General features: G+C 41.1%; 2 protein-coding genes across 4 annotated transcripts; one reads left to right on the forward strand and one right to left on the reverse strand.

Moving 5' to 3' along the window:
* Nucleotides 1–1,569: 1,569 nt before the first annotated feature.
* col5a3a (collagen, type V, alpha 3a) lies at nt 1,570–45,183 on the reverse strand. Of its 3 annotated transcripts, none has more exons than XM_034143068.1 (67): nt 44,973–45,183; nt 37,035–37,202; nt 36,537–36,750; nt 35,985–36,147; nt 31,862–31,984; nt 29,961–30,383; nt 29,041–29,160; nt 28,825–28,941; nt 28,682–28,735; nt 28,537–28,578; nt 28,030–28,092; nt 26,199–26,273; nt 25,976–26,059; nt 25,794–25,850; nt 25,433–25,486; nt 25,266–25,319; nt 25,087–25,140; nt 24,475–24,528; nt 24,182–24,235; nt 23,598–23,642; nt 22,343–22,396; nt 22,115–22,159; nt 21,962–22,015; nt 21,432–21,476; nt 20,997–21,050; nt 20,280–20,324; nt 19,856–19,909; nt 19,199–19,243; nt 19,003–19,056; nt 18,788–18,895; nt 18,153–18,206; nt 17,774–17,827; nt 17,645–17,689; nt 17,408–17,461; nt 17,025–17,069; nt 16,817–16,870; nt 16,653–16,706; nt 16,410–16,463; nt 16,197–16,304; nt 15,789–15,878; nt 15,441–15,494; nt 15,138–15,245; nt 14,715–14,822; nt 14,551–14,604; nt 14,313–14,366; nt 13,874–13,981; nt 13,684–13,737; nt 11,217–11,270; nt 9,778–9,831; nt 9,594–9,647; nt 9,389–9,496; nt 9,233–9,286; nt 9,090–9,143; nt 8,842–8,895; nt 8,693–8,746; nt 8,478–8,585; nt 8,078–8,131; nt 7,914–7,967; nt 7,722–7,829; nt 7,573–7,626; nt 7,031–7,066; nt 6,520–6,573; nt 6,119–6,419; nt 5,809–5,921; nt 5,592–5,660; nt 4,604–4,837; nt 1,570–3,902 (listed from the first exon to the last, which is right to left on the reverse strand). In XM_034143068.1, the coding sequence occupies exons 1-67, from the start codon at nt 45,055–45,057 to the stop codon at nt 3,756–3,758; spliced, it is 5,631 nt and encodes a 1,876-aa protein (XP_033998959.1). In that variant the 5' UTR covers nt 45,058–45,183; the 3' UTR covers nt 1,570–3,755. The 3 variants fall into 3 exon arrangements, with proteins under 3 accessions (XP_033998959.1, XP_033998958.1, XP_033998960.1); XM_034143067.1 differs by having other exon boundaries at nt 29,949–30,383; XM_034143069.1 differs by lacking the exon at nt 29,961–30,383.
* Nucleotides 45,184–53,943: 8,760 nt separating this feature from the next.
* Nucleotides 53,944–60,214, forward strand: rdh8a (retinol dehydrogenase 8a). The gene is made up of 6 exons (XM_034143411.1): nt 53,944–54,335; nt 56,770–56,931; nt 57,980–58,159; nt 58,678–58,771; nt 58,869–59,052; nt 59,187–60,214. The coding sequence occupies exons 1-6, from the start codon at nt 54,230–54,232 to the stop codon at nt 59,403–59,405; spliced, it is 945 nt and encodes a 314-aa protein (XP_033999302.1). The 5' UTR covers nt 53,944–54,229; the 3' UTR covers nt 59,406–60,214.
* The last annotated feature ends 11,875 nt before the right edge of the window (nt 60,215–72,089 follow it).

Genomic DNA, 72,089 nt, shown 5'->3' on the forward strand with positions numbered 1-72,089 from the left:
CCTCTTCTCTGTTTCTCACCATCCACTTTTACCCCGCCTCGGTTTTCTCTCCAGCTTCTCCCTCGAGGACTTAAACAGAACTAATTGAAATAAATGAACTGAGGAGCGAATCAGAGTTGATAACATCGGCTGTGTGGATGCTGATTGCAAGCTTGTTGAGGAATGTTTCAGAACTAGTTGATAATGAAGAGCCTTGTTTGCAGGGCCGTCCCTGGTCAACTTGGGGCCCCAAGCGACATTGTGAGATGAGGCCCCCCCCCCCCCGGCAGAAGTGAAACTTTTTTTTTTGGAAACAAAGTACTTTGCAAATATAATTCCTGTTTATTATTATTATCAACACAGTTACTTTTTTATTCAGTGAGGTAAATGGTAAATGTGCATGTATGTCGTTCAGTATGCAGTATACAGGTGAATACGTCTGCATTTCCTGCCAAATACTAGCCTCAAAAAGATACAAATATAATGAATGCAAATAAACTACTTCTACTAAAAACAATAATCAGAATCATAATCAATTCAATAATATAAATACTATATTATTTTATTATAATATAGTTGTAATATAGTCAAGACAAAACATGCTTATTACATGCTCAAAAACTGATATTTCTTAAATCTGTATTCATATGTAGTTCCCTCTGTCAGCAATGTATCAACAACTACACACACATTTCTATCAGTATTTCTCTGTGTTGTGGTTGACATGATGATGACTGTTAGGAGTTAAGGGGAGACGCTGAGCATCACCATGAAATGTGCAAATTGACATAAAAATGAATAAAAGGGGAATAAATGCTCCATGTTTTTTAGGTTGTAAACTTTAACTGTTATGTAAGCCAACTAGACAGACAGTTTATCACTCTTCCTCCTGCACATTAGCAGATACAAGGCATCAAATACTGAATGTTAAATAAAGAATGCTGGAAACAACTGCATCGCCATTAGCATATATGCTATGCAGACTGCCTTCTTCATGTCGTGAATTGCAGCTGATGTTTTAGTATGGCAATTGGCAAAAGTTTGACATTTTACTTATACAACATTCGCTAGTTGTACATTTGACTCATACAATAACCCTCCTTCGAGTGATGCTCTAGTTTCTTCATGTTTTTTTTTTTCCCTCTTGCTTGCTGAAACTGTCTTTTCGCCGACATCTCTTCACCTGCACTAGTGGCCGTATCAAAGCCGTGATTGGTCAGATGTCGATTCATTGCAACGGTGTCGGGTTACAGACGTGCTCCCCTTGTCATCTCTCACTCTCACCCTCGCGTGTCAGCGGGGGGGGGGGGGGGCGGGGTTGCGCGGAGAACTGCGCTGAGAACTGCGCACAAGCCAATCTCATAAGCCGAGGCCCCCTGCGCGAGGCCCCCTGCACGAGGCCCCCTGCGCGAGGCCCCCTGCGCAATGTGATGCCCCATGCAGCCTGCATGATCGGCCTGTAGGGAGGGACGGCCCTGCTTGTTTGTATATTACACTCTAACTGGACCGAGCAGACAGCCACATTCTCTCATGGATATTGTTATAACCCAGCTGTAAGGTCTGGAAAGGAAAAAGATAACATAATTATTTCATTTTTGTTTTTATTCGCACATCAATTTTTGACAAATGAATTTGTTTTTCATTTCAGCAGCCGGTTACTGCTCATTAAGAACTCAGAATAACTGTACAGTATATAAAATGAGTACAACAAACACTATTCACAGGAGGAGCAGAGCAGGATGTGACAGAAGGAGAGGAGTTAATTACTGGAATGTTTAAATGCAGTGAAACAAATATAACAATGGGAGTATTTTTGCTAAATTACACATACTGGGCACACAGTCTACTGTTAAAGACGGAGGAGGTAGACTGAGCATTAACATTTCATTCGCTCAAGGGAAAATCTTTCATAAAATGGGATTCACATTCATATGTTAATGTTGTAAAATTGACAGCTCCATTTGCAAATTTAAAGAAGTCTCTGTTAAGGCCGACATGCTGAGCTAACTGCAGTTAAAAGATAATCTAAAAACAAATCATGAAGCTGTTCCAGAGTCCGTGAATAAAGGAATACAATGGCATGATAATTGCACCCATGGTAATTTAACAATTTGGTTCTTGACTCTACAATTTTCTGAAAAAAAACAATATCTTTTCTTGTTTCTTTTGTCATCTTTTTTTGTTTCTGTGTACCATACATGAACTAGTCTACAACTGCACTGTGTTGCAGTACGACAATAAGTGATTCCTCAACTCTTAAAGAAATACAAAATATCTACAATGAATCTCAAGTTCTCTAAATGTTCCTTGATGGCACCATTCACTTTAGACTTGATGCTAATGCTAGTTTAGGTAGAGAATTGTGGAATGGCATGATATAAATGTGGTTTTGGATGGATCTTAACTTTTAAAGCTATCAACCACATTGCTCTGAATGGTGCCTAACTGCTTTTCACTGGCCCTGTGAAATTGGCACAATCAGTCAGAAGATGTGCAAAAAACACAGTATACTAGTCCCCAGCCTCTGAGGGTGTTTCCTGCTGAAAGAGCAATAACCCTCTCCCGCTGTAGTTCTATAATCCTGCCCACAAAGACACACAAACACAGTGACACAAAATGAACAGAATCGTCTTTAGCACCACTGAAGAGCAAATCATGTCAAATGAACGGCAACATACTTTGTCAAAAATGTCAACATATGAACAAAACTGAGAAACAAAGCCTCTGAGTGTGGCGTAAAAGCAAAAACAAGTTATGTCAGCAGTTATAAAATGCTTTCAAGAGATACGTGAAATGTCTTTGTATAAAGAAGTGCAGTTAAGCCTAGAGACAGTTTTAATTAGCATGCTCTTAATTCTTGCCCTGAAAAAAATCCCAAAACCTAGTTGCTCAGGTATGTAATCACAAGTTTATAGCACAGTAGAAAGGATTTTAGTCTGACATATACAGTATAGGACTGTAGTCCTTATAAACATGGATGGCTCAAAAAGCTTATAATTAAGCCTATGGAGGAAACCAGTCAAATAAAGGAAACAACCTTATCCGTTCAAGTAAGTGTTGGGTTCAATAACTAGCTACGCCTATTGAATACTAATCAAGGTAATTCACTGAGCAAACTGCAGTTGAAGGGTAAAAAGGACAATTTATCATTCTTGCACGCAGGTAATTAATTATGCTGCTTGTGTGGAATTAATATGCTAGGCTAGTCCACAACTGCTATGCAATTGTCATTAGAGTGAAATCTGAGCATGCAAATGAGTATGACATCGTCTCTGATTTATGCCGTCGCAGTCTTTGTAAAACATTAGGTAGCAACCAGTTCATCTAAGGACTGAAAAGTACCACTTAACAGACCCATACACAGAATGACAGACTGTTATTTTCTCGATCGGACACATTTGTTTTGTTAGTTGTCTTGATAAGTGGTCATCGTAAAGTGGTGTGGTCCTCATTATTCTCAAGGATAAATTAAAGCACAACATTGAGAGAAAAGAAAAGAAAAACACTTAAATATATCAAATTGGAAATATTTCCCTTTGGTAAATGTGCTTTGTTCCCATTGGTACATGTCCTCTTTCTTGCCTTTCTTCTTATTGTTGTTACGCCATAGAACCTATTTCATTGGCCACGGTAGAGTCTTAAATGAATACCACAAACCCAACACATACAGGAGCATGATATAATAAATATTGCTTGGGGAAGCAGTTCAAGTCCAATTTCTTTGAGTAAAACTGGCTGTGCAGGTCTTTTTGTTGTTGTTTGTGGTTGGCAAGATGTTAACCATTGAAGCATACTCGTCCAACTTGGAACCCAAACTTCTGGTTGCCGTTGCCAAAGTCTGCTGGAGCCACATCTATTATAGGGAGGACCTCTGCCGAGGGGGAGTCAATCTCCAGAACAGTCCTTTCCTGACCTTTACGGAACTGAAAGAGAAAAATTAAAGCCATTATTAGAATTTGCTTGGCTTAATACAACTGACTAGCTCCCCCGCCTCTCTGGCACAAATCCCGATGTGATTTGAGCTACAACAGAAACACAATTGATAAACACATTACTTTCATTAAAGGTCCCCTATTCTACTGTTTTTCATCAATATATTATAGGTCTCAGATATATACAAAACATGTCTCTGAATTGTTTGGCTCGAAATGCCAAACAGATCATGCACTGTAGCATCCCATAAACCCCTCTGTTTCAGCCCTGTTTCAAAAGTGCTGACTCTGTCTGTTACTTTAGATGAAAATAAGGAGCCACTCCCCACGCCCCTCTGAGAGATATTTGGTTAAAAAGAACACAATGGTGCTCTAGGAGGAGATTCAGGTGATAAGGTGGGGGGGGGGGGGGTTACTTTGGTTGGTGATTGGCTAATGGTTACACAAGCAAACAAATCGTTATGACATCATAAAGTGGCCAAAATCTGATCAGCTCATTTTCAGACAGGTTTTGATATAAATGGAGCAGGACAAAAAGAGAGAGAATCTTTTTTCCTGAAATTTCCAGAATATTTTTACACATGTTTATGTATAAAAGACATGAAAAAGTGGATTCTGCATAATAGGTGACCTTTAAGGCTAATTGTTATCAGTCGAGCTAGTCCCTTCTTCTGGCATGTCTCTGCACTGACCTGGCATCCATCATGCACTGCATTAATGAAGAGGCTTTTGGCTTGTGTCAGTTCCTCATCATTGCTGCCCCGGAAGCGGAGGGAAAGCTGGTAGGAGCGCGAGGTGCTGTCGAACCAGCCTGCCGAGTTCTGGCAGGTATAGGTGAAGCTCTGCTTGGCCGTGGCACTCAATAGTTTCAGGAAGGTCAGCTGAACTACATGCACAGGGTTCCCATCCCTGTCACTGTAGGAGAACTAGGTGACAAACACACAGAATCCAGAATGAGAAAAATAAATGCATAAACAAGTTTCCTCTATAAGAGATGAATCCACAGAAAAACACATCATTTTCTATAATCTGCTAATATAAATTTTAATTTTCACTATATCACAATTAACAAATGTCCTAGCTTGTGCTGACAGATGACTTTCCTTGAGCAATGGTGAAATAGTGCTTCTCAGAAAGTATTGTAACAGCTGAGGAAATTAAGAGAAGGAAAAAAAACCTATGCCGATCCAAGGACATTGTTCAAGAACTGCAGTGAATTGTAATTGTGCTGGTAGCTTTGTGATTGTCTGAGAGGGTTTTGAGACCTCTGATCAGGAACTCTTGAAAGGCCAGAGTTCTGAGCGTGCTATCCTGAATGCTAGTCGATCAGAGAGCTAGCATTGCCTCTGTGTGACTCATCCAGTTGGCTGAAATCAACTGATGGTAATATGAAAATAGTTTTCTCATTGCACAAAGTCTAATAAATTGATACCAAATTGTACAATTTGCAAATATACAAATAAACTAAAAACGTTCTCATGCAATCATGTGCACTTTGAAGTACAGACGCCCACATGCCCAACCTTTCATGTCAATACACTAGTACAAATGCTTGCAACTCAATCATATGCAGGGGTATCATTCAAACACTCTCAATTAGGATAAGTCATTTAGATGAAAAAGACTGGCTGGCATTTGGAGACAGCTGAGATAAATGGAAGGAGGTTCTTGTTTTTTTACCTGCTTTCCTTTCCTGTATTGGCTGAACCAGCTTCCTGGCTTCTCTTTGTTCCACGCTGCTAATTTCACCTGGACAGAGAAAGAGAGAAAGAGAAGGATTTTTACAGGATGTTGAGTAAAGTTTTAGGCTCAAGGGATATATGGAGGGATTTGTGCCTTGATGTAATATAACGAGGTTGGCTTTGTAAAGGCTGACAGCAAGAGATTGCAGACTTACATTCTCAATCCTGTTGTCAGGGTAGAGACATGTCTCTCCATCAGCTGTGAAGTTACAATAGACCTTGATGGAGTCTCTGTTACAGCCCTGGTTAGGATCAATCCAGTAGTCTCCTAGAAAGTGCACAAAAAAAGACAAGCTCTGGATGTTGATATAATTACTGCATCAACGATAACAAGATGATAACAAACAACTGGCTAAAAAGAGAGTGTATGTAAGAGAATGGGTTCCAGTTTTTACTGGATTATTTTCCATTAGAACGTTTTTGGTTGTTAAACGGGCATAAAGTAAGAAGCACTGTCTTTTATACCATCTTTGTAGTCAGGTTGGACCATCATTAGCTCTTTGCAGGTCCTGGCAGGGCTCTCAAAGGTTCCAAGGGGTCTTCTCATTATCTCCACCTCTGTTTTCATAGAAGACAGGGTGGCAAAGACTTCTTCCATTCCCTCAGCGTCCTCCAGAGGCTGATCTCCCTGGAGGAACTCCTCCATATCCAGCTCCACATCTTCCTCCGTGGATGAAGCTGCTCCTCTTGCCCGATCCGAGTGCCTTCGCTTCTTCCGCCAGCCCTCCCTCATGGGCAGGGGCTCAATCATTGAAGCGGGGGGTCCCTGGAGGTAGAACAGACAGGTGAGCAACATATAATAAGGAATGAAAGAGGGTAAAGCTGGCACTGAGAAAGCCGTGATCTGAATAACTGGTGTTACTCACTGGGGGTCCTGGGAGGCCAATTCTGCCTGTATCTCCTCTGGCACCAACGAGACCCTGAAGAAAAAGAGAGGACAAAACTTTGTGTCAATCATGTCTCACCTGGTCACACCACTCACACATGGCTAAATCCCGGCTTTATCCAGACAGATATGACTGCTGCTTTATAGGATTATCCAGCTGTGTGCATCAGCACTCTGTGGTCAAAGCCTGGCTCTCAAGACACACTATAGTGGTTTTCACAACATCACACACACACTAGAACCAAATCCTATTAAAAGGGCCCGATGGAAAATCCCACACAAGGCAAGTGTGGCTGTACAGCAGGCTTTTAGTTCCAAAGACATGTGGTAAACACAGTAGAGCATTATTATTATTATCAAGCATGGTACATTTAAGCCAACAATCACACTTTTCCTCTCTTACCCAGCAGATGCTCCCAGCAGATGCTAGCCAATCAGCAATGTACAGCAATGGCAATGTACAAATAAATAAGACGGATTACTGAACTCACCATTTCTCCCTTCGACCCTTTCCCGCCAGCTGCACCCTAAAAGTGGAGAGGAGTAAAGAGCAGTTAACACATAAATAACATTAAACTGTTAGATAACTATCGAATTACTCAAATAAGCACTGATCAATACTAGTCAACTATTCACCAGAAAATAAGGCACCTGCTTGACAGGGCAGGTTATGGTCAATGTTATTACTATCACTGCTGAGTAAAACATGTGCAATTACAGGGCTTTCAAATTGTGCTTAACTTATTGAAGATGGAATCAATTGCAAAAGCCCTGAGATCATAACCTTATATGACCTTTTAAATAAGCACTCATCGAGTTCACTGAATAATTGATCAGCCAATTTGGATCAGAGTTATAGAACAATGGCTGTAATAGGCGAGAGGCTATGTTTAAAAGCCTCATTTCTTTAACAAAAGATGGCTGAAAATTTAAAAGATGCCCTGCGGATACAAATGTAATTCAAATATGTATTAACACAATTGAACAGACCATAAGTAATAAGTAGATATTGTTGTAACAGCTCTGCACTTACTGACAGTCCAGGTGGTCCCAGTGGGCCGGTGGAACCAGAAGTGCCGCCTGCTCCCTAGAAATAAGGAAAAGCATATCTTGTTGGTGAACTGAACTTCCTCCTTGCAGAAGTGTATCAGATGTATCCAAATATATTGCAATGAAATATACCTCATCTCCCTTAGGCCCTCGGCTCCCCTGGTTCCCTGGCAGGCCTCTGTCTCCCTTCTCGCCCTGTTCTCCTGGGGGGCCAATTAGACCGATCAACCCTCCATGACCCTGCAGACAGAGACATGGTCATCAGTTTTGTTTCCCAGGGTTAAGGCTAGTGCAGAGAGTTCTCTTTGTCAAGGACATACTCACTTTTTCTCCCTTGTTTCCAGGGTCTCCTTTTAATCCGGGGAGTCCTAGTGGTCCCTGTTAACAATCACAGATTAGTTAATTGGCCAATGCTGTAGATTCTGTACATTTGATGTATTATTATAAATGTCCCAAGCTTCATTAAAAGCCAATTATAAGGATCTTACTAATGGTCCTGGTGGTCCAGCTTGTCCTAGTGGCCCATGTAAACCTAGCTCACCCTAGAAAAGAAACATTAGAATTAGATATTGGCTTAAAAGAAACAGAAGCCAAGATTAAACACAAATGGTACCGTATGTTGATTATTGTCAGTTATGTTGCTTCTAGGGCTGTCTGATTTGGAAAAACGAAATGTTGTAGTGATCATTTTGACCTATATTGTGATATGATTCACAGTTTTAAAAGGATATAATAATGCTATCATTATTCCCATTTTCATTGATAAACTGTGAAGGAGGATGATTCACCTGATGAATGTCTAAGGACTGAAACGTGTCAGTAGTAGCCTACATTTCATTGCAAGTTAACAACATTGAGCAGGAATTCCCTCTTCTCTTGTTTACTGACCGCAGAGCCTGGGATGCCTCGGAGACCTTCTAAGCCAGACCTCCCTGGCTCCCCTTGGGGTCCCACTGGACCTGTCTTCCCCACCGGACCCAGGTCTCCTAACGCCCCCTACAAACCAGAGGCATGGACACACACAGCGAGGCGTTAGGCATAAACTCACCTCAAAGGTTTTGTTGTAATGCATTACCCGGCTCAGTGCAACCCATTATCTTTACCTTGGCTCCCTTCATGCCCTGCTTCCCTTCTTTCCCTGCGGGACCGATATGACCCTAGGGATAAGAGAGACAATGGTGGTGAGATAATAGCAATAACATAAATATACAATACACATAGCTCACGAACGTATACAATATATTTATCGTACCCTCCGTCCAGGAGGTCCTGAAGGGCCTGGCTCCCCAGAGGCTCCTAGAGGTCCCTGCAAAGAACAGAAAAAAAGGATTAGTTAAAAATTAAACACTTTTCCAACCTGTCACTAAACTCTGAGAAGAACTTCTATCCATAATGATGGGCAAAACGTCAATATGTCACAGAGAATATAGACTTTAGCTAAGCATACAGCATAAAGCTACTTGTGCTGTCAACATGTAAGAAGTGGGTAGAAATGCTTACTGCTTTGCCGGGATCTCCATTGTCTCCTTTAGGCCCAGGGCCACCATCTACTCCCTGGGTAAAACATTCATATAGAAGAAATTAGCAATTAAAGGGTTCATTAAGACATGTATGATAAAACAATCATAACAACAAATACTCACATTGACGCCAACTTCTCCAGGAGGTCCTGCATCTCCAGGAAATCCAAGAGGGCCCTGTGGTTAAAAACAGTGAGTCAGAAACCATCATGTGCCATGTGGCATAGCAATAACTGTTTGACACAACAAAATCACTGTGTCAGAGAGAAAACGACTTACGAAGTTGCCTTTGGGTCCGTCCTCTCCCGGTGTTCCTCTGGGTCCTGGAGGCCCAGCGGAACCAGGTGGGCCTGAGTCACCCTTTTCCCCCACATCGCCTTTACCCCCCTAAGACACCAGCATGGGAAAGGACAATCAATGAAAGGGCTAGGAAATGATGAGGTTGAGCAAGATATGAAGGACTGATGGAAGTCATGCTACTTACAACAGTGCCGGTCTCTCCAACTGACCCAGGGTTTCCCGCTTCCCCATCCTCACCCTGGTAGAGAAGGAACACTCAGTAAGGTATAATCACACTCCACTCTCTCACACACAAATCCTGCATTCACAATGCACCATCATTCCATGTGCACAGATGCACTGTGAGGTTGCTAATGGCAAATGCTGACCTTCTCTCCAACAAGTCCAGGCTGACCAACTCCACCAGTTATTCCAGGTGGGCCCTGTGGCAAGAGGAGAGGGAAGACAAATATCATAAAACAAGGGCAAGTTTGAAATATTCATTTGATTTAGAAAAAATCTAGTTGTTGGTGCAGTGTGTTGTTGTTTGTCAGCAGATCTGCTCACAGAATGCTGAACCCACATCACATTATCACAACACAAGGAAACAAATTGAGTGTCAGTTTGCTGTGGATAGTGTTTGCGTCACACAGTAGGGTGGATTCTATATCCCCCTCTCAACAATTTTGTTTGTGTATGCGCATATATGTTAGCGTGCATGCAAGTTTGTCAGTGTATTGTGCTTTTTCTCTCGAGACAAACCCAGTAAAAGCAGGTCTTCGGTAGAGTGCACAAACATGAAAGCTGAGTACAGCCATACACTACTACAGAGCTCCTGCTGTCAGCTGCTTTCCTCACATGACTTCCCACCACCATTCCGCTCTTTTCCGCTTTTCCTGTACCAATCCATTTATGGATCCCACCATGTACTGTATGCACCGCTGTATTTCCATGCTTCCTGTGATGAAGCACTAGCGTGGCACACAAAGATTTCTGCAGCTTGCTGCTGAATAATTGACTGTGTGAAAGGCTGCAGCGAGATGGCCATTATGAGAGGTAAATATAACTGCCTCTCAGGGATGATAGTCCAATACTTCTTAATGATTCATAAAGCAGTAAATATAACTCTCTCCCAGGAATTGTATTCTAATAGTGTTTAATAATTGAAGTTTCAAAAGCAGTAGGGGATCTCGGTGGATCTGTAAAAGATGAGTGTCTGGGAGATATGATGTGAGTAATGATAAATTATTGTGCAGTTTGAAATGTAGTTAATCCTGTGTGTTTGATGGAAGTCTTCTTGATTCCAAAGCTGATACACTGTCATATTTTCTTTATGAGTCAAAAAGGCATGCAACAACCATCACTTTAAAATATTAGTACTCCAATTCTTGCACAGGGTGTGTAATTTCAATATTGCATTACAGTAACAAAAATGCATTGACGCCCACTAAATCCTATAAACAAAATAAATAGGCCTCAATGATACATGCCTCAGAAAAAGAATTATCTGAAAAAAGCAAGAATTTCAGTTTAAAATCAGAGGAACAGAAATGATGAGTGAACCAATTTTGATATATGTCAATGCTCATTATCATATGAAATGGATTCTTGGTGCATTTCTTTTGTAAACTATTTGGACAATAGTATGTTGTTCTCTAATGTTTCAGAGAATTTGTTTTATGAAGATGGATATGATAGCATGTTGACATAAACGTCCTAAATGTTGCCCCACATTCTAACTGCATGTGTTTTGAGTAATAAAACCATAGTTATGATGACATCTGAATCCAAATATATGTAATCTAAATAAAATCATGCTTCACTCTACCTCTCCACCACTGGACCCCTGAGGACCCCGTGGGCCATGCTGTCCTGGAGGCCCCTGTTGAGAGAGATGTAATGTGTTATTAGGATATCAGTGCATACAGAAGTGATGATCAACATCAATAAAACACAAACATAAATACAAACTGAGTGTGAGCTGGAATTGAGCTAGTGCCCCCTAAATTAAATGTGTGTTAGAAGTCAGGCCATGGAGGATTGCTTATGTAATGGCCCCAGTATCTATGATCATTATGGTACTGACATGATGAAGACATCCAGACGGGTCATTACCCTCAATATGACACAAGCTCTGATTCTCCCCTCCTACCCATTTCTCTTATTCTCCCTGTTTAATAAGAAACTTCTAGCATGTGATGTGCAAGAGCATAGTAGTCTCTCAGCCACAGTGACGGCATCTGACTTCTCTGTGCAGCACAAGAGAGCGCAGCAAGCAATTCATCCTAACTGTGCTTGGCTTCCGTTTCAGTTGAGTAGATGTTGAGCTGTGCTCTGAATCACTCCGAAGTCTTGGAGGGAGCGTTGTGTTGTAGAGTCACAGAGACAGACCGACACACAATCTGCCCAGAGAGACTCTGTGTGGGACTTGAAGAAACACATATCCTTCTGGCGGAGAGATACTTGAGCATTAGAGGGGAGAATTCTGTGATCCGCAACGCTCACACATGAATGAAACTTTCCCACTGAGTCTCCAGCATCTTTCTCTCCTCTCTTCGTCTCTCCGTCTTTCTCTCTCTTTCTCTGTTTCTTCCCTTTGTTTTGGTTCCATTCTAATGCATTGCCTCCCTAATCTGGCCGTGGAGAAGAGGAGCTATAAGGAATCTTGTTGAAATGTGTTCATGGTTGACAGCGTTGTGAGATGACTGTCACAAAGGAGGATGCTCATTAGACAGCCAAGGCTGAGGCTAATCTGATTAGCAGCTGTCACACCGTCTTCCTGCTCACAGCCAGAGCCCCGCCTCTTCCTTCCACTCTATTGCTCCACTGCGTCCTCTCTGTAACTCTCTCTTTTCTTATTGATCCTTTTCATTTCTTTACATGCCTTTACGTCCTTCTTGCACATTAATTCATGGTCTACTGTCATTCACACTCAGCCTTGAAGATCCATCAAAAACTCAAAAGACAAGTTGAGATTGTTATAGGTTGTAAGGTTTCTTTTTTGCAATCATTATTGTGGATATTGATTTATCAGATAATGTAAAGATATAACTAATGCCAACAGACATGAGATATGAGCAACATAACTTCTGAGAGCAATTGACTGAAGAGTATTTGTCTCTAGCCTACGGCTGTATTCTCCCACAGCTTCCATAATAACACAGTATGCCATGGGAATACAGTTGATTAGTGTGCAGCTACTTAGCAGCTAATGTGGGATGTTCATTGCTTTGAATAACACTTCAAACCCCACACAAAGTGTAAGCATTGTTCAATAGTTCAAAGTGTCATTGTGTCATGACCTCTATGGTCATGACTCATGAATCCTGGCTCACTGGCATGGCTTACTAGCTTAGTAGCTTACTAGAACCATCATTAACCAGTCAAATAGTCTGCTTTGAAAAATGCCTATTCTTAGGAAACTACCAATTTAGCAGTTTTCCTCAGTTTCTCTACAGATGAGGCTGATTAGCTTGTTTTGTGTCCAGAGTTGTCGAAGCTATAACATTTGAAACACAGCTTTCAGTATTCTGGAGCAAATTAACCCTTTTCTTTCTTCAGTTTCCACTCAGTCCTTTTTGTTAATATGCTAACACAGATACCGTTTACTAATTTGAAGACATACTAATTATCAATGATTTTTTTTATCTCACTCAACTCAACAACTTCATTGTGTTTCTTTAGACTCCTAATGTGATGTCATTACAATATTGATGAAGGTATACCTTATAAAAGTAGCGTCAACACATCCATATCAGGATCAACCACCATAACAAAATAGTGCTTTGGGTTTCTGGCAGTAACGAGACATTTCAGTACCACCTGTTTGAATCTCAGAGAAAAAACTAAGCTGGGTAATTATCTCTGACCATTTAGTTCCCTCACACTAAAGGCCCACGTGTCTAAAGAGTTTCCAAACCATTAACAGACATGTACATGTACTGTATTTGCAAAAGTTCTGTGTTATACACCAAAAGATCCTAGTAAATTATTCAGTGTTTTTCCACTAATGAATGCAAACCTTTTGATCTTCAAAAAAGATCCATTAAACAGTTTTATACTCGCTGCTTTATGCTTGATACTGGAGAAAAAATGAAGAAAAGTGTAAAAACATATTCAAAGGTTTTTGGAAAGTGAAGAAAAGTTATGTCGATATCCAATATCAGTCAGCACCAAGACAATTCAAAGTCATAAAAAGTATGAAGCAAAGTGTAAGAAGACAGTAAAGTGGTGTTGAGAAAGCCTTGAGACTGACACTGGTGTTGTATGTGCTTGGATTACTGATAAGTACTTACCATTGAGCCAACATGCCCGCTCTCTCCTTTGTCTCCCGATGGTCCTGGCATTCCCTACAAATAGAGATATGGTGAGGATTGCAGTCTTACACATGAAATGGAAACCAATACAAACTAAAGTATACATGTAAAATCAGAGATGAGCCAATAGGGAGACAGACAGTTTTTTTGATGGGATAGTTATTCTTACCTGCAGTCCAGAAGGACCAGATGCCCCCTTAAATCCTCGGTGTCCTTCATCTCCTTTCGCCCCGTTCATGCCCTGCTGCCCACGAAGACCTGGCTCACCATCTGCACCCTGAAATACACACAGACAGGTCAGCAATGTTAAAGCTGAGGTAGGCAACTTTGGAGGAAGCAGCTCTGTAAGCTACATTTTTAAAGTATTCACCCGAAAAAAGGTCCTCTATCCAAAGCCACCCCCTCACTGCCTAAACCGTGATAACCCAATTGACCTCATCCACCAATCTTCCTTTGCTTTTTTCAAAACATTATACCTGACAAAGGTCTTGGAAAAGTTAGCTTCAGGACTTGTTTCTTATCTGCTGAATTGTTTGTCCCCGTGTTCTTATATTGATGTTATTATACGACTGTTTTTCTATTATGCATTTTGAGTTTTTATAACATACTGGTAGTCCTGGTTGGCCCAAAGGTCCTTGGATTCCAACAGGTCCAGACGGCCCCTAGAAAAACAGAAGAGCAGTTTAATACACATTTGCTGTAGGAAAAATGTTATTAAAATCCATTTGCTCATTCCACCACAATAGTATACATTGCTACAAATTCTAAGACTATTTTTCCTCTACCTCCTAATGATGCAATGTAATGATGTGATGCCAGGACTATTGTCCTAAAATGAATACTCACAGATTCTCCTTTGTCTCCTTTGCCGCCCTTCTGGCCTGATTCTCCTATCTCGCCCTATGGAGGCAAATACAAACACGTGAACACAACACAAATACAACTATGTCCAAAAATCCACATCCTGTATATCAGTGCTGCAGTCCATGCTGGCTGTTCCATCTCACTACCTTGTCTCCGTCCTCTCCAGGGGGTCCAAGATTTCCAGCAGCCCCTGGCAGTCCCAGAGGTCCTTGTTCCCCATCACTCCCAGCTGGCCCCACAGGCCCCTTCTCTCCCTGGGGAACAGGTGGGAAAACAGCAGACATCAAACAAGTGCTAGAATACTTATTATCCTCATATAGCAGCATGACACTTTATATATCATAACAGGCGGGAAACGTGCATCCAAGCAGGCTTGTTCACATGTTTTGATCATAGCCTTTATCTCCTTTCTCCTCTTTTACCAGCCTCCTGCTCTAAGTCTCATAATGACACATTCCAAAAAAATAGCACATGTTGTTTATTACCCAATGGTGGGAGGTGATGGTACAGTATGTATTCATGGACATTGTTGCCTAAGAAACAAAAATGTGCAATGTTCCAAATCTTACTGGCTCGCCTTTCTCTCCCATCGGCCCAGCAGAACCCACGCCACCAGACCTTCCTGGCTGGCCAATAGCACCAGCCGGCCCAGCGGGGCCCCTCTCCCCAGTGGCACCCTGGAAATAGGAGGAGATAGAGAGTTGAGGTGAGCATGTCACATGACTCACTCTTCGTTTTAATGTGGTGGTCACGATCAGGGATCACCATGGAAACAACCTCGTGCTTCATATATCCCAGCATTCTATACAACATAGACCCTGGGCAGAGAGCAGGGGATGGGATGAAAAGCAATTTAATAAAATGAGACTTACAACAGGTCCTGCAACACCAGGTAGACCCTCTCCTCCCTTCAAACCTGCAGGACCCTGGAGAGAAACAAAGACAACCGTCACACACAAACAAAAACCGCAATAATTTTAAGATATCAGTTTTCATATGCAAAAACCCTTGTGTAATTTGCACACGTTTTACTATCTGGGACAGCAATGTTTGTATTGATTTCACATTGTCTGTGTTTGACATCACTGGCCAGATTTGACATTGAAAAACTTGCCATTCTTACTTGCAAGCTAAACATTTCCAGAGAATCTTTTGAGAGAATCATTGAGTGAATCATTGAGTGATGGTGAGGATGTGAGATATATGGAAGTTTGCGTTACCATTGCACCATGGGTCCCTCTGCTCCCTCTGAAGCCTTGCAGCCCAGTAGGACCACTTTTCCCTGCAGCTCCTGATGGACCTGGGTCTCCCTGGTAACCACACATACACACACATGTGATTAGATATAAGGCAGGAAGCCAGCAGACAGCAGGCCCTTATGCATTCATAAATCACACCAACCAGAAAGTCACACCAAGAAAGTACATTTATCTTTTATGAGCCATAATACCCTCAACACCGTGTGGTTTCCTCTTTTATTTATTAGCAAATTAGAGGAAAGAATGAGACCCAGGAGATAAGATATTCTGGCAGTGCTGAGAGAGTCCTTGGGCTTTATTGAAAATAACAGTAATAAGGTGATGCTGGCAAGTGATTAGGATCCTGTAATTATGATGAAAACTATTCACCTTGGCGCCCTCCTTTCCGGCAGATCCTGGTAAACCGTGTTCTCCCGGTGGTCCCGGTGAACCTGGATGGCCTCTGTCTCCAGTCAGTCCTGTCTCACCAGATTTGCCCTGAAAATGAGCAAGTTACATATCACGTAACAGTAAGCAAGTTACATATCACAAAAACCTGTAATCTAACATGGCAAATAATATACAATAGACTGTTCCCCTTACCTGTGGCCCAACAACACCTGGGGGGCCGGGGGGTCCATTTTTGCCTTGGAAGCCCTGAAGAATGAGACAAGTGATTTTGGTGACTCAGAGTTGAAACAGTCAGTAAGACGCACACAGGGAAGCCACTCAACTTGCACTCTTACTACACTAATTCAGTGCTGAAATCATAGCTTTCTACTTTGTAGCTGTGTTTACACATGCTGTGCTAAATATGAAGCTTTATTGAGATCAAAGGTGACTCACTGGTTCCCCTCTCTGGCCGGGATGACCTGGTAATCCATCTTTTCCTGATAGACCCTGGAAGGAAATCATTTTCTTACATAATTGTTATGAACTTAACAGGACCAAACGTGAGCATAAAACATTGGATGAGGTAAAAATTAGGACAGGCATTTTCGGTAACTCACATTAGGCCCTTTTGTCCCTGCTTCACCATTTCTTCCCTGTGGTCCTTGGGGGCCCTGGAAAACCATTTGAACACAGATCAGTCTCAATCACCTTTGCTTCTCTTGCACTGATTTATGACATTGTATCTTTAATTCCAAGATATTTATTCCAGGACGTACATATATTGTCTTATTTAGGCAATGTATGTACACTCTTATCCAACATTACCTGTTCTCCGGGTGATCCTTGAGGACCGTCTTGTGCAACAGAACCCTAGAAGGCAGAATACAAATAAAATACACAGTAGGAAAACAGGAGACATTCTAACTTGTTAAGGCTCCTGCCTGCAAACACAGTTTTTAGCTTTTCCAAGAAGGTCTTATAGGGTGAGTGTGTAGACTGAAGCATAACCTGCCAGACAATCGCTTCTCACTGTAGCACATGCCTTGTCATCTTAAAGTGAAAAGCAACAACCAGTTCCAACTCGGTGTGCATATTCATCCATACTTTATGAGACAGCCAGGTGTGTGATAATGTGTAACTGTATGTGCTTATGTCTTTGTTTATGTCTGTGTGTTCATGTGATTGTGCATGTCTCATTCTATGCGCACCTTTTCTCCAGGCTTTCCAGTGGGCCCCCTTGCTCCTCTTCCCCCCCGGGCCCCCTATAAGAAAACAAACAACAGTCTGATTATCACATGCATAACTCATCAGGTGGGGAAAGATTAACAAAGGTGTGCTGTGAAAGCCCTGCAGTGATGTTACACTTATGTTAATCTGATGGTATCTAATTAAAGCAAATACTGATTTATACATACAGTAGAGGACGTATCTTTAGGTGTACTCACATTAGGACCTCTTTGGCCCCCAGCCCCTGCCTGACCAGCTGGACCCTGCATTATAGAGGTTAACAATTGTTTAACAGCACCCACACACAAAACATCTGAAGCAGTCTGAATGTGCTAAACAGTCCTCACCCTTCGTCCTTTTTCTCCTGAGACACCGGCCGCTCCAGGGAAGCCAAGTGATCCCTGGAGACACACATAGAGGTTAATCAGCCTCAGCCCTCCATTCATCACACATCACCCCCAATGCCTCATTAACATATAATTAACTACTGTATCAAATTAAAGCTAATTTAATCCATGGTGCTCAACACAGCCTTAAATACACCATTCATCAACATGTAATGAATTGATGTCACTAATGAACTATTAATAAAATAGCCTTTTCTTAAAAGCCATTTATCATCCTTTATTTTTAATCAGACAGGAAACAATCCAGGCAAAGGCACTCATCTTGCTGGAACCTTAGGAGACATTAACTGATCGTGATAGCTCATCAATGTGAAATCACCTTAGGACCTAGTCTTCCTGGGTATCCTGGCAATCCAGGCACACCAAGTTTACCCTGGAGAGAGACAGGCACAATAAGAGGAAAACTTAAACTAGAGAATGATTAACAAGAAAAGTGCATAAAAATACAAGATTTGTATAACATGCTGCTGACTATGCATGCAACAATACAGCCAGATAAATGCATAGTTATGACAGAATTGCTGAATATATGCGCATTGGTTTTGTTTTGTTGCCTTTAGGAATGGACTGTGACCAGATGTAATAAACGGGCATTAAACATCTATATGTCCAGGATTTTTGATATTTTCAGACATTAATTTTATTGAAACCTTTGTTACAGCTAAATACTGCGCTAAAGTAATCTAATTCTACAATTGAATTTAATTCCTTTATCGTCATTGTACAGATAACAACATTAGAAGAAGAAAAAAAGCAATCCTGTCAGTGCATATCGCCATATCAACAAGCAATAAAAGAATACTATTTAACATAATGACTATAGCAACACAATGCACATTAAGATAAGAATTTTCTTAAGGACTGGTAGACTATTTGATCTTCCTTTCCCTCTCTTGTGTGTCCAAACCTTAACTTGTAATGTAATTAAAATAGTTTTTTTAAAAGAAAAATAACCTTCTCTCCAGCTATTCCGATAGATCCTGATTCTCCCAAGGGTCCTGACTGGCCCTTAGGCCCCTCTGGTCCATCCTCTCCAAGGGTACCTAGAACTCCGTTATCACCCTAAAATCAAGAATGAAAGTAGAACGAAAATGACCATTATATCTCCACTCCATTGGAGAAAAAAATAATAAAAATGGTACTGAGGCTTGTGAATGCATCGCTCTCACCCTGTCTCCCTTCAAGCCCATGTCACCTTTTGACCCAGGGAAGCCATCTTCTCCCTGTGATGCATAGAGCAGAGATGATGTTTAAATATAACATATTTGATGATAAATGGCATCATTACATTGTAATTTGTCAAGTGTTCTTCCAGTCACAATACACCAGCTTTACAACAACAGAAACAACATCAGTTGTACTCACCTTCTCTCCTTTGCCCCCCTTTAGACCCCTAATTCCATCCGCTCCCTGTTAAGTAGGAAAACAGTTATTTTACAAAAATGTCACGTCACTTACAAGACCACTCTGGACATCACAAAGAAAGTAACTGCTTGTCTGCATGTTCAGCAATACCCCATCTTACTCACTGAAATGATTTATAAGTGTGTATTGATTTGCTCTTGACCTAACATTGCTATGTTATTGAGTAGTTATTGACCTTACATTCATTTCATACATGATTGCCATCAAGGTCAGGCTTCCCTGAAACTATGTCAAGCCAAACTACCAGATCAAATACCAGATGTGTGATTGTTACAGAACAAACACACAGCAGAATGCTGTTTCATGACAACTTTGCTTTTATTCCCCCAGTTTTAAAAGCGCACTCAGTGAGAATGGACAGCTCCACACAGCTCTGCTCTATCTGACTTTACATCTATCCCATCCGTCACACGTTCCTCACTCTGTTGTTAGCGGCCCCCCTGAGAAACGTGGTGCTTTCCCTCCACCTGTCACCTGTCAATCATAGACTGAAGCAGCTTGTCCATCACAGGTAAACACACTCACAGAGATTAATGTTTGGGGAATACACATCACAGTCAACATTACACCTGAGATCGTGATGCATTGATGTCTCACCTTGACTCCACGGGTCCCTGGGTACCCAACAGGTCCCATAGCACCTAGTAAACCCTACATAAAAAACAAACAGTTTAGTTTTAGACAGCCGCTGCCAGCAAAAATGCATTTGTCAGACCAGTTATTAATACACGTTGCACTCAGTCACGGTATCCTATCTTTGATTGGCAATAAGCATTCTCAAACAGGAAAAAGCTGACGATGCTAATGAGTGCATGCTGCTGACTCTAATGAGCTAATGCTCTTCCACTATAAAGTCAATGACATTGTAGGAACAGATTGATTGTAATGATTAGAGCAAGCTTTATTGTAACCAGGTGAGTGAGTGCACGGTTACAATAGATTGTAAGAAACACCATGATAATGTACTTTTGATATCTTGCTGTGCCACAACAGTACAAGCCTCAGATATTCAGTTACCCACTTGGATGCCTTTCTCTCCCGACGGGCCCTCTCTTCCTGGGTGACCCTGAAATTATATATCAGGAATCAGACTTAGCACTTCTGAAAATACATAATTATTGTATTACTCCTTGATGGAAATGTCCATGTGCAACCAACCAATGAAACAGAGGAAACCATTGCCACTGGGAGTAAAGCACCATAAAACATTGTGTGCTCCAAAGCGTTGCAGAACAATACAAGGAACATTAAGTGAAACTCATTAAAATGTGTCTAACTGCAATCTAAAGTTATTTCTGAGCATTGCAGCTGCAATATTTTTTATTATTTCCTAAAGCTCATACTGATATGGATCAATTCCAGAAATGCTTCCTGTGTCCCCCAACTGGTAGAACGCAGAAAGTGTAGGATGGCAAATTGTATTAATTTTGCTTCTTTAGATTAATGAACTTTTAGGGTGTGCATACATAAATGGCTATTTAGTAGTGATTATTGTGTGAGCTCTTTAATTTGTAAAACGATGTACCAGTGTCAAAAAGTGTTGACTTTTTATGTAGCTGCCATTGAGTAGCTTGAGCTGACTGAGGAAGAAGCAGCAGGGGCCTGTCTGACTATATATATGTATATATACATAGACACTGATTGTGCAAATATATGCATGGACACATGCATGTTTATGCATTTGTACTCGAGCATGCCTTTGTGCTAATGCCTGTACTGTATATGTGTGTATACTTACGGTAGGACCATCAATGCCTAGTAGTCCCAGCATGCCTGCTTTCCCCTGCGGACCCTGTATGGCACAGAAAGAGGAATGAATACTGAGATAAGCTTACGATAAAATATAGCACCCTAACTTATGTCTTAGAGACCACATTTCTAATTTATCTTTGATGCTCCTTTACTAAAACATATTCTATTTATGACTTAGTCCACTTTTCTTCTTTTCTCAGTCTAGCCCCATGATGTGCAGTGGCCAAGGCCGTTTCTTCTGTCTGTTTTGCCTGTGTGTGTTTCTTTTATATTGATTTCCTGTCTAGCTGTATCTTGTCTGAATGGGAGCTCGAAGTGGTTAGGTTGTACTCTGCAGCTCCACTGGCATGGGTTATGTGATGACAGGGGTCACAGGGTCACAGCTTTAATTGTGAAATTAAGTGAGAGACATGCAACCTACCTTCTCCCCTGGCAATCCGATGGGACCCTGAGGACCAGACAAACCCTGGAACAGAACAAAGCATCAATCAGGTTAAGTGGCACAGGGCTAGGAGGAGTTTTGCTTGAGACAGTATGCCTGTTTATGATATGTGTGTGACATTTGGTTGCTCAGGGTGGAAGCCTCGCATCTGCACAAATATTTTTTTAATGAGGTAATCAAAACAGCTTTATTTTCTGAATACATTTTAATGTCATGCAATTAGAGTGGGAAATACTTGTATAAGTCCAATATGCCCAAGGATTTTCAAACCTGTAAAGAACCTGTGAAGTCAACCTTCAGCTGGAGCAGAAAATATAACAGAAACTGGAAGTATTTGTCCCACATAGATAAAGTGTTGGTGAGGGAGAGAGAGAGAGAGAAACTGTCTGCTTGCAAGTGATTGTGCTTATTTGAAGGATGTGTTTATGAATTAAATACAGTTATATGATGTGTAATTAGTGGTTTTCTGAACATAGAAACAGCACAGTTCTTTTGTATTGGTATAGTACCTGTACTCCTGGATTTCCTTGTTGACCTGGGGGCCCTATCTCTCCAGCTGGACCCTGCCAACAACAAAGACTGATAGTCACACAATCTGCCTCTACATTATTATATGTATCATAACACATATTACAGTATGTTATAAAGGTAGCAGGACTGACCAGGTTGCCCTTGGACCCTTGTACTCCATCCATTCCACGAATACCCTGACAAAATAGAAGATGTCAGAAAACAATGGATGAAATGTCCAAGATTAATCGAAAAAACGTTCGATAGCTTCCTTGTTTATATTCAGTGGCATATTGATGATTCCAGGCACTAGAGGACATTTGATGGAGTTGAAAAGACTAAATAGCTCTGATTTTGCAATGAAGGCGATGTTGACTTACCGGCTGGCCAGGTGGGCCATGTGGCCCCCTTGGTCCGACAAGACCCCGAGAACCCTGGAGACAAAACAGAGCAAATAGTAAGCAGCTAACCTGCATTCATGATGAGATGGAGTGAGTGCGGAATACCTAATCATAAATCAGAACTACGGAGAGAGAGCGATAAATCAGGGGGTGACAAATAATGTATTTAACTGCGTGTAGGAGGGGGCATCTGGTTTTGTATGTGCTAGCCATAACGACAGCACAAGTCTGTGTTGGTGTGCTCTGTTTTTGTCAGCCCTCCTCTTTGTAGGCAAGCCAAGCCACCTGTTCCAAAGCCACATCTGTGATCTCCTGGGAAGTGATTGATATGGAAATATAATCATTCAGGCCAGGATTTGTATCTCTCCCCTCTCCTACTCCATCTCTTTCCTCTTTCCTCTCTTATCTCTTTCAACACCAACCAAATTTCTGCCTCGCATTTGTCTCTTGCTGCCTCACTTTTCCCATCACTTCCTCTCTATCGCTCTCATTAAACCAGCCAACTAATCTCCTTTCATGTACTGTATCTTTGTAGTTAAACACAGCTTTCCTAACATGTCTTATTGGACTCTAGTTTGTCCTGCATTGGTGATCCATTCGGAAGGACAGAGCCCCGCTGTGCTTCAACCTCACCTCCTGGGAGAAAGATAGAGTGTGAGTCATAAGCAATAAACCAGCGTTCACCGCAGAGGTACACAGGAGAAATGACAGCTTCTTCAACAGTGCTCTTTAAACCTAGTGGTCTCTGATCTAAAGCTACCCTACAGGTAGAGTCTCGATGACAGATTTTGAATATATGTTTGCCTTTTCTTGTCTTCAAGCTGCATGCCTTTTCCAAGTGACCTTTTCTCTCTTTATGCTACGGTGAGCACTGTGGCAGTACAGTTTTTCATTGTTGTTGTATATCGTAAACTATGATGCAGTTTTATTGCTTTGCTCATGTTCAGTATGAGAAGACGTTTTTTGTAATTTTAGTGTACGATTTGGGCTAAAATTCTGCCTTAGCTTTAATCTAGTGATCTCCAACAATCCTCCCATGTTTTTTTCTGGAAATTGTTTCTGTGTTTCTGCATTAAAAGAGGGTTTTTGTGTAAGAATTTCTCAGAGAATCCAATGTTAAGACTTGATACATATCTTTTACATTTACCTTTTTTTATTTACAGAAGCAATAAACATGAACTACTGCATTATGTGCACTAGGAGAGAACATATCATTACAGATGGGGTTACTCACAGGTTCGCCTGGTTGCCCTCTTGGCCCCAAAGGTCCATCGGTCCCCTGAAATAACAAGATGGAAAAAGATTCAACACCAAAATGTTATGCAACTCTTTAAATCAACCTCAGGCGTGGATACATTTATATCCCCACGGACATAATCTGTGAAAATAGCTCATTATAGAAATTCCCTGCCTGACAGATAAGGCTCAACTATCTTCCAGCAAAGACTAATAGATCGCTCTCTCAAATTTCCCCCGACCGCCTGCATGGATTGATACTATCTTGAGAGAGCTTCTATCTTTCATATTTTCAATTCTATGTCAGGGATGCGCAGCATAGCTTTCATTTCTTTAGCAAACCTTGATCGTGAATGAACTCAGTCCAGCGCCTTGCAACAAAAAAGATTGAAGAGTTTATGACTTCAGTAAAGCCTACTTTGATCGGTGGTGCTTTACCATCTAGATGGATTGTAGAATTCATTCACTGATCTGAAAAGGCTATTTAACCTTGTCTAATGAAAAAGAAAAAAGAAAAACAAAGCAATGCTGCCAGAAGTATCTTCTAGCCTTTGTTTGATGAAAGTAATACTGTGCACTCACCTTTTCTCCAGAATCTCCGTCAGGCCCATGAGGGCCAGGCTTTCCTCTGTCCCCCTACAAGATAAAAGCATTAGCCACAACCCTCAATATATTTAGGACTGTTCTAATTTTAGCACAGCAGAATCTACCATTTGTTTTTGTATACCCTGTCATCATAGGAATCACAATGATCATGATAATAATGTGCAAATAACAACCTGCCATATGATGTGTAAGGTATTCATGCATGAGGTGTAAATGCCTAAATGACTAAATAAATACAGTGACATGCTAGGTTAACAAATCTAACTCACTCTGTGTCCCTTGTTTCCTGAGAGACCTGGCAGGCCGTCAAAACCCCTGTCACCCTGAAAAGTAATGGAGAAGAAAGTGCATTAAACCCTGAAAGACACAAACATATGGTAATGTGTAAACATTAGCAGAATTGTCCTAAAAGTGTCCCCTGGCAGAGCCTCCCATCTGCTCTGCGTATGTGTTGGGGAGAGGGAGCTTTCAGATTAGCTGTAGGTCTGCTAAAATGCTGCTTTGACTGATAAAGACTCTGTTCTTCTGTTAGACACAGCATCGAGGGAGCCTGATTTATTTGCTAACTCTTCCTGCAGCTGTTAGGTATTGAGTTGCCTTGTTGTCAATATATATATATACATGTACATAAAAAGCTGCGGGCCGCTGGATACATAAAAGCTTACACTTGCAAGTGAAGATAGTGTGTGTGACCCTGCCGCTTAAACGTGTGTGGTTTTGTTGTGTTCATGGAAACAGAACATCAAACCTCAGCATGAGTTGTAACAACTGTCAATGTAACATTCACACAGCAATGACCTCAACTAATATCCTATAAGCATTAAAGACTTCGTTGAAATGATCGCCTGCATTGCAGTGCAGAGAGATCAATACAATCTTACCTTAGAACCTGTTTCACCTGGAGCTCCACGACCGCCGTCTGCTCCCACACGCCCCTGTAAGACACACAATCCAGTTGAAATTGTTTTTTGCTTTATCTGGAATCTTGCACAATATGCTGTAAGCGGTAAATGCAGAGACATGTTGAGTGTTTAACCCTGCAATACTCAAGATATCTCACCCTCTTTCCAGCCTTTCCATTAATTCCTTGAGGGCCAGGAGACCCTGCTGATCCCTGGATGAGAAAGAAATAGAGTAAGAGTAAATATATTTTAAAAGGAAGTCAAAAGGACAATTGGAAGTCAATAGTGTGACCAAAAATCAAGTAATAATAATGTATTGTCTTACAGAGGGGCCATTGTCTCCCTGGTCTCCTTTGAGCCCAGTGGAACCTGGAAGTCCCTGCAAAAACACATTTCATTAAAGCATGACACGATGCACCAAAGCAATTTAACTCCAATTCAGCAACAAACTGACAAAATTCAAATGAGCTGAGAACAAATCATAATAAAAATATGTTCATGTTTTGCAACTCTACAGTGGTTTCACGAGCAATTTGAACATACTGAGCATGCATAATGATGTGGGTAGGATAGGAGGGAGAGAGAAGTGCTTGTGCCTGATGAGGCAGAATGTGAAGTTGAGGTTAAAGGTCGCAGGAGCCCTTGAGGCACGAGGCAAATTTGGTCAAGGTCAGGAAGTGTCTTACCAGTGGGCCTGGTCTCCCTGAAAGACCCAGTGGACCTGGAGATCCCCTGAGTGCCAGCTGGAAGGGAAACACAACGGGGATGTTTATGTACACTGCACAAGATACCTTTTACTTTTAATATGCAACAAATTGGTCTAAAAGCATAGAATGAAAATATCAACAGTCACGGATGACAGTTGTACCTGGCTCTGTTGCAGGATAGCCTGTGCCTGTGCCTCCTGTGGAGACACCACTGGTCCCTTCTGGGAATCACCTCCATACTGGAACTTGAGGCAATGAAAAAGATGAGTCAGTTCACACTGCAGGATTCACCAAATGTAAATGAATTCAATCACACAGCTCCCCCTTGTGGTAATGGCATTACACCACATTGTACCACTCTGTCAGCATGCTGTAAGGTCTTACTGGAAGCATCAACAGGGTTCCTGGAGGACCCGGAATCCCATCAACCCCAGCAATCCCAGCACGTCCCGGGGGGCCCTAAAAAGAGAGTCAGGGAAAAGGGATAAACATTGGCTACTGTGTGCACAGAGAAAAAAACTTCCCTGCAATCTTATCGCTGCAAAAACAACCTTTGCTCCATGTCCACAGGTCACACATACAGTCCCTTAACTTCAGTTTACACACTGTAACTAACAATAATTAACACGTAATTTAATGTTGCATTGAGTCATTAAGATTGTGTTTATTAGATTACTGTTAAAAGTTATCTGATATATATTCCAATCAGTAAGATATTTTTCCTCTACTGATAAAACATTTTCATTTTTATTTTATCTGACACTGGTTCCACGAACAAGTGAAGCAGAAGTGGGAATATTGTTTACTAATTTACCACATTGGATTTTTTTTTTACCTAATGCCTTGAATTTCTAGAGGATATTCCAATAATCATTAAATAAAATAAATCCTTAGAGAGTTAAATAGTATGTGTACATCTGTAGTGTATAGGCTTAAAGGTCCCATGTCATGCTTTTCTGGTTATTACCCGTCCCCTTGTGTGTTACGTAGCTTTTTATTCATGTAAACGGTCTGCAGAGTCACAAACCCTCAAAGTACACCCTGTAGCGAGTAAAACTCTAACACAGAAAATACCTGTCTATGCTGCCCCAGAACGCCTCGTTGGAGATTTCTCTTTTTCTTCCTGGGTACAGTGACGTATTTGGGTATAGTGACGTAACGTAACGGCTCCGCAGATTGGAATTCGCGGAGCTGTTATGTTACATCCGCGGAGCCGTTACGTTTGGACCAATCCGCGGACTTCCTCACACACACACACTCGGCGGGACGTTGCGAGGCTCGCTGCTGCGTGGAGCGGGACACTGTGAGCTGGCTCACTGGTGTGGGGTCGGCGAGACAGCGAGACACCGCGGAACTCAGCCTGAGCACACACACAAACTCCCAGCCAGGCTGCGGGTGTGTGTGTGTTTCAGGCTGGGTTTCGCTGTGTCTCGCTGTCTCGCAGACGGCCACTGGGCTCACAGGGAGGGGGGGGCAGGAGCTCCAACAAGCCGTTTAGGACAGAGAGTGAATACTTTGTTCTCCATGCATTTGACTATTATAATACCTACAAAACCTTTGTTTTGTTGAATTATAACATACAAAGGCATCATATATTAAAATATTTGATGACAAATTTTTCTTACGGTGCAACATTTACAATACTGTTAAAAATGTTTTCATATAACTAAATGGTTAGTAATTAGGCTTTGAAAGAGAGCTTGAGATACAGTACATATAGATTCAAGTGATGCAAGCTACGTGTCTCTCAATGGTTATAAAATGTAATCAACACTTTTGGTAGAAACCCCATCGTGTGTGTGTGTGTGTGTGTGTGTGTGTGTGTGTGTGTGTGTGTGTGTGTGTGTGTGTGTGTGTGTGTGTGTGTGTGTGTGTGTGTGTGTGTGTGTGTGTGTGTGTGTGTGTGTGTGTGTGTGTGTGTGTGTGTGTGTGTGTGTGTGTGTGTGTGTGTGTGTGTGTGTGTGTGTGTGTGTGTGTGTGTGTGTGTGTGTGTGTGTGTGTGTGTGTGTGTGTTCCATTTTGATGAATCATAGACAAATCACACACGCACATAGAAGTAAATCATGTCAGACAAGTGAGTCAACTTCCATCCCTTAAGTCCAGTAGGCTCAGTTCACATCGCAGTTAAGCCCCAAGCTTTGTCCCAAAGGTGAAGGAGTTAAAATGGTGTCAAACTACTCATAAGGGCCCAGGTCACGACCTAAGCTGCACTCACCAGGTCACCAGGGTCTCCTCTGGGTCCTGAAGGGCCTGTTGGTCCAGCTGGGCCGAAGAGCCCCTGTGGAGGAAACATACAGAGCACTGAAACACATATTTATTTAGGAATATTTATTTAACTTATTCTATGTATTATCGAAACCCTTCAAAAACCTGACAATAATTCCTTATCATTCCTTTATGTCGTTTTGAATCAAAGTATGGTTACTTATTTTTAAGGATACACTCCATTGTGTGTTAATGGTACACTAAATATTAGGAAACTGTTTTCATTGAAGTGTCATATTGTATTTCATTACTACACAGGGGTGTATTTTTAGGGTTGAAAAACCTATTTCCTATTCGGAAAACAACATATTGCATCCTGATGGTTATAACATTACATTTTGCACCACATCTGGACAGTTCCTGCTTATTTTCCACTGTGCCACATCCTGTACAGTCACAGAGATGAGGCATTGTCAAAAGTTTCATTTCCTTTTATTCAGACAGTGAAAAGGCTTACCTGTGGCCCTGGTAGTCCTGGGGGTCCTTCTACTAATGTGCCCTAGAAACAGGCACAGACAGATACAATTAGAAGAGTATTAACTCATTCCCATGCTTATAACTAAAGCTACTATGCTATTCATTAAATGTCTCTTGCATCTCACCGGCTCAATAATGGCTGGCTCTCCCTTCTGGCCTTTCTCTGCTCTGAGTTCAACCTGAGGAGGAGAAACGGATGGATGTGGATTTTTACAAATCACTTGACACTTGCATTTGAAGTTGTGATGTAGTTCATGTTGAGAATTACCTCTGCATCCCACGTCTCTGCTCCTTCCTGCTCTGCAAAGTCAAAGCCTTCTTCGTATAATTCATACTCTTCATACTCTGGCTCTGTGTCATTCTTGTAATATTCATAATCAAGAACCTATTAAGGAAAAAAAACTCCATTCAGGTGTAGTAAATACCAAAATAAACTCGTAATTTGTTTGTGCTGGGAAGTTTCTCGCATTTTCAATTAACCTACCTCATAATCTGTTACATTCGAGCCCGCAGTTACCGTGGAAACTGAGAGATCATCGTAGAGGTCTCCGTAAAGGTCATCTCCATGCTCCTCCATTACTGGCTCCTTCACTGGCGTGTCCTCCTGCGGGCCAACACATGGGCTCAATGAGTCATAGCAGATATGAAGCAGGGGACACTGAGCTCTTCTCATTAGCACCCAGTGCTTCCAAGTTTAAGCACATTTTGTAACGCACAATAAGAATGTTAGCAAAACAGTTGTATTTTATGTGTTGATTATTCAGGATAAGTTGACAGGTGTGCAGTTAATTACATTGCTGGAGTGTAATTAGCTGATGGACTGCATCAGATTTATGTGGCAGCATGGCAGAGATTGCCACTGCTACAGAAACAGCGTGAGCATGAAGCATTTGTTTACTTGGTTAATTAGCAGATAATAGACATGAAGGAAACATACACAAACATTCCTTGTTTGCTTCAGTGGGAGGTTAAAAGAATTATTGGATTTAAAACAAAATGATATAAAGTTATTTTGGCATTTTCATAATTCAAAATTTAGCAAATATTCACATTGAATGACCTCTAAACCCAATAGTTATTCTGCAGGTTAACATATAAGAAAATACTGTATGTAACATCCATATCATGCTTCTCGACATGCGTATGCATGTTTCACAAAAAAACTCTCAAAAAAACACACAGGAAGAAGGCATATAGTAAGATCATCAAAAATGTCAAAGATGCGTTCTCCCTGCTTTCTGGTAGTAAAGGTGATGATTAGGATGGTGCTGGTTAGTGGTGGTGGTAAGAAACTGGAAAGGGAAGAGGTGCTCGCTATGGTTAGGAGGTATTAAGGGAGTGATCAGTTAACATGGCAGGATGGGGAGGGCATCTACAAGTGAACTTTTCTACCTCCTCAGTAACCTTTGATTCAGGCAGTGCACTGGGCAGCACCGTGCTGGCCTCAGCTGTAGAGTCAGGCTCATGTGTGGGCATCTCCATGAGGGTTTTGTCGAAGACTTCAGTGGGGATGAAAGCTTCTAAGATGCTTTTCATTTCTGGAAATGCTGTGGTCCGAAAAGGTTCTTGGGATAGATACTCCGGCAGTGTTGTGGACACTCTGAGAAAGCCATCTTCAAAACCCTCTCCATGTTTTTTCTTTCTGGATCCCTTCTTGCCCTTGCCTTTGCCTTTGCCTTTGCCTTTGCCTTTGCCTTTGCCTTTGCCTTTAGAGCCCTTGTCTCTCTTCTTTTTGTTCTTTTTGTCTTTCTTGTCCTTTTTGGAATGCTTCTTTTGTTCATCGGGCTGGTCACTTTGCATCAAGGCATCAGACGCAAGTTGGGACTTCTTTTATGAGAAAGGGAATGCAAGAATGAGGGCACAGGTAGAGAATGGGGGTTAAACCAACACTGCTGTGAATGAAAACACAATAATAGCCGAAGACAGTAAAGTAGTGATGCAAACAAGCACTCTTATAGGGTGAGACACCTACTGTGATTCCCATTGAGCTGGCAAAAACCCAAAGTAAACATAAAATGAGGGACAAACAAATGTAGAATTGTTTGCTCGTGATGCTTTGTGGGGTCAGGGGGTCACTCTTTATGGTCCTAAAGAGATGCTAATTCTGTGTGCTCTAGCAAATATGGGTTGTTTCATACTGCAGTGAGATGTCCATTGCATGTAAGTGATTTGAAAATGACTCATAAGGCCAAGTCTGGAAAAGTCATCAGAGAAGTGATTTTGATCCACTTGATGAAATGATGAGAAGTAGGTCAGTGGAATGACGGATGTTGACATTCTGGATTCAGAGCTCATTTCTCATCTGTAGTTCTTTAAAAGCCAGCTGGATGATTATGAAAATGGCCTAACAACACTACCATTAGAGTGCCATCTCTGGAGAATAATCAGTGACCAAGCACACACATTTAAGTGCAGACTCAAATGTAGTCACATGTGGGAACACAAATATTAGTGTAAGCACGTGGTGACTCGTAAAAAATGAACACATGAGAAATGTAAGTGTTCAGTTAAAATCATGTGATCCTTGAAGTCCAGCTTCCATCGGCCTCTATTCCTCTGGCTGCCTCCCTTCTTCTTATCTCTATCTTTCACACACCACCAAAGAAATATACAGTCATTTATATCCATGATTGAAGGAGGAAGGGAAGAGCTATTATATCATGTTTGAATTATTGTGTGTGTGTGTGTGTGTGTGTGTGTGTGTGTGTGTGTGTGTGTGTGTTGTGTGTGTGTGTGTGTGTGTGTGTGTGTTGTGTGTGTGTGTGTGTGTGTGTGTGTGTGTGTGTGTGTGTGTGTGTGTGTGTGTGTGTGTGTGTGTGTGTGTGTGTGTGTGTGTGTGTGTGTGTGTGTTGTGTGTGTTCCGTGTCCATAAGAATGCACTGAGAAGACACTTCTCCTTTGACTGATGGCCCCTTCTATCTATCTTTTTTCAAACAGACTCGGCACGCTTGCACGATACTCAGACCTTATTTTGGCTCGGACTCTTGGCTGCTTATAAATCATACAAGTCTTAGGGACTCATAGCTCTATTGATAGGCATGCTTGGGCTGCTTGTAGTAGTTGGCTGTGAAGCAAGTGCTTCTGCAAGCCCACTTAAGCAACTACATCATAAAACACAGAGCTAGTAAACTACGGAAAACTCTTATTCAATCAAACAATCAAAACAATAGAATGCATTTAAATAAGCAGACTTCAGTTGTTGACCTTATACTATACTTCACCGTAGCAACTTTCCAAAAACTATACCAAGATTTGCGCTTGTTTTTTAATTGAAGGCATTGCCTGCTGTTAGTGGAAGTACTGACCTCATGAATCGTTGGCAATTTGCTGGTGTATGGCAAATCAAAGTCACAGTCTGGTATGTAGTTTACACAGTATTCGGCAGCATCATTGGCATCCTCCAGAATCAGTAGTTGCTGAATATCTCCCTGAAATACAGGCAGACAGAAATGATAGAAGTTATAACGTCAGTCATACAGAAGAAGCAGACAGAAACTGACAGCAGCTGCTACACTACACAGTGAAGAGATGTTACAAGGACCAGTAGATTGAACATGTATCAAAAGAATAGAGACAGTAGGGGAACAACAGAACTGCGTTCATACCTAGATGTAAAGCAAGATATAATACAGTAGCATCATCAAACTACAGTTACAATTGCTACTGACCACAGCTTCTCTGAGTTCCCATAACTCCAGGAGAAGTTTGATTGTGTACACGAAACAGTCAAATAGCTTTCTCTCACCACCCTGTCAGGACCTTTCACTTTCTATCCAGCCCTGGAGGCAAAGCCAGTGTCTATACACAAACTCACACACAGACAGCACTGCTGCACCCTGCAGCACTAAGCGTGGAGCCTCTGTTACCTTCAACAGCCTTACATTCAACATCACTCTGTCTTCTGTCTACTTTATACTATTACATAATGCTATTTTGAGCTAAGATACTTAGTATATTAATTGTCGATTAACTTATTAATCATAGAATTATCAAATTAAAATGCCAATGGTTTACAAATGCTTTCTTACTTATATTACAATCAATAGATGGCCATAATGGCAAAGTGTTTGAGAACGTTTAGATGACATTATTGATAGGAGTCCATGTAACTGACAGGCCACTGCGAACATACCGTATTGCCGGGTGAAATGTTATCCGGTGACAGCTGGGCAACCATTTATGATAAAAGGCGTCAAATTAACTGCTTGATGTTGTGGTAATTATAGTCCCATTGTAATGTCATTAATTAGGCTTTAGTGGCCAGGGGTGAAATAAATCAAAACATATCGTATTTGTGACACGGCAACGGCTCATATATCTTCCATTTCAGCCTCTGCTGTATCAGCAATGCAAGTCTATTCAAAGTCTTAATCACCATGCAGAAAACTGTAAACATAGGAATAAGCGTGGACATTATGCTTTCATTTATGACATCAAACGTACAAAAATTGTTCTTATCCACTAATCCTTTTACCTCGCTGTTTCAGCCAGAAGCCTGTGTTATGCAAAGGAAAATATTGCAATCTGAGGTGAGAGACAGAGAGAAAAGCAGTGGGGGGAGTTATTCCAATCTAATCCAATCTCAATTTGAGATCAAAGACACTTTCACAGAGAAGTTTTCCTGTTTTCTTTCGCAGCAGGAGCTCTCCCCTTTGCGAGACAGATTGAGTAAAGTGTTGCCCAAAATAATGCAAGCGCTGCCATTCTCCATTAAGGACAGGCCAAAGACTTCTGAAGAGGACACAGAAAGGGAAAACACCTCAGCTGAATCCACACATGAGGTCACACATGGCTTTGTTGGCAAGGGTTCATTAGTGTTTCAGAGTGACCTCTTTGCTTTCCCCAGCTGTCTGCAAAAAGGTGTGTGGTGCCAGAAAGCAAACAGTAACCTCCCTTCACCAATTCACAAATAAGTAGACATTACATGAGGTGCAGATTAATTTGCAGTACCGTAATCAGATTCCAATCTCGTCAATGAAGTACTTGTGTGTTTGTGTGACTCATAACCTCATGTGGGTGAAAGAAAAGCCAAAAGTGTAAGCTCACTGAAGGAAAACAGCATGTGGATTCTCCTTATTTGCTTAAAATGCAACAGATGCTCACAACAAATCAAAAACCTCTGGCCACCTTGAGACAAGTTATTATCAAGGGCAAAATATTACTTAAATAGACCTTGACCGTTTTAATGTGCTTCTACAATTTCTGTTGTAAAGCAATGGGGTGCTAAGTATTTAAATAAAGCAGCCCTTTAACGATATGCTTGACAGGTTTGGGTTTAAACATGCCTGTAAAAGTGAGCCAAAAACATCTTATTTCCAGCCCTAATCGAAACGGAAATGTTCTGAAATTCCTAACAAATAAACTCTGGCTGGATCTTATCGAAGCAACCAGCGTGTCAGAGGCACAAACAGGGCAGGCTGCGGCCAAAGGAGCACAACCAGGCTGGTGGACAGTTTAATGTTTGTTACATTTCAACACCAAACTTTTGTAGTCATTTGTAGGACAATCTGGAAGCAATAGAGACATTAGTGGCTGACCACGTTGCCAATGCTCCCACGCTGAGCTCCCACACTGAGGAACACTGGGCCGGAACCAGGGCCTGGGAACAGAGGGCCGAGGTCAGCCTGTTAATCTCTCCTCCCCATGGTACCAGCCTCACCAGAGGTGTGTAACACTGAGGCCTAGATATGCACAAAGCTGTGAATTCATAAACACTCAAACTTATTTTACCATCACATGTGTCAAAGAAGAATTAAACGGATGGCTCATTTGAGCTTCTTTCGAACTTTAATAAAATGACCAGAATAACCGCAGAAAATATGATCGGACTAAAGGATTGATTGGATCCTCTGAAGGGGTTTACTCTCCACTACAAATCGTTTTTAGGATGATGAATAATGGCATGAGAGTGTTTTTGGAGCAAGGCCAAAGATGCAACTGTCTCTTTTGTTTCTAAAAAGGGAAATGTATAGAGCCAACAAGAGATACATTTCCTTACTGAAGTGGGACATCAATTCATTTAAAAACTGGAATGCCTGTTATGTGAGAGGGAAGGGCAGGAAGGGAGCGGAGAGTAACGTATTGCATGGGAGGGGTAACTGAGGAAAGGTTAATGGAGAAGTTAAGGTTAATGAGTGGACAAGGTGAGGAAGGTAGTTATTGACTACACACAAAACCCGAAGGCTATAAGTGTTTACTTGGACATCTGTTTCCTCCTGGAGAAAGTGAAGAAAGCTGTGGTTTCTGTCCATTAGGCCAATAGGGAGTGATAACCTCTGTCCCCTTCCTCTGTACTCTACTTAAGTTAAATAGTGTGTTCCCTTTTATAAACTGTTGGTTATTTTCGGTGTCTCAGGGGACAAAGATTTGGGGGGGATTTAATTTCTCTGAATTTGATATGTTTTATACCTCTCTCTATCTTTTCTCCTCTGTATTGCTCCTTTGCAAGAGGGGGCATGGCAGGAGAATGGGCTTGAGCTGATCTCTATTTCATGCTGTGTGCGAGAGATTTGGGACGTGTGGAGCCTCTTTCAGAATGACAATGGAGCAGTGGTTGCATATTGTCATGGAAAGCACAAAGAATGACTTGTGGCAATAAAGGTTACCGCAGAGAAATAAAGGAATTGGAACCTCTCCCAGGGCTTAGTTTGAAGCTTCGTGCTCCTCCACGTTTTCCCATCATATTGATGCACCTTTGACACAATTCAATGTGCTTTACTTTTTTTTGGTAGATGCCGTTTAGAAAAACTCAATGTTTCTGTGATACAACTAATAATTAAAAGAAAAAAACAAAGATATGAAGCAGGTTTTTTTCCTGAGGGAAGTCAGAACCATCACAAGACAAGGCCAAAGAAAACAACATGTTTCCAATGTCCAACCGCATAGAGAATGTGTCAATACTTGGCTTTGCAATGGAAATGATGATGCTAGGCACGTCTAAACAGCACGCCCCCTCCTCAAGCTCTTGCTTTGTTCTCGCTGCCCTTGAGTGACGGTAAACCCTTGTCACCCCATAGCCCCTTGAACTATGATTTTCCCTGTTAAATGTTTTCTTAGCTTAATTTAGTAATTTATTTTATATTATTCTTATCTGACTGTTTCTCAGACAAAACTGTACATTGTACCATGCCATATAGATACAAACTATGTGATGTAGGCTCCCCATATGTTCAGGAATCGATTAACACCCAGGACCTTTTTCTTGTGCAATTACATGCACATTTTCCCAAAACTAATGTCATATTACTCCAGTCTCCATTACACCTATATACTTAATAACTCAAGGTTCACATGATACTAACCCACATACTACCTTTTCTTTGTCTGCCTCAACAAGAGATGCCTAAACACATTTGCTGGCAATCACCTTCATTGTTTGAACACGATACATAATATATTCAAACTTCCCATACTTTGACAATATCCTACCTCAAATACTTCTTCGTCAAGCAGCCGTCTTCCGAATACAGTGACACCCTCTGTGCTGACTACAGCGTTGTCTCCTCGCAGCAGATCCAGTGTCTCTATTCTCTGACAGTCTAAGTACAGGGTCACAGACTTGCCCTGCACACTGTAGGCTATCCTGTGCCATCTGAAAGAACAAAGAGCGAAGGAAAATTAATGGACATTAGTGTCTGAAGAGAATTCTGTTGCCCAGCAGAATCAGCAATACGAAAAGGTTTTATACACCTCTTTAAATTCAAGAAAACCAGCACTTAATTTTAACCTGATAATGTTAGGCTTTTTTCATTAGGACATTTAAGGTCAAGAACATCAAGTGTGCTGTATGAATCAGACAGCAGAATTGACACCCGCCTCAGAATTGAAACCCTGGGGAAGTTATACATGCACATTCATTGTATATTACACAGTGCTGGGAAATCTCTCAAACACACAGATGAGATGCTGTGTGCCATCACATGAAAAGAAAGACAGCTATTTTGTTGCTTGAATGGAGACTTTTACGCTCAAAATACCCACTTTCCATCCGCCAGGTTGATTTTCTTGAAGATTGGGTACATTTCTGGTGTGGGTTGCCCCTGCTGGTCCTCATATAGGAAGACAGGCGAACGGCCCACTTCGAGCCCCAGCTGCTGCACCCCATTGACATCATACACCGAGAGCAGGAAGAACTGGGAGCCCTTTTTAGCTCTTACTGTAGCCATCACGGAAAAACTCTCAGGAAATGTGGAGTCTGAGAGGAAGAGAGACGAGAAGGTCATACACGAGAGAGCACAGCAGGGAGTGGATATTTTTATAACATGCAGGCACCACCCGCTGCCAGTGAGACTTGAGTAAAGATAATAATGATGAAAAATATTGCCCACGAAAGCAATGAACACTCACGAGGAGGAGTAAAGAGAATTAGAAGTCAGATGTTTTAAGGTTTCTACTGAGGGAAGAATCTCTCTCAAAAGTGACACATTTAATAGATTCTGCAATTTTTTTTAAATCCCACTTCGAAAAAAAGTCATTTACCAGGGAAGAGCTGTTTGGTGGGAGCACTGAGCTGGATGTTTTTGTCTATTTTGTAGGCCAGGTCGGGCTCCTCCAAACCCTTCCTGCTGGTACAGAGACCGGCCTCCAAGGAGACCCCCTCCATGTTCTCTGACAGCTCCAGCACTTGCAGAACGTCAATGGGATTAGCTGGAAAAGGAAAGAAAGGAAACAAGTTAACCTTCTGCAAATTGTCATATAGCAGATCAAATAAATATGTTGGTTAATCTGATGTGATGCTGCCGGACTATTCCTAATTCCACAGATTTAAAGTAGACAGTTTTTTATTTTAAAAAAGCTTTCCTATTTTATAGCCTTGGGCAAAACTATAAAATATTATGAAAGGCTGGAACTCATGGCCGATTGCAGCAGCATGCTTTGAGTCATATCAGTATGACAGCACTTTGTTGTCTGGCTCAGTTAAGTGCCGGTTGTTACAGAGCTGAAGAGCAGGGTTTAGTGTGGCTGGAAGCTTGTTTTAAAGTGCGGAGGCTTCCTGCTTCCTACTTGTCGGAAGAGACAGGCTCCTCTGAGATGTGGCGGCAGGTGGCCAGGCTTCTGTGGGGGTTATTATAGGATAGGGGTGGTACACAGACTAGCCCATAATCCTTCTGCAACACACCTGACAGCTGACACCTGCACACCGCTCACTATGCACCAGCGAGCAGCAATATGTCCGTATCGCATTTATCACAATTTAAACACTTCATGGGCATAAATAGGCGCATCAATGATTCATGTATTCTTACGGCTAGAACATCTGTCCTAACTTGTCATCTAACTTTGTTTTAAATCTTGTTTAAAACAAAGATTTGTTCTCCATTTCCCCTTGTTTCAGGTTTTATCAAATTTTGAAATCTAAAAAACAAACAGAACAAGGCTCGATACTGCTAAACTATCTAGAGATAGTTTTCTCATGAAAACTCTTGAAACAAGCTGATTTGAATTACAGGAAAACCAATCTTATGTTTTGTTAAGATAGGGATTTATTTTTGATGAACAGATGTCTCTGTAGATTTGAAGTTTCTGCCAGTGTTGGCTCTCTCATTACAATAAGCCTCAGCTTTATTCACAGTCCCCTGGTCATGTTGTCGAATGTATGTTGATAAAGGGCTGCCGTGAGCATTAGTCAGGATCAGAGTTTTGTGCCTAGTCAGGCTCCCACCAGCTGCTGGAGAGAGCCTGTTCAGCACTTAGCATTCCAGGCATCTGAAATGAGGATCCTAAACCCAAATTGCCTCCTGTAGCTCTTGCCGCTAATACAGAGTATGGCCTTTTTTCCCCCCCCTTGTTAATTAAACATGTTGATAGAGTATACAGTTGCCCAGGCTCTGCATGCAGAAAAACACCACATTGCATTTTATGGCATTATTTGTTTGCATAGCAGAGGCCATTTATTCCAAGCAGCTTTGTGAGCTCGCCTTCTCAGTCCCCTAGCATGGCAACAGGGTTGTAAATAGGTTAAGCTGTGAATTATAGCCAGGCTCCAACAATGGAAAACATTTGGTAGGCAGCAGATCTAAAGGTATTTCAGACCATAGGGCTTATGTTTTTATTGATATAGAGTAATAAACAAGCAGTGTATATTCAATAATTAAAGAGGATGCTGGCTTATAACAGCTGAACCCCATACATATTTGTGTCTTTTAAGATAATATTTAAATCTACTCTAACCCTCATGACAGTCAACCAAGACCTTAACGTCAAGGAATAAGGTGTTGACTTATAAATATCACAGCCAAGTCACCTACATATTCAATGGTTAATGAATATAGTCCCTGATATTGTTTTTGATTTCACATGCACTTCGCGATGTCTTTTTGCCTGATACAGGTGCCCAATAAAAGAAATGCAGATAAATGACAATGCTGGTTGCTTAGCAAGAAGAGTGAATATTTTGGTTGCAACCATTTTGACATTTACATTAAGATAGTTAGCTGCATCCTCGAAAGCCCTGATCAGACCTCTGCTTTCGAAGCAAAAAAAAGAAAAGGCATGCCTTGCCAGAGTCTTTTATTCTTTTAACTAAAAGCTTAATAATCATCTGCATATTTGTCGAGACTCTAAACTTTGCACTTATCATGTCTGGGTCCTAGTTCCTAATGTTTGTATTTCATTAATTTTCTGATCCCAAATGAACTCTTTTTAGCTCTGCTCTGGCCTTGACTGGTGCTCACTTTCAGTCTATCTTTCTTCCTTTCCAGTTCTTTCCCTATCTCGCTCATTCATACACATGCACAGGGAGAACAAGTGGTCATAAGGCATAAGTCTGAATAATCTTCTAAATTGAAACAACAAGGGTTTTATTTAGCAGGAATTTTTGATTTGATGTCAGCCTGTCCAAGAGAGCATCTGACAAAATAATCTCAAAACAAAATAACACAATTAACTTTCCTGCAATTTTATTTTGTTTTTCTCTAAGAATTTCAAGTTATTCAAAGACTCTATCTCCCTACGAACAACATAAAGTGCATTTCTGCCTCAACAAATATGTGTTCTGAAAATAGCTGTGGCCCCTTTCTAAACATGTTCAGCTATGGGCTGTCAGGAGACTGATGACCTCTGACACTCTCAAGACAACAGAGAACAGACGAGATGTGAAACAATGCCAAAGGGAGAAATCTGAGACGAGCAGCAGAAATTCCTCCAAAAAAAGAAACTGCATTCACAATGATCTGTCAGATAAACGTGCAGAGAATAATAGGCATCTCACAGCCGATTGTCCAAAATAAGCTGTTATAAGTTAGGCAAGCGGATTCAATAACAGGCGAAAACCTGTGCTGAACTTCATTGGTTCCATCCATTAAAGTTGCTGCAAAATATAATCGAATACAAGCATAAAATATGTGGAAGGCGGCTGAAGTCTGTATCTATGAAGCAATACAGGATAGATAGTGATCTATTACCTGCTTTGAATCCCTTTATGTTATAAGTTGTGCCAATTATTTTATTATACCTTGTGGTTATTCTGTTGGCCTGTGTAGCATGCTATCCACGCTACTTATGGCTCAACATGTTTGAAATAGCATCACAGGATCTCTGAGGACTGATGACTCAGAGAGTTTTCCAATCACACTAAAAGGTCAGAGTACATGGGAAGGATCTCAAACATTCAGCAATTACACAGACATCTGGCATTTCTGCATCCTTTTTCTTGTGCTTTTCTTTCTTTCTATGAGACATCCATGTCTGTCCAGTGACAGAGCTGACCACAGTCTAACTGACAGAAAAGAGCTCGACAACACAGATCATACTATAGCCCCTGGAAATGCCACCAGACAGTCCACATCTGTGTTTCTTATCTGGCCGTGTGACACTTGAACCAATCTCCCCATGCCCTGCGGTCATACAACTCAACACTGCTTCAGTTATACATGGACATAATGTGTTCTGTGTTTCCACTGCTAATATGTCTGAAGACAGTCTTTATGACTCACTCCACCTACACTCCCAACTCAGCCTGGAAATACAACTTGCACACAAACAATACTACTCTGTCAAAAACGGTTGCTCCTGGGAACTTGGAGGATTTTTACAATAAATTAAGCCAAAACGAATCCGGGCAATGGACATTTTCCCACCATGGACCACACCCTGAGATGAGTAAAGGAACATCAACTCTTTCTCTGAAATTCCACTCTCCGTAAAAACTACTGTTCAGTGGGCATTTCTTCAGAAAACCTTTTGTGACCAAGCTGTAACGCATGTGGTGATTAGGGAAAACTGATGACAGATAGTCTAAGTGGTTGAATAAATCAAGTCACAGCTTCTCATAGGCTCCATGAAGAACAGCCTTAATCTAATTAGCGGTGGGTGTGACCTTTTGTCTGGGTCACTGCTGTGAGTGGACAATAACACAATGAGGTGAGGAGAGCTAATACATGCTCTGAATAGATGAAAATGTAAACGCATGAAAAGCCAAATAAGATTGATACTCTGACTCAATAGTATAGCCTTACAGCCTGCACACACTGTTTATGTGCAGCTTAATTATAATGCCCTCAGAGAGGAAAAAACAGCACTTTAGACCACTGTATTAATCTGTCACACACGTTGCTCTTTTCTTGTAAACAGAGGTTATTAAAATGAAAAAGAGTGTGCTAGAAAGGTTCATTTACTGTAACATGCAGACATTTGTTGGGCTGGAAGTATGCAAACTGAAAGGCAGAGATAGTTATCGCCCTGCTTTGTGGTTGGGTCTGCTTTGAGTTATCGCTTAGAGTTTAGGAACAAGTCAAGTCAGCTGTTGTGTAGCAGACTGCTGGGAACTGCTTTGACTGTACCAAATACTGAAGGGTTATGAGGTCATCAATAGTATTAGGAGACAATATAAGTGATGATAAATGCAACCAAAAGTGTCTTACATTAAGTCTTTAATTAATTTTAAGTGTGATCTTTATTAAAAAAAATAGTAATACCACTTTATTAATAGCTTTACATTTGTTTACTTGATCAAATGAATACATCACAGGGAAAGCAATAGGGAGTGTTAATTGGTCTTCTGTATTCAAGTTGTATTTCTTTATATCAAGAAGAATGTTGTAACAATTTTTCACTCATTAAATCTACAATGTAGAGTCTCTGAGAAATCTGCAGACTGATCCTCTTCTAACTACAATGATAAACTCAACATGAACGACAACACATTAGTTTTAGTTTGTTTTAGGATGCTGTGCTGATATGTCAGTGGCTGCTTCCTGTTGTTACTTTTGGTGTTGAAGCTGCAAGATTCTGGTGGCCTCTGCTTACACATTTCCCTTCCAAAACACATCAGCACCACATTCTTCCATTACTACAGTTTGTTCTGCTCATGTTTGTTCACATTATGATAGGCTAACAGGCCAAAAAGCTGCTTGGCCCTCAGAGAAAACACCTGCCCCACTTGGCCCATAACTGGACAGCCGCTCCACACTCACATTTGTACTGATATACTTCTGAGGATGTTCCTTTTACTGTTCTGACTACAGAACATTCATCCCCTTACTATTATTCCCACTGCATGCGTAGAATTGCCCCCCTGGCACTATATCAAGTACATTTAAGAGGTGGGGAGAAGGTTTAAAATGACCTGCTGTTGGAAGATGTTTATCATCTCTTTATACTTCAAAAGCTATTGGGTCCTCATAACATGTGTGCAACATGATACACCACCACAACAAATACAGAAGTGCATACACACAAGTTCTTATGCGCATGTGTGGACATACCTTAAGGCACAGAGGATTACCTGGATATAAACATGCACGACCAAGCCCATTCAAGCTTCAGCCCAGAGCTGTCATTTAGTCTCTCAGACATTAGAACTCTGAAGCGGCTATTATTGGATTGTAACACCAGGGCTGGCAAAATCAAAGTAGAACACCATGTGTATGACAGGTATATGCACATGCTCCTTTAGAAGTTATGTTCCTTTGTGCTTCTGATGGACACTTTAAATACATTCTTAACAAGTTGTGGGCCTCTGTGTTGCAGCTTTGTGTCTAAAGGACACTTGGCAGGTTCAGAGGAGTTGAAACATGACCCAGGTCACGATGTCAGTGAGGGTAGCAAATTGTTTTCAAAACTCTACAGATGGCTTTGGAAGGGAAGCTTACTAATGTGGTCTCTACTGAAATGTGCCGTGATAGATGAATATGATAACACTTTTCTGAGGCCCATAAATGAGATTGAGGCAGATTACATGTAAGGGGACACTGCAAAGAAGTCAGCCCCTCTGATTTCTGCTCATTGCAATTCTACAAGAAACATCTACAACTAGCCCCATAAAGCTTATTGAAGCATCCAGTTATCAGAAACACAGAACCATAGAAGCCTGAGGGGAAGGGTGTTACTGAGTCTCTGGAAGCCAGATGTGTGTTGAATATTATAGATTGCAATCCGGCGTCATTAAGAGTTAAAGCATAATTTCTACATAATAATAACGTGGGGGGATTCCAAACAGTTGCCTCATCTAAAAGTCTGAGAAGCAGTTTGATATGATACGTGAAGCATCGGCAACTAGGGAGAGACATCAGCATCTCTGACACTTTTGATGTTTAATTTTTCCATAAACACAAACTTCAATAACAGAAAAAAAAGCACTACAGCTGTAACAGGCGTACAAATAATATTGTGTTATTCTCTATCCTGCTAAATTCAGCTGCCTTTTTCATTTGTTTTCATTTGCCACTCATGTTTGATGGATCAAAGGGGAACAAGGCTGGCAATCCTCCATTGGGAGTCTGGTGCAGGCAAGGAGGCTTGATCAAACGGGACGCAGTGAGGGGGTGGTACGCACGATTTCCCCTCTCTCATGGAACCAGTCAAGGATGAGGCAGGGAATGAGCAAGTGTTGAACGTTGATGTTAAAAAGAGATAAAGCATATCAAATAAAAACAAACACTCCCTATTCCCAAGAACATAAAAAGAAAGAAAGAAAAACTGAACGAAACTGTGTTGAGGCAAAAGAACAGAGGATTCGAACTGAAACTAGCTGTGGACGTGTGCAAGAATGTCTCACTTCCTGTCAGCAAACATGACTACAAAGTCTTCTCTCATCTCTCTCAAACACACACAGAAAGCATATGGGAAAACATTCTGGCACTGTAATACACACACAGCTGCACACAAATCGCACAGACTCAAGAGACGCAGACACATTATCAAGCCCATGCACATATCTAAGACAGCCATATCAGCACCACCATATGTCCCATGCACTTTTAAATCTTCTCGGCCTCTCACTTCACAGCCCTCATTAGAGAGCAGTGGGCGCCACAGCCGCTGTGTCAATTGAGTGTGATTATGTTAGTTGGCTTGCTTCCTCCTGCCATCACTTTATGCCAGCCAATGAATTCCAACAAATCATGCCAGCCATGAAGTATGTGCATGCGGATAGCCACTAGTGAAAATTAGACATTTTTATACACTTGTGGTGACCATGGGGTTAACTCCTGCTGCTGAGGGAGTCTTTAAAGGCAGCACCTGCATGAAATAGTCTGCTGCCAGTTGGAGATGCTCAGGACACAGCCACAGGGCATGCAGACCTGTGTGGGTGACAGATAGCAGTGCGCTAAATTACATATAGTATGTATGGCACAAGCTGGTTGTTACTGGCTATCTTGGGGACAAGGAAGTCTAAATGGGTGCAGCACTTGCTGAACAAGCCTGAAAGTGCAACAAATGTGAACACCAGGTCACTGTTTGACAGATGGAGAGAAACAGCTGTGTGACAGACCACCTCTTGCAGGTGGATAATTGACAAATCAATCCGGCTACTTCAACCCTAGAAGAAGACTCAAGTGTGTAAAAAATGAACCAAGGAGCTACCTACAAAAAAAACATGTTAAATATTGAAGTGTGCCAGAATGATCATAACTAAGGCAGTAAGAGTGTAAAGCACCTTCACTTAAGACCTATGTGAGCAGAGGGCACATTAAACAGATCCATGACAGGAATTTTAATCTACTCTGTTCGGTCAGTGTTCAGCCATTCCCCTCTTTCTCAAGCCAACGTTAAACCCTTTCACAGTAAACCGACGCTGGTCACAAGCAAACTCAAACATGACATCACATCTCCTGAGGTCGCTGCGAGTCTTGCAGCTCACCTGACGCAGCAAGGAGACATTCAAATTGAAAACATTGGAAATGTGTTCAATTCAAATTTAAGCTGGAACAAGGAGTAGCCTACTGAGTCAATCAAATGCGTGTAAATTGTGAAATCACGCGGCATATTAATACGTATGCATAGGTTTACATTCAGATCACGTATGTAGCCTACAAGTTGTGCACGACCCTGGAGGATCCGACTTTAAAATGCAGTAAATATTATTCGTTTGCGCCAATAACTTTTCTGGCATGGGACCAAGTGATGCATGAAAAAAGTCACGGAAACTCAGATAAAGGGGACAGTGCATCATATATGGTTAACTAAATACGTTACCTGCATGTGTCGTCGTTAGGTGAAGCAGGATAAAAACATATAGCGGTATTTTCCTGCGCGACCTGTTCCTTATTAAATGGTCCATCTTTCCAAGCGGAGACCCCCCTCTGCCTCCGCCAGCTAAACTTTATACTAAAGTTATATTTCTAGGAACCCAGCAGCCATGCGGAGAGAGAAGGACAGAAGGCAGTCTGTAGTTCCACTTGCTTGATTGTTGGTCGGAGAAGTTTTGTTGTGGTGGCTCTTAGTTTCGCTCTACCCTTCTAATTCAATTTCTCCCTCTCACCATCACTCCCTCCCTCTTCTCTCCACCTCCCACGCCTCTTCCCTCCCATTAGGACGGTCCCAGGACGCATGGATGAGATGCAGTAAAACCCCTTAAATCATTATTATTACTTACGATAATTTGTGAGGTCTCACTTCTAAAAGTGCTCATTACCCAAATAAGTGACATAGTAACCTTGGTTTCTATGTCACTTATGTGGGTTAGTTTCCTGATTTTTAAATCTAGCCAGGGTATGCAACTATTACCCAGAGACTTCATATTGGAGGCAACATCTGAATGTATTGTTAAATTAGACTTGAACAGAATGTCTCAGTGATTGAAAACAGTGACCCTTTTCATAATATTAATAATGATGATGAATATTTTATCTCATAATTTCCTTATTTTTAGTTGATTTCCTGTTTACTTTCAACGTCCACTGATAATCAGAGTGTTCTATAAATTACTTGAAGCTGGAGGGTGTGGGACGTACACATTTTGAACTTCAGATACAACCCTAGTTCAATAGATCTCAACATTACAATACCCCTGGCCAGTTCATGAAGTCAGGTGTTTGCTTTCCAGGGCAGGTTATCCCCACACCATCAGTCTAATCTTTCAGTTTCTCCATGCCTGTTCAAACTGGAGCTTGGTCACAGAGAGGCTAGAGGCTAAATCATCTCAGGTTAAAGGTCGTCATGGCCTACTAGGTCAGGAGCAGGCACATCTGGCTTGAAACCCATAATTGAAAAACAATTTAATCCCACTTTGTGTAGCTCTTTTATGAAGAAAATTCTGACAGAAATGCCCTGTTTTACATGTCATCAACAGATTAAAAACAGATATTTTAGCATTTCTCCATTTTGTATTACATCTATTTGTACAGGTATAACATAGTGAATTTTATTTGCATTAAACAACAACTTCATCATTTTTTTAGAGAAACTGCTGATAGGAATAAGCTGAACAAATTGGTTGTAAAAAGTCACATGAAAACTGATCCTGGCTGGGACATCTGTCCTAAGCATCTGCCAAAACTTAAGCCTATAGTGTTGATTACTTGTGCAGGTTGAATACAGTTCTGCCAGAAGCCTAATTAATTCTACTGTGCTATTCAGTTGAGACATGCTCTAAGATAAGACTTGTGAAGACCTTGTCTAATTGGAAAATTACCAAAGATAGCGTTTCTCGAGTCCAAGCTACAACAGGCCTTTGTAAAATAACTTGGAGCTGAATCCCAGAGAACATACAGAGAAAAGAAGCCAAGCCATAATTCCTCAAGGGAGAAGAGTCTCAAACCACACAAAGAGGGAGAAACACACACATTTAAATGCCACAATTATCTCCTTTATCCAGAGGAACTGTTTCACATTATTTCTAGCCAAACCCCATTCTTAGCTGCAACTTATTAAACATTAAACATTAATGACATCAGTTACGATGAAAGTCCAAAACATGTTAATGCTTCTCCATGGTAAATAAATTATGTCAAAATAAATTAGCTTTAGTGAATTCTTTCAAATAAGGAACCCCCTACCAACATGAAAGATGCAACTTCCTGAACATCAAAGATAGTTAATTGTTGGAGAAACAAATTGTAGAGTGATAAGAAAAGAACATTAAAAGTAGTTAAAGATAGGAGAAGTTTTGACAGAAACACCAAGATAAATGGACAGATTGAGGTTGATCTAGTAGGTAAACAACGGACTCCCTGACCTCACACAGTCTAACTTCTCAGTACCAGCTTAGCCAACCTGAGTCAGGGCCACATTCCTAACAGCTTTTAGCAGATAGTTACTAAGAGTCCAGTGGGTAGTCTGAACTCTGGGTGAGAAATATTTCCGGAGCATGTGCTGTGTACCTTTGTCCCACTACCAGACAAATTACAGATTGATTGTTTGTTCTGTGTTTAAAAGAAACACAGAACAAACAATGAAACAAATAAAACATTTTTCAAAGTTACAATGATTTTTTCCCTAAAATATACCTGACGTCAAATACACCATGGCTTTAAATTATGACAAATGACATGACTTAAATGCGCAGGAGAATTCCAATTAAAATCAAGGTCAATCCATTTGTTTACTTCCAGCAGTCTGTCAGCTTTCATTAACCAAGAGGGTTTTATAAATCCAACTGATAAGAATTTGTGTAAGGTAAATAGAGTATCCTTTTCCAGGTTGATGTAAACAATGTTCAACATATAATTTAAAGTAACTTAAAGGTCACTTAATCCTGAAGAAAAAACTGCAGAAACCAACAGAGCAATTTTTATTTTGTACACACTGACAAATCATGTGGAAACACCAAGATACTAAATTAAACTCCATATGCGTTTTAACATGTAGTTATGAATTAACGGATACTTTAAGAATCACAGGAAGTTTGGCAAGAGATACATCTTTCACAGATTTTAAGAGGGAAAAATAGCTTGAGGGTATATCTATATGTCATTTTAATTTATTAATTCAGAATTTCCTTGGGACTACATAAATGATGCTTCCATTATTGAAGTTTGAAGTCTATTCCAGACATGTGGTGTGGTTTCATAAATTAGAAGTTTCGCTTCCTCCCTCTGCAGGTCATTATGTGCTGATAAATTATGGTGGACTGCTCTTATAATTGAATCACTAAGAGGGTCATCTTTCACCACCATATTTTGGGCTCTGGGAGTCATGAAACCTTATTAATCCCCAAGATGGAGGTGATGAGCATTCAGTATTATTGACCCCAATGGGCCTTCAATTTAGTCTGACATACGGTCTTCTCCTTGTGTTGAAGAACATGCCAGAACAGGACAACAAGCTAACTGCCAGAGGAAATATGCAAGCATATTGCAAAGAAAGACGCAGCTGACTCTTTCAGCTTGCCAATAATTGATTTATGTGTTTAAAAGATAAATACCTTTTATCCCTGCATTCAGTCAGTATGAAGTAACCACTTTAAATCAGTTCATGTCTTACACCACTGCTTCCTAATGGGCTTGTGATGTCATTTAGTTGCATATTGGATGATGAACAGTGTTATGACATCCTGTCCTTCTGCTATAACAAGGATTTTAAAGATGAGTGTGAATTATGATGGTCAATCTAACTTTGTGGACCATGTGTGTGGAGGGGAGCCTGAGAGCAATCCATTGTCACTTTATTTTCCCATTTATAGCGGAATTATGAATGAGCCTAAAATAACAGCTTTCTTTCTGCACATGTAGATCCTAAGAAACAGCCAACATCTGTATGCTATTGTAGAACAGCAATATAGTCTCACTGCTAATGGTGAAAACAATATTCTTTTATGTGGGATTGTGTCAAATCAAATGTGGGTTTTGTCGGTTTTGTCAAAACAAGACAAATGGCTGACATCAAGAAAGGAAATAAAACTAACACACACACACACAAACACACACACACACACACACACACACACACACACACACACACACACACACACACACTGAATCATGAACATTTTGCTTGTGGGGGATATTTAGGTTAATCTGTCAGAGTCTGGTAAAACCTCTGATCTATCAAAGCACCTCAAGTGAAATGTGATTGTGCCACCCACTGACTGTGGATGATAGTATCTTGATATATCAGAAAGCATGTGTACTTACACAAGAGCTTATTCCAAACCACACCCCGTGATACACATCTATCCTGCAACATGTGTTCTGGGTTTATCTGCCTGCGGTACACGGTGGGCAAAGTGTGCAAGTCAGATAGCATAAGATTGGCAGCTTGGTATTTAATCACTCCTGCACTTCCTTTAACCATAGTATTTGAAAATGTATTAAAAGAAAGCAAAATGAACATCAGATCTTAAGCTGAGCAGGGATTGGATGCAGGGCTGTGCTTTCAGACAGATTTATTCAGAGTTGCTTAACCCTGCTGTTAAGTTGCCAAACCAGGGATGTGACCACGCGAAAGTGTGTGGAAATGTTCTCTTTTGCATTGGGCCAGCGAGGGGAACTGCCAGTCTGGTGATAATTATAGTATTGAGAGATGACGGGAGACTAAACTAATTAACATCTAAGGACCATGTCTGTTAAATGAACTGCTCAAACAAATAGACTAAATAAACTCAACCAGCAAGCGCACTCAAGCTCACCCTAGTCTCCTCTTCACTGTTACTGCACAAAACACAGTGATTGTGTTTTGATCTAAATAGCAAAGCCGTTATGTTGAAAACTGGTACTTAAGGTAAATCCAAACACTGACACTAATTATGATTCAAATCAGCATTTATTTCCACCTTTCTTCTGTGTGGAAGACATTTGAATTTCAGTTTGCGGTCGCCATAACACATGTTTGTAGACTTTTGAGACAAAATAATTTCATTCTCAATACAAAATGTAAGATAGAAATAGTGGAAAAATGAAGTGATGTGTTCAGAATATTGTGCCATAGTGGTTAAGTGGACCTGGGAATCCCTCTGTTTACTTTCTCAGATGTAACTGGCACCATGCTGTTGTTTCTCTTTGCTTTCTGCTTTTACAGCCCTGTAATGGAAAACCTCTAAATAACCAGTTTTATTCAGCTTTATAAATGAAAAAAAAGTGTTGCTTCAAATGATGAACAGTGATGCTTTTCAACAGGATTGGGCCTGAGACTCTTTGAATGACGTATAAGGGAGAGCTGTTCTAAGAATGTCATAACTTAGTATTCAGAAATGACACAGTATGATCTTCAGACTGTCATTGCACAGTGTTCATTGTGTCTGAGCAACAGCTTTAACTCTCCTCTTTTGGTACAGCTTGTGGGCTTCTCTGTATTACTCTCTCTGAAATAAGTGTATTCTCTATCCACCCTAAAACATTTCCCTGCTCACTCCTTTCTAATTCTCTGCAACCATTCTTTCTCTGTTTTTAAGGCTCTCTCCCGCCCAGCGACCCCCAGCTACTCTTTCCCTTTTCGTCCCTTTTATTCTCATGAAGTTTGCATTCCACACCTCCTCTGTAGACAGCACACAAAAGAGCAGAAAGCGCCACTCCTGACCTGTGGCAAACATTCCAGTCCCCTCGGCCCTTTCACACAGCCAGAGTCCCTTATCCTTCCAGCAGCATCAGACAGAATATGTCTCTTGTCCAATGCCACTGCAATGAGATGCCACCAACAGCAGGGCCGAAACAAATGATAGTTAGTGTGAGGTACTTGCTGTGTGATCAGGAATATTACTAAATAAAATTGTTTTAAAAATCATGCACAAAAACTGCATATTTTAAGGTATACAAAAATGGTATATTCATTTTGTTAATAAATAGGTTAATATGCATTGTACATAAAAAAAAAAAAAAACCCGATAATCATTCAATCCATATTTAATTACGATAATTAAAAACAGACGGCTGCAAAAAGCCCGGAAACCAGTGAATGTTCCAGGAGCATCTGCTCATGTATCCTTAAAGTCTGTACTCAGGAAATTAACTATTAAGCTATGGAAGTTTGGTTAGAGAAGATGGGGGTGTCCTTTTCTATGACTTGGACTTCTACAAAGAGATTACAGATATACAGATGGATGATGTGGATTCAGGGAACATCTGGAGTGTGCTCAGAGGTGTCAGAGGGAACAGGTGAAAGCTCTGATGAAGGATGTTGAAAAACCTGCCAGAAGGAGGGTTATGTGGGTTCAGAGGTTCAGAAGAGAAAGTATACAGGGTGAATTTTGAGGTGAAAAACGGAGGATGGTTTAGAAACAAAGCATCTTGCATGAAAAAGCAAGTATGGACTTGTGTTATCTCCCCCTCTCTACTCTTTCCTCTGTCCTTCTGTGTCTTAGTGCCTCAATCTTCTGAAATTCCACTGTAATAGCTTGGAGGCGGGTCAAATTCAATGGCTGTCCAGCCACCTCTTCATCATCATTCACACCTATCCCCTTTCTCCAAAGGTAAAGCCTGCCAGGTAAACCCTGACCTTACTCCAGTGACTTATTCCTTAATTTGTTTCAAATTCACTGGTGGACAGCTTTGAGACTTGTCTCTATTGAGTTTTTCAACTGTAAATTGAATGGATTTAGTAGCAAAATAGCCCTAACGTGATTTGGTTATTTTTTGGGTCATAGTTAGATGACAGATTTTTCTTGCTAAGCATCCATAACAATGAAAAAGGTTAACCAGCATTGGTGGATATTTGCACTCACATATTTTTTGGGGCATATGACAATGTTTTGGCTGATATTCTATTGCTATTCTGAGATCTAGTCTGCCATTATACTCAATGTTAGGTTATTCTGAAATTGTCAGAATTGCATCTAAACTTTCCCTGTGATGCATGTTTCGCACATTGTCAGCTTGGATTTAGAGCAGCTTTATCTGACAATGCAAATTATTCTTTTATTATCTCATTGTATACTTGAGCTTTCTAGTGAGAGAAATGGGTCACAGCTTGGGGATGTTCTCAATAAGCAGACTTTAGCTTTGAGAGACAGCAAGAGGAAATTGGGCCTGAACTCTTAAGCTGACAGTGTGCTCTCTGTTGTCAGCATAGCATACGGTTTACCACAAGCAGTGATGATTGGATAAAGATGTTTCATTATCTATTCTAATGTGTTGTGCTTATATATGCATTACATGTTTGAGGTTCATTCTTTTCACAGCAAGACTAAACCCTGTCTTTGCATAGTCTGCCTGCTGGTTATTAGCTAACCCTTTAAGGATCTAACCAGGACTCAAATCATTGATAAAATATGTCTTCCCTTCGGGAGTATTCCTTCAAAGTTTTGACTGAAAATAATAGCTACTCTTGACTCTCGATGAAAGTAACCTCAGTTTGCCCTCAGAGGAGACTAACAGGCTGAAACACTCTGGAACCTGTCCCTGTCCACTCTGTGTGTGTGTGTGTGTGTGTGTGTGTGTGTGTGTGTGTGTGTGTGTGTGTGTGTGTGTGTGTGTGTGTGTGTGTGTGTGTGTGTGTGTGTGTGGTGTGTGTGTGTGTGTGTGTGTGTGTGTGTGTGTGTGTGTGTGTGTGTGTGTGTGTGTGTGTGTGTGTGTGTGTGTGTGTGTGTGTGTGTGTGTGTGTGTGTGTGTGTGTGTGTGTGTGTGTGTGTGTGTGTGTGTGTGTGTGTGTGTGTGTGTGTGTGTGTGTGTGTGTGTGTGTGTGTGTGTCCGTCCATATAGTGAACTTAAAACTTCACTTGAAATGGGGGTGAGGTTAAAAGGGTTAACCAAGGGGGAGGATTAAAACAGGGGAACCTGCCCTCATTGTGGGCTTGCCATAATGTTTAAAAGGACAGAAAGGTTGTCTTTCAGAAAGCTATCATGAATTACATGCACATTCTAGTTGCATCGTTAAAATGTAAAATAAGGTTTCAAAAGCTGAGAGGGATCAACAGAGAATTCACCCGACCTTAGTCCACCTGTGTGGAGCTACGTTTCAGTCACGTTTATCCGACTAATTATCTTAATTTGTAATCCTTAATCTGAGCAGAGAACATCCACATAATAATTCCAGCTCAATCCAATTCCTTAAACAGACCCAATTTGTTGATTGTTTCATTATCTTGTAAATGCATTAGGCATTAAGATGTGTTTTTTTCTTTGAGGGAACCAGCTACTTAAAGTTGATAGTTTTTGAGATGCAAACAGTCTAAGTAAGATGAAAAGAGAAAGGCATTAATAACTTTAGTGGTAAGTAATAAATTACTTTCAACAAATCGCTGACTCACGAATCACTCCAGATTGCTTTTTGGACATCCACACTTCACTGCTTGGGGTTATAAGGATCAGTATTAGAGTAAATAGAAAACAAAGACCTTGCATGTGGTTGCCTAACATTAAGCAACACGTTTACACTCTGCAGATGGCCTTTAAACAGAGGGAAAAAGCCTGGTTTCAGATCTTATCATGTGAACTTTGAACCCTTACGACATTCATCAAGAAATGTCACCATAACAGACCCTTGCTGATCACAACATTGTCAAACCAAACTAAGACAGCTGATAACCAAATTCAGACCATTCTTCTTACCAATACCAACCTATGTTGATTGAATATGTGGATTACAGTGATGCAATTAGCAATATTTTTGATGAGGCATTATGCATCCGTTAAGGACTAGGGCTTCTCAAGTGTGTTGCACCGTTCATTACCACCAGGTGGCAGTACAATGCAGTGCATTATGAAACTTTAAACCTTACCTTGAACTATTATGGAAAGCATGGGATGACAAGTTATACAAATAAGTCAAGAAGATCCAAACCACAAGCAAGTGCTAGGGTTTATAGCACTTGCTTAGCAACAGCTAATAGCATAATAATAATAATAATAATAATAATAATAATAATAATAATAATAATAATAATAATAATAATAATAATAATAATAATAATAATAATAATAATAATAATAATAATAATTCTTATTATTGTTATTATTGTTATTATTATAATTGGTATGATTTGTTATGTGCATCTGTGTAGCCTATATTTATTAAAGTTCATTTGTGTTAAATTAACTATTTGTATTTTATTATAAAATATATATATATATATATGTTTTTTATTTAAAAACCCTGGGCTGGATAACTTAAAGACTGTGCTAAAACTTCTAAATAAGTCCTATCAAGAATAAACTTGAATATAGTAGTAGGCTACATCAGAAATAACATGAGCTATATGAACAACACATCATGTGACTACTGTATGACTGTTAGTTATGTGTTGTTGGGGTCACCAGCTCAGAAATCAAGTAAGCACTGCCCCCTCTACAACACGCACGTGCGCGCATGCACGACCGCACACATTTTAAAAGAATTAACTTCATTTCAGGGCAAGCGGCACCTATCAAGTTTAAAATCGTGTCCTCAAGGGGTGTTTGCAATGCTACGTCTTTTTTGGTTACCGATTTTATTGAACATGTGACTGAATTAGAGGCTCACATGGCTGCGGTGGCTGCATGATCCGCTTTAGTTTTTAAAAGTCCAGTGATCGGTAGCTCCCTCGGCAGCAACCATCCAGAGCAGAGGACCGCTGAAAAACACAGCGCCTACCCGGACAAACCATGGCGAACAGCGGGCAGAAAGTTGTGCTAATCACCGGCTGCTCCTCCGGCATCGGGTTACGAATCGCCGTCACGCTGGCCAAAGATGAGAAGAAGCGTTACCATGGTAAATGCGCTTTCTTCTACATTGTTTCTTTGATTGGACCTATAAGTAGCAAGGCTATAACAGTGTGGTTCGCTTGTAACCCTATTCCTTGTTTACTTTCCCTGCAAAGCTCTGCTACTGCACCAACCCTCCTTTACGCACAGAGTTCGGTTGAGTGTAAAGTGCAACTCTTCGTCTAAAAGGCAAATAAGTTATGTGGTGCCTTGATATAACTACTCAACTAAGTGATATCGGATCCATATCCTTTTGTAAGGAATGGGTTTCAGTCGCCCCTTTAGTTCAACAATTATCATCTGAAAGCACAGTTTTCCAGGGAAGGGCTCTGCAAGGATGCCTCTTTCCAGGCGGAATCATAAAAGGAGTCTTGTCAGTTTTCTTTCAAGTGACTTCTCCAGCACAAAGCCCTCTTTTATCGCAGTGAATTGTAGACCGCCTGCTCCGATTTAGTACCGTGTCTAATGTGCCTATAGTCCCCTCACTGGAGCGAGTGTTGAAAGGGGGACAAAGTTTGAGACCTGTACAAGCGAGGGTTCACTCTAGAGCAAGGGGCTGTTTGAAGTCTTCATTGGTGCACGGTGGATTTAGAGTGTCCCACTTTGACATTGTTGGTCCATGCGTCTCCTCTCCTTCTTCCCAGCCATCGTTAATGTCACTCCAGGAATTGGAGATCCAAAACGTTACTATCTCATGGAGCCTCAGATATAATTACATCAGACCACCTTCCCACCCCCACCCCTGTTGGTAGGAGTTGGCCCTCAAGACCCCTGTTGTTGCTAGATGTGACTTTATACTGAATAACATAATTAGCTGTAGGCCTGCAGTCAATGTGTAAAGATTGAAACACATGATATCAACAATACATTATCTTATTAAATACATGTTAGTTTTACTGCTTTCTGTTTTGCCACTCAAAGAACCACAGTGCAAGGGTTAGTAAACGTTTTTCTTTTCTTTGGATGGCCATGCGGTATCTGATTGGATTTATTACCGTGAAATAGATGAGCAAAACCAAAGCGATTAACTGCTTCCATAACACTGGTTTGAGCACTTTTTTCACAACGTGACCTGCTTTCAATAAGGCCACCTCTGAGCAATGAAGCTGATCTGCCCTTTTCCCAGGATCTTTATGAAATCCAACAGAGATTAAATATTGCATTGTGCATAAAGTGTTAAATAGTTGCAGTAACATGCACCAAACTCAGAATATCCCCCAAAAGACCTTTGTGTGCGCAATGCAATGTGGTTTATTCAAGAATGTTTAAGCAGCCCAAGAGTAGGCTAATTCCTGCAGGAGCCAGAAGAACAATGGATCTCTTGTTCACTTCTCTACCAATAAAATAATCTCTTTCTTGCTTCATAGACACATAGCTCTCCAATCATAAGATTATACTTAATTAGACGTCATTAATCCATACAACAAGTTGCGACAACAAGTTGCATGACACTTAACTTCCCAAATTCTGCAACATTCTCAAAACTATTGGCGAGACTAATTTCTATACATTATGAAATGAAACGTCAGTGACAGTGAATTGCAAATCAAAACCTCTCCAGCACTGCTTCCCTCTTTTATTTATTTAGGCAACCGTGTGTCTGTTCGATGAGAATAAGATGATGGTCTACCTTTGTCTGTGAAGGACAACAGGTAGATTAAAATGATTGTGTGCAAAGAGGTTGTTTACTCCCCCTGATTGCCATTGTGCAACACCACTGTCTCCCTTTTTTGCTGCTGGATCGTGACAGACAGCAAAGTGTTAGCACGACACACAACATTAGAGAAGCCATGAAAGTCAAGTCAACACAGTAGTAATAGCTGCTGTCGCTTGTCATGATAAATTAATCTGCTGTGGGTTAATGTCACCCAACGTTTAAAGTTCAGGGAAAATCAATGCTATGTCAGGCGTGGTCACTGCTTAGAACTTTGACCTGCACGTCTGACTCTGACACAACCGTGTGTGTTGTGTGTGTGTGTGTGTGTGGTGTGTGTGTGTGTGTGTGTGTGTGTGTGTGTGTGTGTGTGTGTGTGTGTGTGTGTGTGTGTGTGTGTGTGTGTGTGTGTGTGTGTGTGTGTGTGTAGTGTGTGTGTGTGTGTGTGTGTGTGTGTGTGTGTGTGTGTGTGTGTGTGTGTGTGTGTGTGTGTGTGTGGGAAGTCATTAGTGGTCCCACAGATTAGAGGTTTCTCAGTACTGTGAGTCACTTCTTTTTCAGTGTGACAATGGGTCAAGAGTGTCTTTTTAAAGATAGAGTAAATATTGATGGACTTTATTTGGAAAAATTGACTAAAAAGTCACATTATTACTGTGGATTTATTTATGGTTCCAAAAGAAGTTACTGTGCACTTAAAAAAAAAAAAAAAAACTGTTCTGGTTTCGAGTTTGAAGCCACATCATACGAATAACATAATATGTTGCTCTTCTCTGTCTCTCCCCATCAGTCATTGCCACCATGCGGGACCTGAAGAAGAAGGACAAGCTAGTGGAGGCAGCAGGAGATGCCTATGGCAAGACCTTGATGTTGCTTCCACTAGACGTGTGCAGTGACGATTCAGTAAAGCAGTGCATCAACAATGTCAAGGACCGCCATATTGATATCTTCAGTGAGTGGGATAAACCTGAAACTAGGCCTTCTATACCTCCTATATGACCCCTCCCCCAGCTTTGAATGACATGTTTTGTTTCTACACATATATTTCAGATAAGTTCAACAATGGTTTTAGTATATGACCTTCAGTCAATAAGTAAAGTACTATAAAACTTAGTATTTTTATTTGTGTCTAAAAATGATATTAAAATGCATCGGCTAAGTTAAAACCTTTCCATGATAGTAGCCTTTTTCTTTCAGACATAATGTGATGTCATACTTTCCTGAGAGACAGAAAGAGAGACAGAGAGAAACAGTAAACATATAACAGACTTGTCAAGTGGAAAAGCAAAATATCACAGTACAGTGTTACGACTGTACTAATATCACAACTTTAGGACAACATTTTTGAAGCAACTGAAATGTTTTCAGTCTCTTGTAGCGTAGGTTTTGCAGTTGACATAATGAGTTGGTGGGGGGAGGACATTTTGAGAGTCTTGAAATTCTAGTGGGCAGAAAGATTCTGCATCAAAACAGAAAGGACCACCATGCTAATATCATGAGTGTGTGAAAATGATCTGAAATTTAGTGTTTAGCTCTCTATGCCCATGACACCTTCTTTTGCTTGTTTAATTTTCTGAATCGGGGTGATTGCAGCTCAAACAAAGGAGACAATGTATTTTATATATATATATATATTAATCTGAAAAAATCGCAGATTGTCAATGGTATTGATCAATCAAAATGTACTCTCTCCGCCCTACTCTAAATCTTAAACAACATCCCACTTCAACTCTTTACTCAAGAAGAACCAGTAGCCCTGCAACATTGACTGGTGTTACATCACACTTCACTGTTGTCACACACTGACATCTGGTGGCAATATTTAGAAATACCATGTGGAATCTATGGAGGGATCTATTTTGTAGAAAGGCCAAAGTGAGCGGTGTGGACAAAACAGATATCACTTCATATTAAGTCACTGCAGAACAATATCTCATTAGCATTTTTGAATATAGCAATGTTGCGGTATGTCATCCCTGCGTCCGTTTGTTTCCTGTCAGTCAACAATGCAGGTGTGGGCTTGCTGGGACCTGTGGAAAGCATCAGCATTGAGGAGATGAAAAGAGTGTTTGAGACCAACTTCTTTGGGGCTGTTCGCATGATCAAAGAAGTGATGCCTGACATGAAGAAGAGGCGTTCAGGGCACATCGTGGTCATGAGCAGTGTCATGGGTCTTCAGGGTATGTGTTTGTGTATTTAACAATGCAGGATAAAATCTGCAATCAGTGATCAGAGAACACATGAAAATATACTAATGATTCTAACAGACTGTGAAAAGACATCTAAGACTTTGCAGATGTTGACAGGAGCACTGCTCTTAGAAAACGTAATACAGTTTATTAAATTAAATGTAAGTCTAAAATGTATTGTTTTCTTAAAGTTGAATATAAACTAAACTAAATATTTGTGTATTTAAAGGCTTAACTTAATTCTATTTATGAGCTGGGTGGATTTTCAAGTTAAAGAATATCAGATAAGTTGTTAATGACGTGCAAGTATGCGGAACAGACTTTCACATTTGTTCTGGCTCGAATATTCTCCTATTTATCATTCATCTGTTACTTGGTTGATTTGAGTATCTTATGCCATTATTTGTAAATTAAATTTGATGCATGTCTGCTGTTAATTGGGTAGTGTGAAGTGAAGAATAATACAAAGCAGTGATGCTCTCCTTTATCTCTCTGTTTTGTTGATTTAGGAGTGGTGTTCAATGATGTTTACACTGCCTCGAAGTTCGCCATTGAAGGTTTCTGTGAGAGTATGGCCGTGCAACTGATGAAGTTCAATATCCGGTAGATTACCCTCGTCCTCTGTTCTTCCTTCACATCTGTCTTTGCTTTGTAGTGTACATGCTGCCTCACAGGCATTTCTGCATCTGACTCCCTACAGGTTGTCCATGATCGAGCCTGGCCCAGTGCACACTGAGTTTGAAACAAAGATGATGGAGGATGTAGCCAAGATGGAGTATCCAGGAGCAGATGCCGACACGATTCGTTATTTTAAAGACGTTTACCTGCCATCATCCATAGATATATTTGAAGCCATGGGCCAGACGCCAGATGACATAGCCAAAGTAAGGGAACAGGTTTTTAATTCACATTTGACCAATCTCTTTCAGGATTCCAGGATCAATAAACTGCTACAAACATTCAAGAAGTATATATAGCAATGCAAACATAAAAAATGTATTTGTTCTCGTCTCTCCAGTGCCTCAAAAAGGTTATTGAGTCAAACAGCCCTCGCTTCAGGAACCTCACCAACAGCCTCTACACACCAATTGTGGCCTTAAAGTATGCTGATGAGACTGGAGGCCTGTCTGTCAACACCTTCTACAACCTACTCTTCAATTTTGGACCTCTCATGCACATCACCATGAGCATCCTCAAGTGCCTGACATGCAGTTGCCTGCGTAGACGCACCATCTAACCTAACTGAGGGTGTACAGGTTCTCCCCCCTTACCCTTACCCTCCCACTTTGTTGATCCCCGTTAAGTTCTTGGTAAACTAGAGCCAGTAACTCTTGGGAGAGAAGGTGCCTTTTTAGTTCAAAGACACTACCATAATAAGCTTTGCCAGAAAATATGCGCAATTGCACAAGTTTGTCCCAGATACGTTGTATGCAGGATGACCTCATGTACACACACACACGTACACACACACACACACACACACACACACACACACACACACACACACACACACACACACACACACCATACTTACAGAAAAACAAGCATCACACACTGATTATTGTACATACTATAAATCTAAGGTCATGCCTTAGTCAGATCTAAAGTTGTTATATAGTGGTTAGATGTCTATATTGTTGAAATGAGAAAGGACATGAAATACAATCCCCAAGCACAGAAGACAAAGCACAAAAGATGAACTCAGTTACAGAGAGAAACAATCAAATGATAGTGTAATAATAATGCTATAACTTGTTTTCTAGAGATGACTGTTCACTCAGGCTCATTAGAGTTATAACATGTATGACAGAAACAGAAATAATAATCTACCTTTTCTGTTTTATGCCCTATATTTCACGTTTTCCTTTGCATAGGGTTCTCATGGTCATAACTGCTGTTAAATCTGATTTGAATTGTTTTGATAAATTGATTGTTTTTCAAGGTTTGTGAAGGGGTGGGTCAGATATTTTTAATCTAAAAACTTGATTTAAAAATAAACAGAAATCTGATTTACACTCAAAAGTATGTTTTTGTTTTTTAAGGATATAAATAATAAAAGTGATTACTTTGAATAATAATATTTCTTGATGGTTTAGGTTCTGCAAGGTAATTCTCTCTGGCTGCAAGATTCCTTGTGTACCAGGAGGGGGCAGTATTTCACCGCTTTCTTTCGTTGTGATAAACCTGTGGAGTTAACAGGCTCGCCAGCAAGCAGATCTGCAGTTGTAGTGTAAAGGAATTTGTCCTAAGTGGCCTGAGATAGACAAGTTCAACATGAAGAGTTATAATTTGGCTGCCGTGTTTTTTTTTTTGTGTGTCTTTGGTTTGATTCAAACGTTGGATTTGTGAAATATTTCAATAACAATAGTCAACATCAATCCATATTGATCATTTTAATATGTAAATTGGGAAAACCATATCCCTTAATGTTGGGAAGCATTTTATAAAATGTTCACACAACACCATATCACAGCTTACAGAGATGTGTAGCTTTTTGGTCATATAGGTGACGATGCATTGTGCCTACAGAGAATTAATTCGTTTTTATATTTTGCAGGTTTCTGCTGTGCACATACACACACATTAGCATAGGTTTGCATGCGTGTGTGTGTTTGTGTGTGAATGTGTAGTAAGAGCACGTCTATGGGCCAAGTTAGTGATCTGTTGATGGATATAAAGAGGTCATGGCCTGCTCCCCATCAAACCCCTCCCTTGAACCCCCACCCCTCACACACACACACCCTGCTTTGTGCCATGTGAGAGAATGTGACCTGGTTCCCATCCCTGAGGAGGGGTGAACCCTAATGACGGCCTCCTCAGACACATTGCGTTGCGCTGAGCCTCCCTCTCCAGCTGGCCCCCTCAACCCATAGGGCCGGGACCCCCTGGTCCACACTAGGAGAGGCCTGCGTTCTGGCCTTGATAGCCTGTCTGCCCTATTCCATCCCATCATGCAATGCCCCGCCGTGTTCAGTCAGGTTACACTGGCTGACTGCATGGAGCTCATCATCGGAGGACAGTGCAACTGGTTGCAGACCTGTAGATACTGTGCAATGTACAATGATGGAGCGCCTCGGCTCTGTGTATGTGTCTTCATCAGAGGCGACAGCTCCGCACAATGGGACAAAGACGCTGTCAATCACAATCAAATGGGTGTGTGTGCGGGGGGGTGGTGAAGGGGAAGGGGGGAGAAGGTTAGGGGAGGAGTCTGTATTTCTTGAATGTTTAGGGGGATGCCAAGACCCAATGTGGGACGCTGAAGGCTAAGTGCAAGGGGCGGGTGGGGTGTTTGTGGTAGTACGGGGTGGGGGTGTGTTGCATTTGGGAAGATGAGAATTGGGGTGCCGATGGCCTGAATGGAAGACCTGTTTACTAACTGAATGAACACAGGAGTTACAGCAAAGTCTCATTAAACAAGGGGTCCTATCAAACCATTGTTGTGTACCTTTGTTTCACAATGAAGAACACAATTGCAGTATAATGAGGCCAGCGTGACGTGGTTAGGTCTCCCTTTAATTGTAACCCTGTCACAATTGCTGAGCCACTAAACATGCACAGGCTCTGTCTTCATGCACCCTTGCTGTGTACTGACAAACAAGCTACTTGCATGTTTACATAGTGATGAGTAGGGAAAAGAGGAGAACCTCATAATGTACGTATCTTTGACCTGTTTTTGTAGGATTTATTCTTTGCAATCTTTGTAGTCCTTTTGTCGCCTTGTTGGTTCAGGCATTTTACTGCATCTGCACCAGAGAACCACACGTAAACATGACTCGGGGAGTGATGGGAAAGACAAAGGAGACATAGTTCCAAAACAAAAGGGAGCTGCAAGAGTCAGGCAATTGTGAGATCTGAGTTGTGAACATGGGAGATACAAGGAGAAAGGGAACAGTGTGAAAGAAGCAGATGAAGCAAAAGAAAAACGAAATCTGGGTGCTGGATCAAGTGGAGCTGATGTCTAGACAGGGTGCTTCAGCCTGATCCCAGGTCAGGATGGATCAAAATGTGGCTGCACTTATCTGTTTCTGTTATTGCTTCTCTTAAAAAGCTTTAAAAAGGTTGAGGTCAGTTGCATTTTAACATGGCTCTATGTGACTGGAGGTGTAGCCACATGGGATGTATTACCCTCCATAGAGATGTTGTGGAGTCTGAGGGGAGCTATCAATCTTTATATGGTCAAAACAGGAGAAGCCCAAGTTGCCCTGTGGCTGGCCTGAGGCGACCATGTCCATTAGGGCAGCCGAGGCCACGGGGAGAAACTAACACAGCGTCCAGCTCTCCTTCTCTGTCCACTTATTTTCTGTTTTCTTCTCACTCTCTCTGAGGCCGACGGTCTGTCTGCCCTCTCCTCTGTTCATCTCCATAACTTTGCAGTGCAAAAGCAGGGTCGTCATCATCTCTCGTTCTGAGTAGAGCTGCTTGTTTGCAAGACTATTCAGGATCATAATGGAAGGTCATAATATAAATCCAAATCTTGGCTTTTGCTGGCCTGTCATACCCATTGTTTTACACACAGAACCACTATTGTCACCATCATTACAGCATTAGCGTTTTCCCCTTCCTTGCTGCTTTTCCAGAACACAAACAATTCAGCAGGAATGTCCAGGCTCAGTGTGCCCACTACCGTATGGTTTTGTTCTGCTCTGTTCACTCTCTCAAAACTACCAGTTCCAATGACTGTGAAACTCTGTGATTAGAGGGTTCCTTCTGTGTACAAGCATTATAATCGCCCAACAAGGGGATGATGGTTGATTGTGCTGGGCTTTAAGATGATGTAATCTGAGCTCGGGTAAAATGATCCACTTGTGTTTATAGGAGAACAATGAGGTAAGATTAGTGTAGTATTCTGAAAGAGGAGTCTGACAGTAAGAAGCTGATTTCAGAACGCAGATTTTGCCAAAAACCTGAAAATCCTGTTTGTGGGCAAGGCAAGCCGAAGAGTATGACACATTTCAGAAATCAAACATAAACAGATAAGGGAAAAACATGAACTCAGACAAACATGACTCTTTTCTCACCACCCTGTGCCCTCACATTACTTTCTGTAACATATCATCTTTCTTTGGGGTTCTAACCTCTTCCACCATGGATTAGTTGTTTCTCTCTTTCAATGTTGTAATTAACCGTCTGGGAATCTAGTGCATGTGGAGAAGCATCTATATTTTTAATTTACTGGGGAAAAAAACATATGATTTGCTTTCTGGTGTGACCAACATCAAGGAAGGAATATTTTCAGCGAAGGGATAATTATCTTTTTAATTTGTTTTCCCAAGGATGGCTGTGTTTTCCTCTTATACCTCTGGCAGTGGCAGAGTGGGTTTAGTGAGTGTTTATGTGGCGAGGACAAATACAGAGAAGAGAGGTGTAAAAGGATAGATAGATAGATAGATAGATAGATAGATAGATGCATAGACGAATAGACCGCAGGATGGACAGACAGATAGAGTCTTTGTTTGATAGACAGTGACCTCATCAAGGAGTCCATCAGCATTGAAGTTTGTTTTTGCCTGGCAACCCTGGCTGAATCCCAGCCTTATTTCCCTGCCAGAGAGAAAACCTCGCTCCATCAGCTTTACCATGGATCTGATGATCTATTCACTGTCGCCAACCATGAAGATGAGAAACCAAACAGGGTGCGGGCACGCCCATGGCAGGAAGCCTGTCTTAGCCCAAAGAGCCCACATCATTGTTTATTCAGCTTTAGTGCATCATATCTTGGCAGCCAGGGTGAGAGGGAATGGCTGTTAACAATGTAGTTCATAGGAACATTAAAAAGCAGCTCACTAAAAATCGAAGTAATAATGAAAGTGGTTATCTTGCACACTATAAAGTACATACGCATACAACAATACACATTTTGGTCATCTGCTTCATTCCAGACCAAATGAACGGTAAACTTTGTGCTGCATTCATGTTTCAAGAGAGGCTGTTTTTTTTTTCTTCATCAAAACAAAAGAATGCCCCCGTCTATTGACCGTGAAAAGATGTTCATAGATTTGTCCCCGCTGAAGCGATGTCTTTGTTGGTTATCTCCATTGGTGAGCCGCCTCCATTTGGCTCGGCCTAATCAGAACACAAACACGCCTCTGTTATTTGGCTGCACTCCCTCCCCCCCCCCCCCCCCTCCCCCCTTTCTCAGTTTGTCTCTTATTAACTAACACTACAAATTACATTCTATTTTCTCCCTGCTCAATTCCTTTCCACTTCTACTTTGTGTATCACATCTCATCCAAATTCTTATTTATGAATGTGTGTGTGCATTAGCGCACGAAAGGAAATCACTGTCAGTCTCTCTCCAGCCCTCTTTCTCCCACATTGATTTGTTTTTCTCTCTTTCATCTTTCTCCAATCTAATCTAGTCATCTAGATTGCGTTTGTCTCTTGCTGAGGCACAGACTTTGAGGCCTGGCATAAATTACCTCTGCTTGTCTGAGCAAAGCCTGGTTTCGCCTGCCAGAGGGGAAGTGTTGCAACGCAAAGAGATCCCTGAGGGAGAAGACTTATTCTCGATGCATGATGAGTACAGGGTGGTAACCTCCTGAAAAGGTTAAAGATGACAGTTTCCTTACATATAAAGGGACACATACACAAGCAGAATGCCAGTTTGAAATCCACATGAGTACAAGTTATTAATTAGAAGTTGTATATGTAATGCAGACAGTTTTAAAGTTTAAACACATTATATTCGTGAAACATTGCATACAGTTGTGGTTTACAAAAGGAAAAACAATCTTATTTTCATTTTTGAAGTACAGTATGCCACTAGGCCTGCTCTTCTGGTTCCTTTAGAAAAGTTATTTTCACTGATGGAACATATATGACAGCCAACCCTGCTGTATGCACACACGCCTGTTCTTCAGGAAATGGAGTGATGTGGTTATTTTGATGTGGGCATCCAGAGCTGGATACGTCACTCCAGGTTCTGCGTGCTCTCACTGGATCTCATAAGAAAACGTTTTTGTTTCTGCACTGTATATACAGCCCACAGCTTGGTCTCCTTTGACCGGTTTTTACGTTTGAATCTTTTACAGGTCTTTTTCCAGAATTGTGTTTGTTTTTTGCCGCATCTATTACAATCTTGTCAACTGATTATTCTGCACACACGATACAGAATGAAGAAATAAGTAACGTCCCAATTCTTATTTTTTTTGTAATACAGTCTGTGATGTTGGGCAGTTTCTGGTTATGTTTTACTGCTTTGTGTGTGGAGTGCTTTGTCAAAATGTATTTAAATATTTATTTTGAAAAAGCTCATATTACTGTAAATATATGTGTCATATGTCTTACAGGAAGCTATTTCTCAATACTGAGTTCCCATTTTCATAACAATTTGCAGTGAAAAAGCTGTAAACTGTGAATCATATTTCATTCCCTGACCACTTCTTTCCAAAATACTTTACTCGATCAAAGTCAACCCCCAGCAAAACTCAGTTTAGAACATCAACAGAATTTTGTAATATTTATAGAAACAATACAACCCATTGTGACCAACTGGGGTTTTCTTTGTGAATTAGTCATGTTCCCCATGTTATCCCCGTTTTCCTATGGGTGCTCAGTTAAAAAACATGCATATTAGGGAATGTGAATACTCCTGGTTAGCTCAATTCTAACCCAGAGGACCAGTTTTCTTTTTTTTAATTATATTCCTTCATTTACTGTTGCATAAATGTGTATGTATTAGACACACAACATACAGGATGTTTTATGAAGATAGAGACAATTTGATTCTGTATTGCTACATGTTCGTAGTGCATTTAATACTGAGACAAAATGTGCTTTTGATATGGTAACATTTGTGAATCAATTGTGAAAGGTAAAGTGTGTCTGTGTCATTCAAGAAACTTCTGTCTTACACTCAAAAACATTAACTTTAATTAACATTTTAGGTTATTGTATAAAATGAAAAGATCACATCACATCTTATTAATGTTACATTATGTATATCCCGTGATTTGGAATTGAGTTATGAATATTCTTGGAAAAAGAAAACATTTGTAATGGAGTCAGAACCTAATGTTCCCCTGCTCTATGAGAGAGAGCAGTCCTTTCTCCCAGACCCAGACCCTCTCCATATTTGCCCTGACCTGTGGAGAAAGGCCTAACTGTGACATTTACTGAAGGTCAGGTCTGCCATGAGTACTGGGCAGGACCCCACTCATGTGATCGCCCACTTTTTTGGATTTTTTCCAGGAAAGAACAGAGTGAGGTTTTTGGTCCATGGTGGGAAATGCATCCCTTGGAATGTGACTTTGAGAGAACCATGTGGGACCGACAAGAGGGTCTTCCCTTTCTCAGTAAAAAGCTTCTCCTCCTGAGGCTGTGGGAAGTTCAGAGGTCAAATGTACCCAGTGCCCACTCTCTGCAGCACACAAAACCCACAGCTGATGTTGCAACTCTGTCCAGAAATCCTCAGGGCATCAGTGGGAACAACTGGCTCCACAGTGAGCTGCACAATTCCTCTTGTGCTCAGTCTGAAAAAACGCACATACATGTGTGTTTTAGTCTGTCACAAGGAAAGTTATGAACATTGTATCTGTTTTACACATTCACGTTGACTAGATGTGTGGTACCTCCTCACCTAAAACCTACTCAGTCAGATGAAAGTAGGTGTTCAGACCTGTAGCCAAAATGTGCTTTTGTTTAGAGAATTCGTCATGTGAGCTGGAATATCCTTGAATGTCTGTTATGCACAGTGTGAATGTGCTTTTCGGTTTGAATGCTTTTCTTTTATAGCTTGTTTTTTTCCGTGACCTGTTGTCTGGGGTTAGTGTCTATGTTTTGTTCCTGACTTAAAGCAAACCAACCAGTGGAGCAGTCCGGGCACCTAATAAAAGGACTTGCCTCCAAGTCCAAGCCCAGTAAAATCAAGGGATTACTGAAACACGAACATTGTAGGCTCTTGACCAAATGTTTTCCACTTCCCTTCAGATATATTTATGACTTGTTTCTCCAGAGGTATTATCAATGAAACCTGGGAGAATATTCCCTCCATCTTGACCTCAACACCCCCTCCTTTCTCTTCTTACAACACAAGCCCTCACAGGAAAATAATAAACAGATGAGTGGGATGGGAACAGCTTCCAGCGACAGCAGCTAGGCACTTAGGTGAGCAGGCATCACTGCGCTGGTTCCCAGGCTGGAGGGAAGAGGGCAGGCCTCAGCTTGACTTTTCCAGTCATTGAGTAGAACCAGAAAAACTAGACAGAAATCACCGTTACCTGTCACTTCATCCCATCATTTATTGGCTCTACACACCCCTTTCCACAAGTCCTGACACATAAACCGAGGGACTGAGAGTAAAACGAAAACATATACCAAGAAACCACTGATACGATTATCTGTTCTGTCTTGTGCACTATGTGTGTTTTTCTGACTTTTGCCATGGTTGGGTTCTGTCGCTGTTTGAGATGGGTCGTGCTCACAATTAGGTAATCCTGGAAAGCGGTGGATTCTCCCAGGCTTGTGTGCCCCAGGCGTGTGTGCCAGATGAATCTGAAGACAAACACGGACTATTAACTACTCAGTTTCACAGTAACTCCACCCCCCTTGTCCGCACCCTCACAAACACCTTATACTGGAACATACAACCTCTTGCACAACTCTTTCCCCAGCAGACACATAGAACAACAAGAAGGCTCAAAATGGCTGTCACATGCATATCTCAGAGAGGTCCGGCCTCAGCCTTATCATCAACGACGAGTTCAGAAGCGCGGGTCCACTCAAACACACAGAGAAAAGTCCTGGCTTCATTTCCCCCTGCTCCCTCTCTCCTTCATTCTCTCTCTCTGTATTCTGGCAAAGTCCACTATTGCAAATTAAAGACAGATCTCCCTTCGATGCTGGGCTGACAGCTCCAGCTACGTGCCAACACTACTAAATGTCTGCACGGTCAGAGGGTCTAGAAACACAGGATTATCCCCACTGACTCTCTTGAGCTAGACAAGTATTTCAGTTGGCTCCAACTATATGTGCCTTTGTGTTACTTGGATCCATCTGTTTGTTAGTGACAGATAAATAGTGCAATCATAGAAGGCTGATGATGTTTGCGACAGCGTTGACATCATCAACGCGCGCACACACACATGCACAAGTGAAAAGGTCCAAATCTGGCCAAAAAGGATTTTTTGTTCTGCAGAGAGGGAATTATTTCTCAAATGAGTCCTAAGAGATGTACTCTCTATCCTGACTATCCAATAACTGATACCAAGTGCAACCTGTTGCTATTTGTCTAATTACCCAACATAATATCTCTCTCTCTGTTTCCATGTGAGTCACTGCAGGTTTATTCAAAGTGTGTGCAGGTGGAAACAGGAACATGCTTTTGTCATCATTCTACGAGGAGCAATATAGTGGAACCCAGGAACATGCAATGTATGCAGATACACACTTTGAAAGGTCAGACAAAAAGTCAGGATATCCCTGCAAATGTGGCTGAATGTGCATGGAAGTGTTTGCCCATACTAGAGGGAATGCAACAGAACAAAAACACAAAGGAAATGTGCCAGTCCCACAGCAGTCTGGTTCCTGTGGTGAGCGTGGTGGCGGGTTTTTTGACAGGGAATTGGGTACAGAGAACAGGCCCTTGTATGGTGAAGCGATGCAGACCCTCATTCCTTTGGCCTTAGGAAAAACTATTTTGGGGCATTTTGAACTCTCCCACGCAACAATTTTGGGTTTAGTTCATTTATTTATCTTTTTATGTTTTCCATCTAATGAAGCCCAAGAGACGTGTATAGTTGTTTTTGGCCTTTAAGCGAGGAGGAAAAGGAGGAGGGGTGTGAGTGTGTCTGCGTTCCTGAGTGTGTGACTGTAGCCTGTACAATCATTGCATTCGGCACTTTTGAGCCTTACCCAAAAACACAACTGATGTTATGACTCAACTTTCATATCTGTATTCTATCCAAAAGGTGTGTTTGTTCTGCAACACCACTGAGCCTAACCCTTTAGTGTTTCTCGCTCTGAACTAGTCGAAGCCGGCTGTGATTTATGGTTATTCTCATATACATAGAAGGGGAAGGGGGATCTGGGAGAAGGCGTGGGAGAGACCCTGGGGAAAGAAAGTTCTCTCTCACAACCCCACTGCAGAGGGCCAAGAGTAAGGTTATAACCTGGGTTTCTGTTCACATTTGTTTTTTTGAATGTGGGTGTTACGTAAAACATATGCACACACACATAATGTACAGCATGAAGGGATGGAACCTAACAAACAGTCATAGCAAACGTTTTTTCTATGTTTTGTAATGAATAGCTCTTGACTGCGTACATCAGCAGGCTTTAGGAACTTTGAAATGCTTTTTCTTCAGCCCCACATTTTAAGATGATGACTTTGTTTGCCTACCACTATTGAAGTGACAGCTATAAAGAGGACTCTATTATTCTTTCAAACAAGGACAAATATTTATTTTTGGCATATTTATTTGCTGTCCTCAGATTGGTTGGAGATTATTTTTGCAGTTTCAACAAGGGACTCCTGAGCTCTACTAACTGCGCATTAAACATAACAATTAAAAAAATAGATGAAGGGAAAATACTTACCTCATCAGTTATTTTCCCCTCATTGACTCTTATGTCGTCGCAATTTAGTGTGTGTCAATACAGGAGTGCATTTATGTCTTAAGGTAGAAAAATGAAAGGTCACTAAGGGCCATTTTAACTGTGAGTTATGGACCATGACAGAGTTTATTAAATATTTCTGTTTGACTAAGACCCTCATATAGTTGTGCTTTTAAACAGTCAGCCAGATGAGACGCGGGCTTTCAGCAGCAGTGGTGTGTGACTGGCTGCTTTAGGGGCTGGTGACAGTTCTACTGTAGCTACAAGCTTTGACAGAATATTTCAAATAAAACTTGTGAAAAGCAAAGAGAACACTTTCTCACCCTAGAGTTGATTATGAGATGTAGTTAAGAAGTCTCAATATAGATGGTAAATGTGTTCTAGCCTGTTAAGTTCAGGTTGTTTTTATGCTTATAAAGCTTTTAACAGATTTTCCATTGCCATTAATTCCTTAAAATCCACATTGTGGCCTTCAAATGACTTCTAATGGCCTGTAAAGACTTCTTACTTCAGTAAAGTGTTAACAAAATGGACTTAAAACATTAAGATATATAACAATAATTCAAAATAAAAAATATATTGCTGCAATAATACTGACTTATTATGTGGAAGAAGCCTTTTAATGTTGTTGGTTGAGAACAAGCTGAATAAAGATTTCAGATAAATAAAGTAGAGTAAAATTTGAAAACTGTACTTTTAGAGCAGCAGGGCTTCTATCCACCTGCATGTTGTGCTTTCTGATGACTATGAAGTCTTTCTCTTCCTCCACTCTAATGTCTACTGGAGATGCATAGGCTTCTTGCTGTGACCCTGCACTTCTCACATTAAAACGTATACACGTTCCACGGACCCTGATGTGGGCCTACTACAAGGTGCGTGAGATAAGGCTGCGGTTATACTGTAGTCTTTCTGATGTCAACTCCATCAGAGACGCCCCAAGAATGGGCCAGCATGGTTTCGCTGAAAATGCAACAATAACACACCTATCACACTCAATTCCCCCTCTCTCTGCTGGGATGAGTGTGAAAGATAAACTGTCAGACTATCTCACAGAGATCAAGTTCCCTGCTGCACCATCATGCCTACAAAAATCTCCCTGAGCAAGATAAAGCTTGCACTGTAGATACATTTACAACAGGCAAGAATATAAGGTACATTTACAGAAAACTAATTTTACAGTGACAGTCAAACTTATATCTAACAAACTAATATCACAAGCGACACATAGTCTAGTTTCTTCTCTCCTGCTGTACCACACTCATCCAACTTCGTACCACCCTGTAAACACTGACAGGAAGTGTTATTACTGAGTAGATCTATTTCATTCTGCGGAGGAGTCAAACTCACATATCCTTTGGGAACAGACCCCTGACCCCTTTGTGCAGTGAGCCAGGAGGCTCCTTCTCCATGCTCTCTTTTTCTCTTTCTTATCCCTCTCCAGTCCAATTGTTTCCCACTATAAGCTCTTACTCAGTATGCATCCCACAGAACGACATTGCTGTCCTTTCTCAGAGTGTTACTGTGTTGGTGATGGAGAGAAGGGCGGGTAAAATGGGAAATACGAGTAATTTCTTCTTACAGGAGAATTGCTTTTTCCCAGTGTTTAGGCCCCCCATAGTATTGTAGAAGCGTGCGTGGGAGGAGGGAATGGGAGACAACTTATGGTTGCAATTTGAAGAATCTTTTTTTAGGTACTCTTACATGTGGGAAGTCAAAGTCATTGAGCCTGGGGCGTCTGTGGGAAGGCAAGCTTGAGATTTGGAAGAGAGGGAAGTTTAGAACTCCTGGTGGAATTCTCTCACTTTCAACTAAGGGGGGGCTTTTGGTTTGCAGAGGCCATAGTCTTGTTGAAAGTTGGGAATGCTTATTTACATTAGATTGATTCAGTCTGTCACAGTATAGGGGGGGAGGCATACAAAGTTAATCTGCAGGAAACGGAACATACAGCCCACACCACATGCAGTTCTCTGTAATGTGGGAATCCTTAACCACATGACGCTGTAAATGCTGGAAGAAGGCCTGGAACCGAACCACTGATTATAGTTTTACCAGGGGGTAAAAGTCAAAAACTTGAGTGCAATTTGGTGAGATCTCGCTGTGTTTTTGTGTGTGTGTGAAAGAGAAAGATAGAGAGAGAAGAGTGAGAGAGAAAGAGACAGAGAGCATAGGCCCATAATGGTGTAAAGTACATCTTAGCCTCTCTCGCTGGTTCCCAGAGTCTGCGCCAGCTGGATGGTAACTGTTGGGTCTTTGCTACACAGCTGCCCTCCAAACTGATTAGAGAGAGCTGGCTCACTTCACCAGCAACCATTGTGCTCTTCTATCCAATCTTCACTTGAAGAAAATGTGAAAATGCAAGAAAGATTAC

The sequence above is a fragment of the Trematomus bernacchii genome, unplaced genomic scaffold (assembly GCF_902827165.1).
Source record: "Trematomus bernacchii unplaced genomic scaffold, fTreBer1.1, whole genome shotgun sequence".
NCBI classification, from domain to species: domain Eukaryota; kingdom Metazoa; phylum Chordata; class Actinopteri; order Perciformes; family Nototheniidae; genus Trematomus; species Trematomus bernacchii.

Excerpts from the sequence above, each read along its gene's own strand:
- col5a3a (XM_034143067.1), bottom strand. The coding sequence starts at position 45,057 with ATGGACCATTTAATAAGGAACAGGTCGCGCAGGAAAATACCGCTATAT. Across the intron at positions 28,093-28,536 it reads CAGGACTACCAGGGCCACAG|GGGCTCTTCGGCCCAGCTGG; the intron begins GTAAGCCTTTTC and ends TTTCCTCCACAG. Across the intron at positions 8,896-9,089 it reads ATGGAGATCCCGGCAAAGCA|GGACCTCTAGGAGCCTCTGG; the intron begins GTAAGCATTTCT and ends TGTTCTTTGCAG.
- rdh8a (XM_034143411.1), top strand. The coding sequence starts at position 54,230 with ATGGCGAACAGCGGGCAGAAAGTTGTGCTAATCACCGGCTGCTCCTCC. Across the intron at positions 56,932-57,979 it reads CCGCCATATTGATATCTTCA|TCAACAATGCAGGTGTGGGC; the intron begins GTGAGTGGGATA and ends GTTTCCTGTCAG. Across the intron at positions 58,772-58,868 it reads CTGATGAAGTTCAATATCCG|GTTGTCCATGATCGAGCCTG; the intron begins GTAGATTACCCT and ends GACTCCCTACAG.